This window comes from Coptis chinensis, chromosome 5 (assembly GCF_015680905.1).
Source record: "Coptis chinensis isolate HL-2020 chromosome 5, ASM1568090v1, whole genome shotgun sequence".
NCBI classification, from domain to species: domain Eukaryota; kingdom Viridiplantae; phylum Streptophyta; class Magnoliopsida; order Ranunculales; family Ranunculaceae; genus Coptis; species Coptis chinensis.
In genome coordinates, this window is record NC_141460.1 from 53552667 (window position 1) to 53613614 (window position 60948).

The window sequence follows — 60948 nt, forward strand, 5'->3', positions numbered from 1 at the left end:
ATTCCAAAGGGTCGATATGGGTGATGTGGACCTAGACCCACTCGAGAAGGAGAAGAGTACGATTGCGGTAATTGTTGTTCCCCCTGCTAGTAGAGGAAGAGAAAAGTCTTCTAGCAAGAGTAGTGCCAAGATCGGTCTTGGTAAGGGGAAGGGTGGCGCTCTTGAGACGGGGGTCACCTATGTTAATCCCGATACTGGTGAAACCTAGTACGTGATGAGGTCTGACTGTAGCTTCTAGTCGTCTCCAATTGTGAGTTGCTTACTGGATAGCATCGCTCTTGATGGAGATCGGCGGAACCTGGATGCTATGGGCGACCTTGCCGCAAATGTGAGGGCCATGGACCTTGGATATTGCTTGGTAAGTACTTGTATTACTTGCCTTTTTGCTGTGTATGATTAGGATGATTTATTGATTTGTGGACGTACTGCTGCTTCGTAGGTACTATCTGGGTATCGAAAGTTGAAAAAGCTGGCTGTGATCACTAAGGCTGAAAAAGGCGAGCGAGAGAAGATGAATGAAGAACTAGAGAACATGCGTACCGTTCAAGTGTTGCTCCAAGCTAGCTTTGATGAACTGAAGAAGCAGCATGATCAGGTCACTCTAGAGAAAATGGTCTTGGTAAGGGCGTTGGAGGAAGCAAATGATGAGGTGGCATTGTACACGGGGTACGTGGAAAAGGCGACGGCTGTGGCTAAGACGGCAAAGGATGCCTATGAGGCTCTGTTTGGGGAGGTAACCGAGCTAGCCAAGGACTACAACGAGTTGGAGCAGAAATATCTTGCTTTACAGGAGGAACCAGAACGTGGGGTTTGAGGTGCAACAGTGTTAAACGCAATTGGAGATGCTAGTACCGTTCTTCCTATATTTGAAGGTCCTGCTCTTGTGAATGATGTTGCCTCGGATCTCACCCTGGATGGAGCCGCTTTGGAGGATGCACTGGAGCCCCTAGTTACTGAGAATTTGCCGAATGTTTCTTGAATCTTGTCAGTTATAAGTGAATGTTCCCTTATTTTTGGTTGTCTTTGTGATTGGTTGTTATGATATAATAGAGCTGGTTTCCTGGGCTTGCCTGGGCAGTTCGCCTTATTTATTGTTGTTGCGTGGCATTGGCCAGATACATTAAGAGCTAATAACCTGGGGCAACCTAGGCAGTTCGCCTTTACTATCCGCTTTAATTTTGGTATTTAAACGAACTGGTTTCCCGGATTGTTCTAGGCAGTTCGGGATGATGACGTTATAGAACTGATTTCCTGAGTATGTTCAGGTAGTTCGTATTTTGCTCTTATGAAATGCATATTTGTTTCAAAGTATTAGCTTACTTTCATCTAAATGCTTGTTGCATGTTGTTTTGATATCTTGGTAGGAATTTTGACCTGGAGATGTATGTCCTGTTGTCTAGGAAGACTTAGGATGCATTGAAGTATTTGGGCTCGATTGACAAACGTTTTGATTCAAGAGAGCGTTTAGGGCTCGAGTGAGCGTATTTATTCTTAGAGAGCGTTCTGCACTGAGTTGACTCTAGAACTGTAGGTATCCAACTAGTGAGAAATGTTAAGGCAAAGTAGCCTGTGAGCTGTGTAGCCCTAAGCTCGAGTGAGCGTTTTATTTTGTTGAATGTTTAAGCTCCGAAAAGTGTTTAAGTTCAAATAATCATTTGGCTCTTAGAAAGCGTTCTGTACTAAATCGGTCCTAGAAGTATAGGTCCCCAACTAGTGAGAAGTGATGGTGTTATGTAGCCCTGAACTCGAGTGAGAATTTTAGCACAGAAAACGTTTGAGCTCTTGAGAGTGTTTTAGTTCAAGTTAGCGTTTTGCTCTTAGAGAGCGAGTTAGGCGTCTATTTAATAACATTGAGAGATTGTAGTGCATTAATGCAAATAAAAACTATATGTATAGTATTAAGAGAAAGAACTCATGGCTATGGAATTTTTTATTGATAAAATTTCTTTAACAAGAAAATATTCCAAGGATGTGGTAATGCCTATCCGTCTTGGGTTTTGATCCAATATGCTCCATTGCCAACGACTCGTTCCATTATGTAAGGGCCTTCCCTTGTTAGTGCCAGTTTCAAGTCATCCTTAGTCTTCTTCAAGACTAGGTCGCCAGGTTGGAAACTTTGAGGGTTAACTCGCTTGTTGTATGCCTTCATCAGAGTTTGGTGTTAGGATGCCACTCGAATGGCTGCTAGGTCGCATCGCTCTTCAACCAAGTCGACCTCTCGAGCAAGAATGGAATCGTTCTGACCAGATTCGACGATCTCAAATCGAGTCGTTAGAACTGTTAGCTCAGTAGGAATGACGGCCTCGGTACCATAACATAGTGAGAACGGTGATTCGCCTGTACTAGAATGAGCTATCGTTCTATGAGCCCATAGGATGTTTTTTAGCTGCGTTGGCCATTGGCTCTTTTTCTTTTCAATCTTCTTCTTTAAGTTCTCTAGGATTGCCTTGTTACTGACTTCTGCTTGACCGTTGTTATGAGCATACTGGAGGGTGGAGAACGCATGAACGATCTTTCACTTAGCTAAAAATTCCTTGATTGTTTTTCCCTTGAATTGGGAGCCATTGTCCATCACCAATATGTGGGGTAAGCCAAATCTGGTGATGATGTTAGTCCAGATGAAGTTTCTGACATTAGATTCTTTGACATGAGCCAAGGGAATCGCTTCCACCCATTTTGTGAAGTAATCTGTTGCAGCTAGGACAAACCAGAAGCATGTGCTTTTCTGTGGAATGAATGGGCCCATGATATTCAAGCCCCACATGTGAAATGGCCAAGGGCTGGCAATGTTGATTAGTTCGTGAGTTGGCTGATGATATTGTGGCCAAATGTTTGGCACTTAATGTATTTCAGTACATACTTCTTTGCATCGATCTACATTCTTGGCCAGAAATATCCTTGTGAGATAGTTTTGTGAGCCAAAAGCGACCTCCTGCATGGTTTCCGCATTCCCCCTCGTGGATCTCTGCAAAAATCATCTGACCCTGTTCTGGGCTTATGCACCTCAGATGGGGTCCTCCGGTAGACAATCTGAAAAGTTTTCCGTTTACTAGGCAGTAACGACCTGACTGGTATTAAACCTGTCTGGCCTTGATGCGATCTGTTGGTGCTTTGCCTAGCTGGATATAATCTATGATAGGTTGCATCCATGTTTGACTCATCTGAGAGTCAGAGAGTGGGCATAGGTCACTGATTTCTAGGACGTGCTCATTTTGGTAAGCAGGTCTATCAATAACCTCGATGAGTAGCTTCCTAGGGTCACAGTTCCATATTTGGGTCGCGAGGTATGCCAAGCTATCAGCGTGGCGATTCTCTTTCTGTAGGAAATGGTGTATAGTAACTTTCTTGAAAGAAAGTAATAACTTATTTACAACTTGAAGGTATTTAGAGAGGTTACCTTTATTGGTGGTATACTTATTGGCGACCTGGCGAACAACCAGTTGTGAATCACTAAAGACTTTGAGCTCCTGAACATTGAGTTCTAATGCCATGCGAAGTCCCATGATCAGGGCATCGTACTCAGCTTCATTGTTGGAGGTCGCAAAATCAATGCGAACTGATTTTTCCACCATAAAGCCATCTGGTGACAATAGGACTACTCCGACTCCACTGCCACCTGGATTGCTAGCTCCATCTACATAGAGTGACCATATGGATGGGTCGTTCTGCTTAGAGGATGGGGTGTTGTCCTCTGGTTCCCAGTTCAGGTCGTCAACTGGGAAATCTGCTAAAATCCGCAATGACCTGACTCTTCTGAGAGGTTCTTGGGGTGAACTCAATATGGTGTTCACCGAGTTCTTCTGCCCAAACTGCCATGCAAGCTGAGTTGTCTTGTTGGCTTAAAAGAGGATCTTCTTTAGTGGCAGGTCGGTGAGGACTTTGATTGGATGTGTTTGGAAGTAGGGCCTGAATTTTCTTACTGAATAAAGTAGTACCAATACTACCTTTTCAATGTGAGAGTAGTTCTTTTCAGTTGGCAACAATGTCTTGCTTATGAAGTAGATCGGTTTCTCAACGTTCTGTTCCTCTTTAAAGAGAACTTAACTGATAGCAAAGTCAGACACAGCTAAGTATAGCCCCAGTGTTTCACCATCAATTGGTTTGGCCATCATAGGTTGTGTTGACAAGTAGTCTGATATCTAGACTTTGCATTTTAAAGATATGAAATCTCGATTCCGTTTGGTGTAGACTCAAGTCCTTACTCACGTATTCGTGCGTTTAGCTCGAGTAGGGATTCGAACCAACCTAAATTCTAGGACAGCATACAACTTTCTTATACTCTAAGTACGGAAACTAGTGAGTAAGTTTCATATTACATTACTAGCTAAGTTTAATTTTGTTGTTTAAATCCTACGGACGCTTAAAATGCGAAACACAACAAAAACGAAAAAGTACTAAGAATTTTGTAAGATAATCAAAGAGAAAGAAGAGGTGGAGGATCATTCTACTCATGCGAGGTCTTATTAATTTCTCTTAAAATTGGATTACTACCTTCTCTAAGCTGTTTTGGGTTCATTATCAAACCCAAACCGGCTTGAGCGTCGATCCTTAGCGAGATGAACTCATCTCTAAGTCTATTTCCCTAGCATAAGAAGTTGAACTAGGATTTCATCTCTGAAATCCCATCTCAACTACTGGGCTCATACAACATAATCATGTTAACTATGAAAATAAGAGATTAAAGAAGACTCGCGCGCACGGCTAGCCCAGGCATAAAAAGGGAGGCGCACGTGAGTCCTTCTTAATTTCCAGGTCTCAAGTTTGGCCGGACACTACCATTTTAGGGTAGTGTGCTATATGCGCCCTTAAGTCCAGGCAGTGAATCCTATTTCTAAGAAATTTCTACGAATCCTCACATGAGCATCATTAACCCTCCACCTTGGAGGGTTTTAGCTCATAATCCTAAAATTGTGTTAAAACTACAAGAAAGGTATGTAAAAGAGAGATGAGAAAGAAGTACACAAGATGTAACAACCTTTTTTACCTAATGAAGAAAGTAGTTTATTCAAGAACTAGAAGTTGGTTTTCACCATTAACATGTTACAAGCTTTTTACTAAAACCAAAACTAAAAAACTAAACAAGGAATGGCATAAGGAAAAGTAAAACAAGGAAGTAAATGGAGTGAATGCTTTGTTTTGTTTTCTTCCTCTCATATTAGAGCATTCTCCTTCCATCCCACGTGAAACACACACACACACACATTTATTTCTTTCTTATCCACAAAATAAAAACAAAGTGACACCTTGCTTTATTTTACTATTAGCGCCTAATCTCATCTAACCTCATTAATTACATGCAAGGTGTCACTTTTACACTAATTATTTGCACCTTTGTCTTGACTTGCATGATGACTCATTAACTGTTGCGGGCCCGCATAGTAGGTCCATGTGCAGTGTTTAGTGGCGGTCCAGTCTTTTGACATTTTTGCAACTTCCCGCCTATGCGTAGAGTTCGTCGCACTGATCATCTGAGCAGCTCACTTGTCGCATTCGGAGCCCTGGTCCAAGAGATATTAGCTTCGCCAGTTTGATGCTTATGTGCACGTAATCTCGTTTCTGATTGGATTCTATATTGTTTGAGTCTTTGGGCTTTAGTCTGGATTTGTTGGGCTTCGCATCGGCTTGATTGGAAAGCTTATGTATACTCCCTATTCCATGCTTAAATGCTGGCTTTATCATTATTTTTACGTTAGTTGCTCCAACCTGCAAAAGCATGAAAATGCGATTATTTCATGATTATTAAGCACAAAATTAACCGAAATGTTATGTCTCTATAGGGTTTTATAATACAGTTTTGGGTGCTTATCACACCACCCCTAAACAGCACTTTGCTTGTCCTCAAGCAAAGAAGAGACATTAAAACAAATAAGTAGCCAAAACTGTGCATTCTAAGCTAAGTCTCGTTTTGCAGAGTGCGGTTGCATTGACCGTATGGAACAAGGCCTTAAACCACTAGGAATTCCCTAGTGGACGAGTTATAGTCTCGTGAGAGTTTTCCAAAGAAGATACTTACAAACTTCATTTATACTACAACGACTCAGTAACAAAAGCTTGTTTCCGAAATTAATCTCAGATATCTATACATCTCCTTAGCGGGGAACGAGGATTAATTCCTTTGAAACTCAAGTTAATATGCATACAATAATTAAAACATCTACATATGAACATGAATACAGTGAACTTTACATTGAAATGCACAAGCATGACCGTTTCTGGATCCTTTGGAGAGTGTACCTAAATGGGTTCTCACAAGTATGTGTCGAAACACAAATTCGCTCATAATTCTTCCACTCAGGTTTTGTTAACTCCAGTGTGTAGTGGGAACACGTTTCCTCACATACTCAATGGTAGTCAGAGGAGCCGAGGTCGATCAATCACATCAACTACTTATTATCACACCATCCCACTCCTAATTGAGCGAGAGGTCTTTGTTAGGTATTAGGGGGCTTAGGTGGTGGTGTAGAAGAAAAATGGAAGTGGAAGATCAAAAATGATAAGTATGAGATAATAAGGTCTTCAAGATATTTACACTCGAGAAATACTTGTTTTCTTTTCTTGCTTCTACCTGAGTTTTCCTACTTTGCTCTTAAGCCTTTGTACTTATTATTTTTTTTTTTTTTTTTTATTACCCTTATTTATATATATATATATATATATATATATATATATATATATATATATATATATTTATATATATATATATATATTTTTTTTTTTTTTTTTTAAAACAACTTAAGAAACCTGATTCTATTTTTCTTTCCTGAAGCAAGTAACTAACTTTTATTTGGGACAAGTCTTTCTCTTTATTTTTCTACATTTCATCTTATTTCTCATACTCATCACTTAGGTAGGTTCTTTTATTTGGGGTTAATAGATGGGTAAGGAACTTTTGGTGAAAGTGAAAGGTTTGATGAAAGGTTCAGTGGAGTGACTAGCGGTAAAATTTGTAACAGGTACGGATTTTTAGCTATGTCGATCCAAAGAATGCCTAAATTCTCGCCTAGGGTTCAAATGGTGATCAAGTAAGTAGACGCATGATTTTCTTTATTCGGAAAAACTACTCCTTTGTGTCATTACTCACAAAACACTCATATCGAGGCTTTTGGTTAGATTCTCACAGGATTGATAGTTTAAGTAGACTAACCGTGGGTTCCAAAAACTTACTGCTATGTACAATCGATGATACTCAATGCATGAATATTCATGGAAAGATGTAAAAATGATTGTGTACGTATTATCTAAAGTTTCTTAAAAACGAATCCTAATTCGAATGCTAATGTGAGACTTCTAGACAATTTTCATCATTGAAAAGAAAACAATACTTTGTTATTAAGCACATTTACTAACAAGAAAATAAAAACTATATTCAGCCTACAAATTGCCTAATTTTTTTCTACAGGTTTAAAGTACCCCCAAACTGAATGATACTTAGTCCTTGAAGTAAAAATAGATAAAGAAAGGAATTACCTGAGAACCGTGAGCAAAATTAGGGCTGGATTGTTGGAATAGAAAGTTGTGGTAACATAATATATTATACAGAGAAAGAAAAATGTAGTGGCACAATATGGGAATATTGGACTGAGTCCGCAATGCAGGGGATAGGAGACAACATAATCAAAGACACGGAGGAGCAGCGAATCATGACCACATAACCCTAGACCGCGGACGTGGCAGGCATATGGTTAGAAGGAGAGCCATGGGATGACAAGACAGATGGACGGTCTAGATAGGAAGGAGGGGGTATACAAAGAAGATAGAGGGGAGAAAATGAGGAGGCCGCTAGGGGAAAAAAAAAGAGAACAATGAAAAAGAGAGAGAAAGAGAGAGGCTTGTGGATGAGATATTTTAGGTTCATACATTTGGCGCCGTTTGTGGGGACCGAGAGAAAAGCAACTTAGAAATAGCACTAAAGAGAGCAGTGGGTAGGCCAAAGAAGGTGAGGGTTCAGGAACCGACACCATAAGCGGTGATTAAGGAGGGGGAAGAACGAGAAGAAGGGCGAGCAATGGAAGAAGCACGCCTGATATGAGAAGAGATTGAAAGGCTGAGAGAGGAGAACGATGAGCTGAGAAGAGAGAGAGAAAAGGCGGAGGAAGAGGCCGGGGAAAAGTCAAGTGAGGGGTCCGAAAATGAGGGATTTAAAGACGAGGAGGAGGCCAGACCGAATCTAGTGGAAATCCCGGTAGCGGGCTTGACGATGGAGCAAGTCCAAGAAATGATAGACAATGATAGGGAGGCAAATCGGTGGCAGGCGAAGGAGCAAGGAGGAGCGGCCAGTTAGGTGGTGGCTGGGTTGAATCGCAACCCGTTAGCAAACGACATATGGGCATCGGAGGTTCCAAAGCGGTTCGCCCAACCAAGGTTCGAGAGGTACGACGGCAAAGGAGATCTAGCGGACCACATCCATCATTTTCAGCAACAGATGCCACTTTGGCAGGAGGCTCGATATGATGGTCTGCGGTGTATGATGTTCCCGACCAGCCTTAAAGGGGGGGGCGTCGGATTGGTACTACAGATTGCCAGCGGGGAGCATCAAAAATTTCCAGGAATTGGAGTAGGCATTCATAGATCACTTCATGCATCAGAAAAAGCGGGAGGTAGACATCGCGGCTCTGTTCAACGTGCGACAAAGGTCCACGGAATCAGTTAGGGAGTTTCTGTGTCGATTCAAGGCAGAGACACTGAAAGTTGAAAATGTAGATGAGAGGACAGCGGTGATAGCTTTTGAGAGAGGCTTGCATCTGGGGACAGGAGTGCACCAATCAATAGCCAAGAATGAGATCGCGACGTTACATAAGCTGTATGCGAGAGTGGAAAAGTATATAAGGTATGAGGATTCTATGCAGAAGGATTCAAAGAGGTCAGGGAAGGTCGTGTTGTCTTTGGAGAAGGAATGGGAGCAACGAAAAGTGGAGACATCGGAAAGGGAAAATGGGAGATACCGCGAATACAGAGCACAAGCAGAAGGAAGCCGGGAATGTACTCGAAGAGAGTACAGGGAGAGGAAGCCATACCGCGAGATGGAGCAGACTCCATTGAACCAGCCACTCAGTGAGATCTTGCCCCTAATAAAGAATCGGTCGGGGTATGAAGAACCGCAAAGCATGCTGATAAACGTAAAAAGATTACTTTTACTAATGAATAAAGCGATGAAACTCTAAACGTAAGTAAAACTAAACGATAGTTTGCGTGCCTAATTTATCAAAGATTTCTACTCTCAATCCTATGAGATATAGTGGAGTAGAGTGATTCGTTCCACTCCTAGTCCTTCCGCATGTTAATGTTCTCTAAGTATAAGTATTCAACTCTTAAAGTCTAATGAGAGATTTATGAAAAGGCAACTAGACTACGATGCAACTACCCACAAGATGCACTAGTCGACTACTAGAACAACTAAGGGAATGCTACGTTGATTCTATGATAAGGAGTTAGAGGGGATTGATTCCACCTTAACTTCGACTTAATCCTATTAACGAATTTAATCGTCAGAATCCGAATTGAATCGCCCATAAACAATTGGTTCTTCCTAATCCCTAATTACACATGGCATTCCTACCAATTCATAACTAGCATTTGAACGATTAAACCCATTCTCATGGTGAACTAATCGTTTCTAGAGTGGAAAGGAAATTACGACAATTCTACGATATTCGGAATCAAGCTTTCATCAAGGCTTCTCAACCCCCTCTAATGGAGGTTTAGCCGAGAATCATTACGTAATCATTTCCGATTACATTTAAACTAAACATGATATAAAGAATTGAAATTTACTTAATAAAACAATAATGAAATCTAATTTAATGACTCAAATGAAATAAGGACAGGAATTGAAATTAGATCTAGAAATGGAAATGACAAAAATCGAAATTGATAAAAATACTACTTTATTGATCTAATCAAAATGAAGAACAAGATTCAAAGGTTTAATCTAATACAATAATTGAAATGGAACTAAACTTAATTAATCTACATGAAAAACTAGATCTAGAATTCATTAATGGAGGCTACTAATCTAATCTATTTCTAGGTCTAACTATCTACCATTAACAAAGAGCTAAGCTTTGATTTTTATACTTTCAGATCCAAAAATCATGCATGGGTTTGGAGCCATGTTTTGGGCCAGAGAATCAGGCCCAAAACCCAATTCTTTCAGTCCAAAAAGGCCTCTTCAGCTGCAGTTGGCTTCAACAGACTTTTCGTCCACTTCTGCTCCTCTGATTGGATCACGGCTTAGACCATTGGAAAGCTCTTTCCGAGTCGGTTGTTTTGACATAAGGTAGGCCCCATTCCGAGGTCTGAGTCTAAAGATACGGCCTTTGGAAGTTCTGCTGACTTTGTGTGCTGTTTCTGCCCGCGTCGACTTTTCAGCTTTTGACTGGGCTTTAGAAAGGCTTTGTCTTCTTGAATCTTGGCCTTTAATCACGGAACTCCTTAGTAACCGACCTTTGCTCCTTTATCTCACTAAAGTGGCACATTTCTGCACATAATGGACTTTGAAGCCTGAAATGCATAAAATCACGTAATCAGTGTTAACTCTTAATTATTACTCACATAATTGGTCTAAAAGTATGACTGTTAAAGGGTTAAAACTACAGTTTTGGGCTCTTATCAAACCACCCCCAAACAGCATTTTGCTTGTCCTCAAGCAAAGATGAGAAACTAGAATAAGTGACCAAAAATGGAGTTCTATCTACTCGTTTACTGAAAGCGATTGCATTGACCATATGCAACAAGGCCTTAAACCACTAGGAATTCCCTAGTGGACGAAGTTATAACCTCGTGAGAGTTTCCCATGAAGGTACTCACAAACTTCATCTATACTACAACGACTAAGAAATAAAACTATTGTTTCCTTATTCATGCTCCAAATTATCTATACATCTCACTAGCTATGAACAAGAATAACCAAGTCAAAACCTAAGCTAATATATGCATAATAATCAATCATCTATAATAAACATATATACAATGAGTAATACTATGAAATGTCTAGCAGGTCCGTTTACGAAAACTCGAATAAGCGTCCCTAAGTAGGTTCTCACAATAATAGTCAAGTTACAACACTCTGATTTTTCCACTCAAGTTTAGCTACTCTAGTGCTAGGAAGGCACACTTTACCTTACAATCTCAATGACAACAAGGAAGCCGGAGTCGATCAAACACATCTGCCACTTACTATCACACTAGCCTATTCCTAATTGAGCTAGAGGTCTTTATTAGGTGTCATGGGATTAGGAGATGGTTTAAGAAGGAAGGAAATGGATATTCAAAAAGACAAGTCCTGAAATAATAGTGTTTTCATATTATGTAACTTAGAGAAAACCTTGTTATTTTCTTTTACTTCTATACTTCGTTTCCATCCCTAGCCATATTTTTCTTTTTCTTTTCTTTGGCTTTTGACTCCCTTTTATTCTATTTTTGGAGTTTTTATTTATTTCTATTTTTTTTTCTTTTCCTTGGATGGAAACTTCTTTTCTTTATTTTACGAAGCAATTAACTAACTTTTGTTTACACAAGTTTTTCTTCTTCTTTCTTCCTCATTCTATTCTCAGATTTATTCTAAATTGGGTAGGTTGATTTATTTATTTTTATTTTGTTTTGTTTTTGTAACAGGGTAAAGGGATTGTGGTTTATGAAAAAGGCTAAAGAAAGGCTCGTCGAGGGGCTTAACTAGCGGAAATCATTCATAGGTTTGAATTTTTTGGCTATATCGATCCAAAGAGGGCCTAATTCTCACTTAGGATATGGCATAGTGATCAAGCAAGTGGGCGTGTGATTTCTCTATCCGATTTTACTTCTCCCTTGTGTCATTTCTCAAATGTTTTACGCTTTCATATAAGGCTTTAAGCTATATTCTCATAGGATTTGTAGAATAAGTACTCTAGCCTAGATTTGAAAACTTCTTGCTAACAATCATAGATACTCATGTAATATATTTATAGATAGATGCAAAGATTATTACCTACTTATTAACCTAAGTTTCTAACAATTATTCTAATGCAAAAGCTACGTGAGATTTCTAGATTGTTAAGAGCATAGAGAAGGAAAACAATACCACTATTCCTAAGTGTATAGCATGAACTTATTTATTTATATTTTTGAATTTTTAAAATTTTAACTAGAAAACAAATGCATATTAACTCTATCTATATCCTAACAGATGCCTTAATTACACGTGTTTCTATGCCCCCAAACAAGAAGCATGTGTTGTCCTCAAAGCACTTAAATAAAGAGGGTAGGAAAAATACCATTGAAACGCGTGAAATTCAGGGATATCTGCAAAACAAAGTTAGAACGTACTAATATAGGTAATAAAAACTGACGCAACTCTATACGAGTTCTACCCATTATGAGGTTAACAAGAATGAAATTGCTTGGGACATAAGCAGACACTAACTAGAATGAAAACTTACCTTATCTCCCGCATTACTCATCATCTTCCTCATCCTCTTCTTCCATAAAGAAGTGAGGTTCATTTGCATCCTGCCATGCCATGATAATTTCCCAAGCTTCCCGCCATTTATCATCTATTATTGCTAACCTATTAAGAGCCACTTGGTCTGACGGGGTGTAAGGTGCAACCAGATGAGGTTGTATCCTCCACCCTTGCCAAGTCATTGCACGGAAAGATCGAATAATACTATTGGTGGGTCATACACGATTAATAATCCGTAATCCAATCCGCGGAAATGTGTACAAAAATAGGAAAGAAACATAGCATAATACGGAAAATCGAGAACGAGGGCTTAAGAAGGTACTTATGCCTCATGGTATGGGCTCGTGCTAAACTAGACATCAAGGTTCGGGAAGGTCATGACACATACATCCCGTGGCTAAAGCAAGGAAAGACGGCGCAAGTGGCATCATTCACGTAAGAAAAACGCCATTCCCTAAAATGTTTAGCATGATCCAAAACATAACAGTTCCTATGTTCATGGACAAAGGCTACCAAAGGCGACGTTATATTCCCCTTGGTCCTCAATACGAAAATGCCCGCCATACGACTCATGCAAAACTTCGTAAGTGTAGACATACATATTATCAACCCAATAGCACCATGGGTCTTGTATTTCAGCGGGCATAGCCAGTCAAGAACAAATGCTAGCAAGAACCCGGTAATTTCCATTGGTTCATTATCAATGTTGATGGAGAACACTTGTTCTCCATCCGGTCTTTCAAAGAAAATGCAGTTATCGTAAAAATAAGATGCTAGTGTTGGAGAATAAAGTGCATCCGGTCTTACCATAAAAGCGGCTCCGCCAATCGAATGTGATCGCCACAAAACCAAGCACCATAAGTAGTGCTTTGGAACAAATCTTCAAAGACTGTTCCGTATCAATGTTGGAGATGTCATCTCAAAATTACGCCTGAAAAGCTGCGAATGATCCGGTACTACTCGCAAAAACTGGAAATTTCCCCGGTCCACGAAGTCGTATGAAGGCTCTGGTAGAGCGAAAGCGCTCAAGAAATTGAAATTTCCAGTGTTTGAGCGGGTCGCGCTCAGCTTGAAAGCCTTGGCCTCGACAAAAACTCAGAAAAAATATGCAGGCCTGAAAGTGCGCTTCCCAGAGCAGAAAGTGCGCCGGAGTTCTTGAATCTCGGAAAATGAGCCGAAACGTGGGAATCGTGGGAGTGAAAGGTGAGTGATGGAGTTTAGGTGTAGTGTGAGTTGTGAGTGTAGATTGTATGAATTTTATATAGGTTTTAAGTTGCTAAAATGGATCGGGAAGTTGCCAAAACTAATTACGGCAGTTTTTAAATCCTAAAATTTCCAAACCCGAAAACGAAACAACTCATTTCCTTGATTCTAATTCAAACCCAAGATCTTTTAGGTTGATTTTATGATAGAATGTACCTATTTAATCTAGATTTCATCCTACCATGATACTTATTCATTTATATGCCTAAACAACCATATTTTCACCTTGACTCCGCAATAAATTCTAACATGAGGGTTATATAAAACTCATGCCGAATAGATAAAACCACCCCCAAACAAGTTGGGAAGGTGGGGTCAATATTAAACAACCACGATAATGAAAATAACCCATTATATTAAAAATAATTCATTCGAGTACATTTCACTACAAAATTCAAATTACGGAAATAAACTTACATAAAAATAAATGACGAGAATGAAACTACAAATAAAACATAAAACATCAAACTATACTATTCCTAGCTACTCCGAACCGGTAGCGGAGGGCACACGGTCCGAGATCGCCCCCGAGCTCCCCGATGGACCAACACCATTCGTCTTTCGGCGACGGCGCTCGTGCCTCGAGGGTGTATCCTTAGAAGGAGAATCCCCGTGAGGTGGGAATCGTGGTCGATCCGTTCGAATCGGCGCCGAGCTTCTAGCTCGGCCCTCATCTGTTCCCACCTCTCGTCCTCTCTTTGGGTACGGACCTCGAAGTTATGATGCATCGTTGCCTGTTGAGTCCGGAGGTCTTCGCAGATAGTGTTGAGCGAACGCATGCCACGATGAATCACAGCCATGTGTTCTGCATCTGACCAGCACCTCTCCAAGGCATCCGCGTCAAAACATGTCAAATCCTCCTCATCCTCCGAGGCATTCTGATTTCCCCCAGCCTCCTCGGCATTCTCCTCTCCACAAGCCTCTTCTTCTTCTTCTCTATCCTCAGCCAACCTCCAAACCCGTTGGACACACTCCCTATAGATGCGAGGGTTACGGTGGAGGGTGATGTATGTCCGATCGATCGCTGAGTCGCTCTCAACTTCAAAGATGATCTTTGTTATCAACACAGGGAGAGGGGCAACAGACTTCCCTACTCCCCTAATCATGCTAAGCAGAAACTCCAAGATATAGAACTCATACTTCTGCTCCTGGAGTATCCATAAGATATGGAGGCAGTTTAGGCCGATGTCGCTGACCTTCTCCTTCCCCAGATCGCCCGACCAATCCATCGAGCCGCGTGGCCGGTGGTTGGTCCTAAGGGAAGCTTTGTCGAAACACAATGCGATCTCGCATTGTAGTCGCCCTCCAATAACCGCTCGTGCATCAATGGCTCTACCCCATTATGTTGGGACTCCTGCAGGGTGACATCCCGATGGATTCTAGGCGGAATGCCTAGAATCTCAGCCAACAACCCAGTCGTCACTTCCTTCCGCCTCTTCGCCACAACAACAAAAATCCTAGTCCCTTCCAACTCCCTCGTATTGTAGAACCGTCTGACTAAATCCTCGTGGTAATAGGCTTCAGTCGAGTACCACAAACTATTCCAGTCTCGACTGATCATTCCGTCACCGTAGAACGGCGTGAAGTGGTCGGCGATAAAAGCTTGCTCCGGCAAAATTCGGCGTTGTTGAGCCATTGGAAGTTTGGAATGTAGTGGGGGTTTAAATGTGATGTAGTGGTGGGATTTTAATAGACCGTTTGAAACAACCCGTGGTGGTGGTGGAGTGGTGGCGCAAGCACACACAAAATTTGATATTTTGGTGGATTTTGGTGATGTAATTTGGTGGTAGTGGTGGTCGGACGTGTTTGGAGTCGATTTGGGTTGAGTATTGATTTTTGGCGGGTTAATTTTTGTTTTCTTTTATTTTGATTTTGTTTAGGTTTTGTTTGGAGCTTGGGCGTTAATGGCGGATTTGGGAAAGAAGATCGCGACCGCTGGCTAAGGTAAAGTAGCGCAATGTCGCATGCGGTGGGTTGGCCCAAGCCCAAATCGAAATTGTTGATTTTTTCGATTTTTCGCGAAACTTCAAATCAAAATTGCCGCTTGCTATCGGGTCCGATTTTTGCGAATGAGATATGGAAATGATCAGGAGAGAATTTCCAATCCAATGATCCATAAAACACTCTATTCCGACCGTGGATGACATATAAGATAGTGGAAAATGCCTCGAAGTGCGTGCATGGCGATGTTATGCGAACAATTGGACTCTAAAATCATGGATTATGTCAACCCGAATCGTTATACAATTAAACGGCCTAAACAACTCTAATGGGACATAAACATTTTAGGATCGGAAACATTTAACACCCACCCCCAAACAAATTTTTTACAACGAAGCTTAGAAAATTTGTTTTTAGCAGTGGGTCTTTTAAAGTCAGATTCCCGAGACTTCCTATATTACTATATTTATTCTTTAATATATATATATATTTAATTTTAAAAAAAAAACAATAAACAAGAAGGACATAATTCACCCCATAGAGAAACATGACTCAAAAATCTGAGAAAACATGCAAGAGTGGAAAACGTGAATTATGTTTAAACGTGGACTTAGGTTCCGGTACTTACAGCCACACACTCCATAGAGAGGGCCCGGTTACCTTAATGGTGCACTCACCAATATATGGAAATGAAAGGAATTGCACCAAACAAAAAAGTTGAGTCGTTTATAGTCAAATACTCGAGACTTATCCAAACATATGTATGAACATGCAGTTTACCATATATCAACAACCGAAATAGTTGTGGATCATTCCATAAATAAATATCACAAAAAACATATCCAAACGCAATCAAGCACCAAGATTTCCTATGACGCAACCTAGTAAAATGAAAGCGAAGTCGGATAACCCTATTACTTAACCTAGCATGCACCTTTTTTTTCATTTTTGAATGAGAGGGTGTCCTAGTGAATAAGTGTGGAAGAGTGAATGGTTGTGGAGAATATGGTGGATATGGGTAAGTTGTAGAGGGAAAGCATGGAAAAAATGAGGATGTGGGTTTAGCACAAAACTCATTCATAGTGTAGGTAGGGACTATCTCAAGTCTGAAAATGAAGGTGTCACACGCTTTTGTCTTCTGAAGTATTTGTTTACTAGGTGAATTTAAAAAATTATGAAGCACCGAAGAAACAACAGGATCGAGTGCAAACTCGAGATTCCTTTGAAATGGCGGAAGGAGGGGAGTCGAGGTGGATGTTGTGCAAAGTAGTTCTTGAGAGGGTGAATCATCACCTGCTCTAAGAAACTCATCGAATTGCTCATCTAGATTAGTCATATCCATGTTACTATGATAGTCCTCTATATCTTTGAGAAAATCATCTATCTCCTCCTCATCCGTAATATGTGTATCGACTAGTGTAGGAATGGAAATGTTGGAGTCTGATCTTCCAAAGGAAAGAAATTTGGGCATATGATTATCAGGGAACGTGTTGTTGAAATAATCTCGAACAAAGCTCTCGATCATGCTAACCTCTCCATCCATAGACGAATCGGGTAACTGTGTCTTTGTTTTAAAAACATTAACTTCAACAGCAAGATGGCCAAAAGACATGGACATTGAACCATCGCGGCAATTAATGAGCGCATTGGCAGTTGCCAGAAAAGGATGCCCTAAGATTATCGGGACAGAGTCGTTAACGACTTCTGTATCGAGGATGACAAAATCAGCCGGATAGTAAAAATCCTGAATTTTTACCATAACATTTTCGACGACACCCCCAGGATACTTAATAGACCCGATCGGCTAATTGCAACGCCATTTTAGTGGGTTGCATCTCGCCTAGACCTATTTGTCTATACAAGTAAAACGGGAGTAAGTTAACACTAGCCCCGTGTCTAATAACGCCGTCGTATAAGAATCTCCTAAGGTGCATTGTCTGATGAGGGATCTACCAGTGGTCCTTGTACTTAACAATTCCATTATGTTCGGATAGAGTTGGGAATTGTTCTCGTAAAAAGGCGCCTTTTGGTATATTGGTCTTACGCCTAGTAGTACACAATTCCTTAAGAAACTTAGCATGGTGTGGTAGCTTTTTAATAGCTTCGAGGAAGGGAAGGTTTATAGTTAGATTCTTCAAAACGTCCCTAATTTCCTCATAATTTGTATCCCTAGTTAACATGGCTAATTTTTGTGGAAACGGCAGTTTCTGTTTATATTTAGCAATGGTATCACCTGGATGTTTAACCGTGGCTTCCTGTTTCTTAGGTTGTGTTATAACTGGTACCTCTACAGTGGTAGGCTCTTCAGTTTCTATTTCATTATCTAGTAAAATAGCAGGTGTAGGGGCTACTGGTGGGGTAACTATAGGCATAGTTACTTTGTTATTAACCACTTTGCCAGAACGGAGAATGGTGATGGCCTTTAGCTCACCTACATTTTTATATTCATTACTAGTATTATCGGTTACCTCAAAGGCTGTATTTGTTGTTTTAGGATTAGGTATTTCGTGACCTGGCAACACACCTTTGGGTTGGGCTTTATCTTGAGCCAACTGTTTGGTTAAATTATTAACGGATTGTAGAAGCTGTTGGTTAGATTGAGCCATGGTTTGGAAAAGTTTTTGGCTCACTTGTATGAAGGTGTCAAGACGATCCGGTTGTGTGAGTGTAGTAGTCACGGGTGGTGTGACTGGAACTATTTCACGTGAATTATTTATGGGTGGATTTTGATAGTTATTATTTACCGGAATGATACCTCTATTAGCATTATAATTATTATAACTACCTTGACTTTGTGCTTGACCTTGTCGAGGTTGCACTTGGTTGTTATAATTATTAAAATTACCCTGATCCTGTCCTTGTCGTAGTGGGGCTTGGTTAAAGCTATGCGTAGGCCTAACATATTGATTATTGTACCCTTGAGGTGTGACGTTTTGGTTATTTCTCCAACCGGAAGTTGGGATTTTGTCTCCAAGGGGCTTAGGTTCACTATTAATGGAACAAGCCCGTTCATAGGCAATAGGGCAAATGAGTCGGGATGCTCGTGGGCTCCAAATGAAACTACATGGATTTGAATTTACATTCATGACGGGATTGGCTTTTGTTGTACGTAAATGGCCTCTACCTTTTTGTGAGGGATTCAATTAGAGTTTTAAGCTCGGGATCTGATTTAACCTCAAACATACCGGTAGCCTTAATCTGTTGAAGAAGAACTAGCGGAGCGGGAGTATCGCCACTACCCCCAATTATTATTACGCTTTAGTCCGATCTTCCAAAATTTATATGCCTCTCGAGGCTCCTTTACTTAAGAAACTACCCCCATTCATTATGTCTAGGACTTCTTTATGGTGGTGTAGAAGTCCTTTGAAAAGGCACGAACTAACGGTCTTTCGCTAAATTATGATGTGGACACTCTATAAGGAGATCGGTGAAACGATTCCAAGCCTCAAAAATGATTCATGAGGATTTTGTCGAAAGAAGTGAATCTTGGAAAGCATCTCATCCGTCTTTAGGGGTGGGTAAAATGTTCTATAAACAAATGAACAAGTTTAGCCCACGAGTCCACAGAAAATTAGGCGCTTTGGGCGCTTAACCAAGACGCCTTTATCGACAAGGTGAAAGGGAATACCCTTAATTTAATTTGTTCCGCACCAACCGTAGGATGGTGGAATGTTGTTAGGACTTGTTCAATCCTACGATGTGCTAATAAGGTTTTTCATGGTCTAATCCATGAAAAACGGGTAACAAATTAAAATATTTGGGGATTCGAAATCCCCATCGGGTCTACTAGAACGATGCAAGATTTGGGGCTATCGCCAAGGCTTTGTAGAAGTCGAGAGAGAGTCTCTTCTTCGTCGGGCATTATGTCGTGATGTGTGTGAAATAGTAGCTAGAGGTGTAGTGGTTGGTATACTAGATAGACTTGATTGTTGATGTTGTTGTGTATTTACGCTCGGTGTTTTTGTTCGCCGCACCTTAACCTCATACAAGGCTAAGACCAAACTTAGCTAAACACGCCAACACTCCAAACAATTCGATATACTAGTATAAACCTCTAACAAGAGATCGCGAGGTGTAGAAGAAAGGAATACCTGATTGCGCCCTTGCTTCGCTTTATGAATAGCGCCTTGTTTATTTATGTTCAGTGTATATAACAGGTTAGAACACCGAAAAATATGAAAAATCAAAGTTCGAATCAAAACCGCCGAAATCGGAAAAATTAACAAAGGCGGCAGTGCGCTTAGGATAGAAGCGCTCGTCACTAATAATTTTCAAATTACAGTGTTTTTAGGGCGGGTCGCTCTTGCTCCAGGCTATAGGGCGCAGGCTTTACTAGCGGCTGATCGCTTCGATTAATAATTTTTCCCGAATTTTCCAACGTTGAATCGGATAACCACGGATGAATCAAACACGGGTGGGTGGGTGAAATGGGACTTTAAGAAAAGTACTAACACTACGAAAACAATGCGAAAGTGAAACTAAGATGGCAGCGGCGCCATTTGATAAACGTAAAAAGATTACTTTTACTAATGAATAAAGCGATGAAACTCTAAACGTAAGTAAAACTAAACGATAGCTTGCGTGCCTAATTTATCAAAGATTTCTACTCTCAATCCTATGAGATATAGTGGAGTAGAGTGATTCGTTCCACTCCTAGTCCTTCCGCATGTTAATGTTCTCTAAGTATAAGTATTCAACTCTTAAAGTCTAATGAGAGATTTATGAAAAGGCAACTAGACTACGATGCAACTACCCACAAGATGCATTAGTCGACTATTATAACAACTAAGGGAATGCTACGTTGATTCTATGATAAGGAGTTAGAGGGGGATTGATTCCACCTTAACTCGACTTAATCCTATTAACGAATTAATCGTCAGAATCCGAATTGAATCGCCTTCGCAGAACAATTGGTTCTTCCTAATCCCTAATTACACATGGCATTCCTACCAATTCATAACTAGCATTTGAATGATTAAACTCATTCTCATGGTGAACTAATCGTTTCTAGAGTGGAAAGGAAATTACGACGATTTTACGATATTCGGAATCAAGCTTTCATCAAGGCTTCTCAACCCCCTCTAATGGAGGTTTAGCCGAGAATCATTACGCACTCATTTCCGATTACATTTAAACTAAACATGATATAAAGAATTGAAATTTACTTAATTAAACAATAATGAAATCTAATTTAATGACTCAAATGAAATAAGGACAGGAATTGAAATTAGATCTAGAAATGGAAATGACAAAAATCGAAATTGATAAAAATACTACTTTATTGATCTAATCAAAATGAAGAATAAGATTTAAAGGTTTAATCTAATACAATAATTGAAATGGAACTAAACTTAATTAATCTACATGAAAAACTAGATCTAGAATTCATTAATGGAGGCTACTAATCTAATCTATTTCTAGGTCTAACTATCTACCATTAACAAAGAGCTAAGCTTTGGTTTTTATACTTTCAGATCCAAAAATCATGCATGGGCTTGGAGCCATATTTTGGGCCAGAGAATCAGGCCCAAAACCCAATTCTTTCAGTCCAAAAAGGCCTCTTCAGCTGCAGTTGGCTTCAACAGACTTTTCGTCCACTTCTGCTCCTCTGATTGGATCACGGCTTAGACCATTGGAAATCTCTTTCCGAGCTGGTCGTTTTGACATAAGGTAGGCCCCATTCCGAGGCCTGAGTCCAAAGATACGGCCTTCGGAAGTTCTGCTGACTTTGTGTGCTGTTTCTACCCGCGTCGACTTTTCAGCTTTTGACTGGGCTTTAGAAAGGCTTTGTCTTCTTGAATCTTGGCCTTTAATCACGGAACTCCTTAGTAACCGACCTTTGCTCCTTTATCTCACTAAAGTGGCACATTTCTGCACATAATGGACTTTGAAGCTTGAAATGCATAAAATCACGTAATCAGTGTTAACTCTTAATTATTACTCACATAATTGGTCTAAAAGTATGACTCTTAAAGGGTTAAAACTATAGTTTTGGGCTCTTATCACATGCCAATGGAGATACCTGAGAAGCCCTTCTGCGCACATCATCAGATAAAGAATCATGAGATGAATGACTGTTACGCTCTAAAGTGGTTGGTTCAGAGAATGGTGGAGAAAAGGAGGATGGGAGAATTTGTGAGAGATTCCCAGAATGAGGAGCGTATGCTGTCGCAGGGAAGAATACTAGGAACCATCAATGTGATTTACAGCGGGGAGGTTCTGAGCCATAATGCTCATAGAGATAAGATACGGCGGACTGCGAGCATCCAGCAAATCAATGAGAGAATGGATAGACCACGGCAGAGAAAGGTGGCGGTAGTAGAAAAGGACAGAATTTTATTTAGTAGCGCGGACCTACGGGCAGTGGACTCACCACATGAAGATACGCTGGTCATTACGGTAGCAATGGGAAACTACATGGTGAAAAGGGTGTTGATTGATTGTGGAAGTGCAGTGGATCTATTATTTAGAGGTGCTTTGGAGGAAATGGGAGTCGATCCTAAGCAACTGTGTCCGTCGCGGACTAATTTGTATGGATTTAACGGAAGTATGACAGAGCCCATGGGGGAACTCTTATTGCTCGTGACGGTCTTTGCCCGATTCATGGTGATAGATTATGCTTCACAATATAATGCAATCTTGAAAAGGCGTTGGATTCACGAGATGAAGGTGGTACCATCAACGTATTACCAGGTAATACGATTCCCCACACCTACCGGCATGTACAAGGTTTACGGTGATCAGGTAACGGCCAAGAACAGTCATCGGGGAACCATGAAGCGGTTAATCAGCGGATCAGAGGGAGAGACGTCCAATCCTAGGAAGAGGATGGCATAGCAATTACAGTGCACCTCTGTGGAGGGGAAGGATGAGACATCGGCGGATCCGAAGACACTCGATGAGATTGAGGTGGTGAATATAGGGATAGGGGAAGAGGAGAAGTTCACGTCGATAGGATCCAGTTTGCCAGACGAATGGAGGGGTAAGTTGCTACAATTCTTGTCAGAAAATAGAGATGTCTTCGCTTGGACAATAGAGGATGTTACTGGGTTGGACCCCGAGTTTGCATGTCACCGCTTACATATGAAAGAAGACGCCAAAGCCGTGAGGCAAAAGATGCGCGGTATTAGGCCAAAATACGCCGAAGGGATCAGGGAAGAGGTCGCTAGATTGAAAGGGGCTGGAATAATCCGAGAGGTTGAGTTCATAGACTGGTTATCTAACATAGTCGCGGTACCAAAAAAGAATGGAAAGGTGCGTATGTGTGTAGATTTTACTGATGTAAACCTCGAGTGCCCGAAGGACAGTTACCCCATGCCGCAAGTAGATGAATTGGTGGATAGGACGGCAGGGTTCAAGATATTTTCCTTCATGGATGCGTTGATGAGGTATAATCAGGTCGCGATGTATGGGCCAGATCAGGAAAAGACATCGTTCGTGGTGGAGGGTGGCATATACTGCTATACAAGGATGCTGTTTGGGTTGAAGAATGCAGGGGCAACATTCCAATGGTTGGGGGAGAAGATGTTCGAACGCAAGATTCGAAAGGGAATTGAGATTTATATAGACGACATTGTGGAGAAAAGTATGTCTGAAGAGGAACATATAGAGGGTTTGCGAGAGAGCTTTGGGATACTACGGAAATACAACTTGAAGCTAAACCCTAAGAAGTGTACGTTCGGGGTGACTACGGGAAAGTTTTTGGGTTATATCGTTACTCATAGGGGGATCGAGGCTAACCCTGAGCAAATAAGGTCCCTGGTAGAAATGCCATCTCCGCAGAATGTGAAGGAGGTACAGCGGTTAGTAGGAAGGGTCGCGGCCTTGAATAGGTTCATCTCCAAGTCATCCGATAAATGCAGACCGCTGTATCGGTTGTTAAGGAGCACACCGGATTTCGTGTGGACTGCGGAGTGTGAGGAGGAATTTCAAGAATTGAAAAAATATTTGGGCAAAGCGCCTTTGTTGTCACGACCCGAGACGGGGGAGAAGTTGTATCTGTAATTAAGGGCCACGTAGTATGCAGTTAGTTTAGTTCTAGTTCGAGTGGTGGACAACATAGAGAAGCCGGTATATTTTCAGAGCAAGACTTTGCTAGATCCAGAAACGTGATACAGTAGAATCGAGAGGTATACTTTGACATTAGTTTACTCAACCTTGAAGCTGAAACCCTACTTTGAAGCACATGTGGTGGTGGTGGTAACGAATTTACCTCTGAGACAAGCACTGAGGACAGAAAAATCTGGTAAAATGTTGAAGTGGGCAGTGATGCTGAGTTCCTATGGGATACAATACCAGATAAGAACCGTGGAAAAGGCACAAGCAGTGGTTGAGTTTCTGGCAGAGTTTCCCGCAGAGGATCCCACGTGGGGAGAGGAAAGGGTCATGGAGCCAGAAAAGGAGGGTGAACCAGACCTCCTAAACCCGCGGGATAAGAGGAATGGGTGGAGGGTATTCGCAAATGGGTCGGCAACTGATGCATGCAGCGACATAGGAGTCGTGTTGGTTACACCTGATAATGGCAGAATAGAGCAAACCATGAAACTAGGGTTCGCGGCATCAAGTAATGAAGCAGAATACAAAGCGGTGATAGCGGGATTGAGAATGGCCGAAGATTTGGGGGTGAAGGAACTGACAGTATATTCTGATTCAAATTTAGTGGTGTGTCAAGCAAATGGGGGGTTCGCCGCCCGATGTCCCAGGATGGCAAGATATTTGGGTGTGTTACGTAAATGATCTGCAAAATTCACAAAGATCTGATTCCTTCAGTTAGGTCGTGGGGAGAACAGACACGCCGATGCCTTGGCATATGTAGCAGCCGCAATTCTCGGGTCGGAGGAAAGAACGATACGAGTGGGAAGGTTAGAGAAACCGAGCACGGAGGACGCGATGGATATTTGTCAGGTCAGGGAAGAAACAGAGGGATAGATGGAGCCAATTAAGGGCTTTTTGGCAAGAAAGGAAGTGACGGACAAGAAGAAAAGAAGGAGATGGGAACAAACTTTTCGGAGATACATACTACTGGAAAGAGAGTTATACTGGAAAAACTTCAATGGACTACTGTTAAAATGCTTAGGTCTGCGACTGTCACATGAGGTGTTGGCAGAATTACATGAGGGAGATTGCGGGAGCCATTCAGCGGGAAGAACTACGACACATCGACTACTGACATAGGGGTATTTCTGGCCCAATATGAAAAGGGATGTAGTGGAATTCGCTAAGAGGTGTGACAAATGTCAGAGATTTGCTCAGCTGATATTCGCTCCCGCTGAACCCCTCCATAATGTCTCAAGTCTGTAGCCTTTTGCTATATAGGTAATGGATATAGTGGGACCGCTGCCCATGGCCAGTGGTAAACGGAGGTTCATGCTCGCGTCCACAGATTATTTCACAAAATGGATTGAAGTTGTACCCCTACAATAGGTAAAGGAGATGCAAATCATCAAGTTTTTATGGGAGAATATTATTTGCAGGTTTGGGCTGCCATATGCCATCATAGCAGACAATGGGACTCAGTTTACGGGATTAAAGGTGGCCAGGTTCTTACAAGCCTATAAAGTGTGACAGTGGTTCTCGGCCCTTTACAATCCGGAGGGCAACGAACAGGCAGAATCATCCAACAAGATTATCATGAATAACCTTAAGAGGAAATTGGAAGATAAGAAGGGGGTGTGGGCCGACGAGCTGAATCAAGTACTATGGGCCTACCGGACCACACCTAGGTCGTCCACCCAAGAGACCCCGTTCTCATTAGCTTACGGGGTGGAGGCCGTGATCCATTCTGAGATGGTGGCAGCGACAACACGAACAAAGGCCGAGGAGGAGGGCTCAAACTGGAGAATTCTAGCAGTAGACCTGAATTTGGCAGAAGAGAGAAGTGACATTGCTTGTATAAAGCTGGAAGAGTACCACCGGAGACTACAAAGACAGTATAATAGGAGGGTCAAGCCGAGATAATTCAAAATAGGTGACTTGGTGCTCCGCCGGGTGACACCTAGTACTAGGAAAGAGAAAGATGGAAAGTTGGGTCCGAACTAGGAGGGACCTTATACTGTGGTGGATATCGGAGGGGCTGGCACATACAAATTGCGGACGCAGGAAGGCAAATTGATAGAAAAGTCGTGGAACGTGAGAATGTTGAAAAAAATTTACACTTAAATGTATTGGAAATCTAAAGCTGGAATCTGTAGCTGTATGTAAATATATAATATGACAGCACTTTTGAGAAGAGATTATCATTTGTAAGGGCAGGAATCCAAAATAAACATAAGGCATGGAATACTAATGAGGCTGCGGAGGGGATGACCCTTTTGCTGATGCAAGGTTGGAATTTGACCTGGGGCAAGATGAGTTGCCCTACTTTCGGAAGCTACAAAGCCACGGAGTGGGATGAGCCCTTCGCGGATGAGAGGCGCAAATTACACATGGGGCATAGGGTCCAGGTGTGGAGAGAGACAGCGGAGGGGATGATCCCTTCGCTGATACAAGGCTAGAGAGGAGCCTGGGGCAAGATGAGTTGCCCCACGGAACTAAATGAAACTGTAAAGTTCGTAAAGTGGGATGAGCCCTTCGCGGAGGAGAGATGCAAAGCACACGTGGGGCATGAAATCCAAGCATGAAGAGAGATAGAGGAGGTGAGGAGTGCTTCACTGATAGGAGGTTGGAGGGAGTCGTGGGCAAGATGAGTTGCCTAAAACGACCCGCCGAAGCTTGGGAGCCCGCGAAGTGGGAGGAACCCTTTGCGGATTAGAGATACTAATAACACACGAGACATAGGAACTGGCTTACAGTTGATGGAATAGCCAAACTAAGAGAAGAGGATAGGGCAAGGACTACATTTGATTAAGACAAAGAGACTAGACCACAAAGGAAAGGGGGAAAGAGTGTAGACAGAGATACAGTGTGATTTAAACGAGCAGCAAAGTCAAAAGATAAGGAGATAACTAACTTGCCATACAAAATCAAACATCACATGAAATAGATTAATATCCAGATATAAACAAAACAGGCATACTGCAATCAGTGGCCGAGATGGGGTAAAAGTGACTTATTACAAAGAAGTACAGAAAGAGTAGGTCTAGTGCATCTCAGAGGGAGAGTTGTTAGCAAATAGTGCGTTCAGGAACCTCTTCGGGGGGTATAGTGGTGGTCGTTGTAGTAATTCCCTCCAAGGTCGTGGCAGGGGTCTCTTCTGTAGCCGCAACAGGGTTGGGGTTTTCTTCATGCACCGGGGAGTGGGGAAAGGTCTCGGCAGCCGCCACCTCTTCACTGGCATTTTCTGGGGAGGCTACCACCGGGATGGTAGGCCTGTCAGGAAGAAGCCTCCCTTCCTGGGTGAGTTGGGCAAACTCCTCCTGGATCTTCTTGGTTACCTTTTTTTTAGCAAGAAGCTTGAAGCGTTCGCGAAGGGTAGCCATGTCATCTTGGTGTTGCTGGAGTAGGGCAGCGGTATCATCTTTCTGCTCTTGATTGAGGGTGTCGACGGCAGCCTGGTGTTGTTGAGCTAAGGCAGATAGGTTGAGCTGATGTTGTTCAAGGAGCATTTCCCGTTGACGACTCAGGCGGTCGTTGACCGTATCCATGTAGTTCTAATGAGATGATTCTGCGGACTGCAATTCATCCTGGGCCTTGAGTTTAGCCAACTTAGCAGCGGCTAGATCGGATTGAAGCCCTGTGTAGGTAGCCTTTAGACTAGAAGGGCCATTGACTTCTTTCTCTAAGGCAGCCAACTTGTTCTTGGCGCTGAGAAGACCGCAGATCATGAAAGAGATGTCCAAGCTCACCTAGAAACAGAAATAGAGAGGTGAAAAAAAAAAGAAAGAGAGAGAGAGAGAGAGAGAGAGAGAGAGAGAGCGAGGAGTGTACCCGTTCCCAGTTATTATACAAAGAGGTGCGATGTTGATCAAAAAACCCCCATCGGCATAGGCGATGTCCCTGGGCAGATGGGCGTTAAAGAATAGGGAAGAGGCTACCACCGCATTGTCTAGGGCGGAGTCAACTGTGGATACTCGGCGGTTGCGCACATTGAAAATGGGACAGAAGTCTTCTGCAGGGGCCGATTCAGATACCGGAGCTGCCGGTGGAATAGGTTCTTTGCCAGGCCGGCAGGCACATGGGGAAGAGACTGCAGGTTGAAGTGACGAGGTGATAGGGGCAGGTGCTTTAGACACAAAGGTTCGCGAAACTACAGGGACTGATCCTTCAAAGGCTGATGTCCGCTGCCTCTTGGATGAGGGCATTTCGGTAGGAGCCCTCACCTCGGTTGGGGAAACCTCCGTCACATCATCATCCTCAGAGTCGCTGTCAAACAGCTGTAGGAACAGTTATTTTCAGAACAAATATTTCTACAAACCGCGAGAACCACACGCAGCGGAATTAATGGGTTCTCACGATTTTGGATTAGAGAACATACCTTTTAGAATCATCTAAAATGTAATCTCTGGGAATCAAAGCTTTATCAAATCCAAAATCAACCCCTTGATCTTCTGTTGTATTCCTTTAGAATAGATTGGACGTTATGTGGACAACGATCTACCGATCCCCTTCTTTCTCACAAAGCTAGATCCAATTTTGGATCTATCTTTCCTTGCCTCTTTTTCTAAACTAGGTGAATAGTGTATTTCGGCCAGAGAGAGAGTATTATATTTATAGGCTACAATAGGGACCATGAGGAGAAATTAGGGTTGGGCCTCCTGACGGGCTTGGGCTTCCCATGTTCTCCCCGAACACACGACCCAAGTCCGTCAACAAATGGCTTATTCCACTAAAGGTCATTGTTGCACTACCGCCCTAATCCTAAATTACGTGTCAGCGTTTATGGGCTCCATATTATATGCTCGTTGATCTCCCCGTGTTTAAGATATCGAATGTCCGTTGATTAAGTCAAGTTATTGACAACTACATTAATCAACTTCTTATGCCCTTGAGTAGTACCACTCAACCTTATTGTCATGTTGGAATAAATCCACCTGTAGGGTTTACATGACAATCTTTTTGAGCTCCTCAAGGGGACATCATCAACCCGACTCCTTGCGGGACACGGATTCCTTCTATAATCAACAACACACCTTACATACAATGTCATTACCCAATCCATTGAGTTTGTTGATTCACAAATGGAATCTCACTCATTGATGATTTAAAGCAATGTACAATGCATGTAAGTGCCGTTATTATATCCGGATTAGGAGGACAAACATCCATAATAACAGAGGCGTTTGTTCTCTTATATAGTCAGTATAAAGATAAACAACCTCACTTGGTCCTGTTCAATACACACAAAGTGTACTAGTGTAATCCTATAGTCAAGATAGACTAATACCAGATTATACTACAACCGTACCAATGGTTTGTCCAAATCCATCTAGGTTGTGAACGACATTACTTATACTTTATAAGGTAATCGATGATATGATCTTCCTCGGTGTTCACACCATATCATCTACAACATAAAGTATTAGACACATGCATATAACTAATAACATATATAATATGCATAACATTTGCCCATATGATTCTCATTCAAAATATAAAGAATTAGAGTTAATACAAAAGTAATGTTTTTAGTATATAACCTTATCAACAACTTCTGTTTACGAACGTCCATGTTGTCGATGGGGGAGTTGGGAGAGGTGTACTGGTCGTCCGAGTTGGAAATGGAGTGGTAGGAGGGGATGTCTTCGGGCACGGAGGTTGCGGAAGAGTCACAGGATCTAACGGAGTGAGAGGAGGTGCAAGGACGACGGTGGTGCGAGGAAGAAACGTGGGATCTTTTCCTGGTAGGCGGAGAGGCTCTGGGTTTCCTCTCCTTGAGAGGGGGAGGGCGGTAAAAAGGAGCTCAGAAACCGTGGAAAGTTTGTAGACTGGGGATTTGCAACAGCGGGGTGGCTGTGGTGGGGTGGATACCTAAGTGACTGGCTTGAGCTAGTCCGAGATCGCGGAGTCTTTGAAAAATGGGGCAGGATATGCCGGAGTAGAGTTGGGATTTGGAGTATGACCGCCAACCTACAGAACAAAGAAGAACAGCGAGTTAGAGCATAGTGGTAACAATGCAATAAGAAAGAAGGGAAGAACAAGGATATTCACCACGGGTGATGAAGGCGAGATGGTTCAGATTTAAATCTGAAGGAACGTCCGCGGACAGAAATTGTCCTGATACGTATAAAGGGTAATGGTGCCACACTTTGTCTGAGGATGTAGTACGGAGCAAGAGGGGTAGCTTCTGAAGGCATACACAAAAAGACTGGTATCCCACACCGACATCTTTGGTACTTTTCTTAATGAAATAGTGGGAGAAGATGTCGCGACTGGTGATTTTGGGCTCGCCGGTTTTATTGTATATATTCGCAGCATACATAGTCCTCCAAAAATTCCCTATGCCTTGACAGGGGGGAATGTTGAAATGATTGCACACCTTAACGTCCAGAAAAGTGAGGGGCAGCCGTAGACTGGTGATAATTTGACCCACCGTGATTACTAGGTACCCCAGACGGCGAGGAACCAGGTGAGGGTAGTGTGTGATAGATGGCACGTGTTCTAATGTTATGATGGCTGGAATGCCATAAGCTGCCCTAATTGCGTCCAAATTAGGGCGGCGACATCTCGAGGGTGGAGGTAGTAAAGAGGCTGGTCGCCCAGAGGCGGAGGGGGCCGTTGTGGGGGCAAAAGGAGGCGGAGATGCTACTCTATGTGAGCGAGAAGTGGAAGAAGCGCTGGAGTTAGAGTCCGACATCGGAAAGACAGATGGACAGATGCGAGATATGAACAAAACCAACTATTTAACCCGAACAAAAGTAAAGGAAGCCTAGAAAACGTACCAACTGAAGCAAAGAGAGTGGTTATGCCTGAGTAGAGGTCTGGAAGGATGAAAGAACTGCTAGGAGATCGAGAAAGTGCCCGCAAACTGGAGGTTGATTGGAGAAGAGGAAAGGGGAGAGCAATGGAAAGCAAAAGGAGTGGGGAAAACAAAATGAGGAAGAAGGAGAGGGAGTGGAGTTTAAATAGAGGAGGGGTAAAAGGGTAATTGATGGGATTTGTGGAAGTCGAGGAGTCAGGCGAACAGTCCAGCCAACACGAGACACGTGGAAGCGCAAGACACGAGGGGCGGATGAAAATGCACGTGATGATTGCAGCTCACTTCACACGCAAACCAAGAAATAGCGGGGACGGTGGAAAGAGAATAACAATGAGAGTTCTCGACCCCGGCTCCATTAATAGGACCGCAGAGTTGAGAAGGGGCATTTATAGTGGCACAATATGGGAATATTGGACTGAGTCTGTGGTGCAGGGGATAGGAGACAACATAATCAAAGACACGGAGGAGCAGCTAATCAAGACCACGGAACCCTAGACCGCGGACGTGGCAGGCGTACGGTTAGAAGGAGAGCCATGGGATGACAAGCCAGATGGACGGTCCAGATAGGAGGGAGGGGGTATAAAAAGAAGATAGAGGGGAGAAAATGAGGAGGCCGCCAGGGGAAAAAAAAGAGAGAACAGTGAAAAAGAGAGAGAAAGAGAGAGGCTTGTGGAGGAGATATTTTAGGTTCATACAAAAAACAATAGCACACTATATACAACTATATATAGTTAGATGTATGTACAATTCCCTACTCAAGTTTACCATCCAGGATATGGTGATGGTCTAGCATCTTCTTTAGTGAAATGCATTTCCTTAGTATCGCGCCAAAAGATAATCCTTTGCCAAATGGTGGCCCATTCTTGTTCACCGGATTCGTTCAAATGTTTCAACATCTTATCATCGTCCGGATAACAACGAACATGTCTCAAGTACCGTGCAGGACGTTTCCATTGCCTAAACCTTAATGAACGAATGATTTTATTTGCTGGGCACATAGAATCTATCTTGACCCAGTCATGAAAAGTAGCTGAAAACTGTGGGAAATGTGTCTTCATGATTCGACAAGCGGTTATAGGTAAAAGTATATATTGATCCCTAACAGTGCAAGCTCATTTCATATTGGAGATAACACAGTTTAAGATATCAAAGAATGCATGACCTTGAACAATCACATTAAAGACTACACATGCAGCATCATTGGCTATCAAAAAATGTCAATCTCCCATGATGTTCAGAAGGACAAACAACATCGCATTTCCCATGTTCATGGTCATGCTGGCTAAGGGAATGGTGATGTCTGGCCATCTGCCAAGTTTAGTTCCTTCATCTTTAATTTCAAGACCATCACCGTATGCTACGCGAAAACCAGGCCATGAAAAGGAATGAGTAGAGTTGTGAAAAATGTATGGCCATGTTGCTGTCGGCTCGTGCTATGGAAGGTCCAAAGTTAGGGCAAGAGTTGGCTCAAAAAAGATATGGTGTGTGACACCAACTTGGATTGTGAATCCGTCTAAGAAAAAATCGTGAGTAGTGTTGAATGCTGGTGTTTCTCCCATATTGGCATAAAAGTAGGCCGCCAAACTTGGAGAATAGGTTTGGTCAGGGTGAAGAACAAGGGAAGACCACCCGATGTTAGTGATGTAATCACGGAAATGAAGGTCATACGCATTGGAATCCATCATAGCCTGAAAGGATTGCTCAGGAATGAGTTTCGGAGATGACATTCTTGATGAAGATCCTACGTGTGATGAAGAAGCCATATGTGATGGAGTAGAGCGGTGGGTAATGCAAAGATTCCTGACAAACTATCAATTAGTGTACGTGAGGAAACGTCCAAAATGAAGTAGCCACGTTATGAATAGCAACGTGAGAGTCCTATCGGAAGGAAATCAAGTATGTCGCCCATACATAATGGATAAAGATATGTCTGAAGAAAAATGTCCAATAAAGTTCGACTGGATGGATGACAGAGTATGGAAGAAGATAGACTCCTCCTGTAATCAAATTTAAAATATATGTTAAAATTTGATTATTTGATATAACAACGTGAATTATGATAATCCTAGTAGGTCTAGTTTATAAAAGAGGATAGAAAGATGACAACAATATTAATTAAAGAAGCACACAATGAAAAACTTAATTAATAATAATAATTTTCTTTTCTTTTATTTGGGGGAAAGTTGAGTTTTATAAAAACAGAACGCAACCCCCCCCCCCCCTTTTTTTTTTGGTAGAAAAAAGATCATGGATCACGATGATGATGAGGATGGTGATAGGAATGCAGATCGTGGACAACACTATTCAGTTCATCAATCTGTTGGCTAAGCTGGAGTTGAAAGGCCCCATGGTTGCCAGAGAGCATAGTTTGATTCTCTATTATAAGAGTGTGATTTTCAAATGACTGAGAGTGAGTTCCCAAGATTGCCTCCTGGTCAACATCATGTATTGCTTGATGTTCTTGGAAATCCATAAGACTTTTGATGATGATTTCCTGACGTGCGTGTAGTTCCCGCATGCCTTGATGAAGAAATTGAATGCCTTCCATGGGATTAAAAATGTTATGCAAGGCATTTTCATTAAAGAAATGTTCAGAGTTTGAGCTTTGGTCGTCCTGTTCATCTTTCAGAGTATCTGGAGTCCAAAACCCAGTGGAGTAGTCTGTGTGAAATATAGTAATGGCTGCTCTTTAAAGAGGTATCTCTGGTGAAACTATTGGATAACCCCAACGTGTCATGATTTTCGTAACTAAAGTAGGCAGAGGTGCTAACCTTTTTGTTTTCCGGGTGATTGCGTTCCAAAGGTGTTGGATTATGCAAAAATCATCCCTTTGATTCTGCATAATCCAAAGTAGGTGGAGTTGAGGCTTTGTCACTTCAGATTGGTGTGATGTACCTACCACATTGTGTCCCAACCAGTGGAGCACAACTCATTAGTTTTGTTTCAAAGAGCATTGCAGAACAACGTGATGTCTATTTCCGACTTTGCCATGAGATACGGTGGCACGTAGTAAAGTTTTGACGGAATCAAATGTTGACTCTGGAAGATGGAACTCCTGTGTATTCATTGGAATTTGAAGTATGTCGGAGATAATTTTCCTAGTCAATTCAAATTGTTGTCCATAGGCATTGAAATAGAATTTTCCATTTTCAGGTCCGCTAAATTGGTAGAACATCAAAACCAGTTCTCTAGAATAATTAGCTGCTGAATGATATAGAAGAGGCATCCATCCTCGACGTACAATTTCTGTGTCAAAATAAGGATAAAATCAGCCATCATCAAAAAAATTCAGGTAGTCTTTTTCGGGCACTATCTTTCTTAGTTGATCCATTTGAAAGTGTAAGTGATAGAGGGATAGTGGAGAATTCGTGAAATGAAAATGGCTGAAACGAAGAGATTTATAGCCAATATAGGATCTTGTACGAATCAGGATGCTAAGTGCAGTTAGATCTAGAATTAATATGTGAAAACACAAGTGAAACATGTGGTGTTGGTACACATAATTATGTAACAGCAACTATGGGTATCCATAATATGTCTTTTCATGTCAGATATCCAAAAACAATTAATGAGATATTAAAATGATAGAAAGTACGGAGGAAGGTTTCACAGGGCAGTTAGACCTACACTTAATTTCTGAATTGATGATCATACCTCAATGATGGAAGATGGATATAATAATCGAGCTGCGTGCGTAACAATTGTTTAGGTGTACCGTATAACGTGCGCGATCTTCTATGAACATAATGAGTTTAGATTGAATTATCTTCGTGAGATGTTGATTTTTCTTCGTTGTTATGGATTTTATAATTTTTTTATGTTTATTTTCAAGTGAAAATGCAATTAATTAATACACAAAATTATTAAATAGGAGACTTCTCCATTTAATACGTAACCCATATAAATGGTTTGAGAATTATTTAACACACCATAGTAATATACGAAGAGACAAAGGGCAAAAGATATGTAGGTTACATAGATCTAGATATTCTAGAGGATGTTATGCATAATTAACAGTATCACCACGATAAATACTGTTATCAGGACCACTATAAATGCCCCATCACGTTGCTCTTTCTCCAATCTCTCGATCGGATCCATTATGTTGAAGGAAATGATAATATGTGAAGATTAAGTTGTGGAGAGTGAGAGAATGGGGTGAGTGAAGGGTAATGAGGAGTGTCGGAATTTATTGGCGAAAATCTGAACGTTTGTGGATATCTAACCGTTGGGCCTAGTGAATAATTCTGATGAAGATAATATTTGAAATAGTCCGTTGGGCCTAAAGAGTAGGTCTAATGCATAAAGGAATAACTAATATATTTATATGATGAATACAATAATTTCTTAACATAAATAATTTCTCATTTAATCCGTCTGGAAATACAAAATTATGAGAAATTAATTAATAGACCGTTTTACATTACTTAGAAAAATAAAATGCAATACATAAAGGAAAGAAATGACATAGTCATTTGCCAACTGGAATAAAGAAGCTGCTATTGTGAATCTTCAGGGTTAGCTGAAGATGAACCAGGGTTCTGACGACGACGAGTACTGTGAACTCCTGGTTGAGATAATTGATCCTGTATGGTTGCTAAAGACTAAACCACTTGTTCCTGAAACTACTGCTGATTAGCCATCATTATGCGCTGGAAACGGCCTTGACGATTACGCAATTCTTGCTGAAATTTATCCTAGCGAACAAACATGATGCGCATACCTGAGTTCATTTGTCTCAAAGTTTCCATGGGAGTACTAATTCGATGCATGGTGTCCTCATTAAAACAATTGGGAGGTGAAGGAGGAGGAGGAGACACATTATCATGCTCAATATCATCTCTTGCTATAGGTTCTCAGTGATCCATGACACAAGCCTCGAAAATCCTGAAATTTTCAAATGACCTTGTTTGAATAAATGGGGTAGCAGACTGGAACCCTAAATTAAGTATAATCTATGTAACAAGTACAGCAAGAGGGGCTGACCTGTCGGAAGCAGTCGTCAGGACACGGCCAAGGAAATGGACCATACAGAATGTATCCTTCTTCTCCTAGAGGATCCACGACAAATGCAAGAACGTCTTATTGACGTCGGGCGTCTTCGATGTACCAATGACATTGTAGGCTAGCCATTGAGTGACCACCACTTGGTTCCTTCTAAGGGATTGTTGGTACACGCATCTCAAGCCATTGTTGTATTCTCCCTCGAGTGTCATGTCGAACATCAATTCCATAGTGTTCGGATACTCAGACATCAGTAGGGTTGCACTATTGGAGTTGATCGGAATATCCGGGATAATGGACAACAACTCCAACGTGAATTCTCGTTCTATCCCATCCGACGTAATCCAAAACTCATTTCCCTAAAATCCACCATTGTTGTAAAACTTCAAAACCAAATCTTCGGAGTAATGAGCTGGAACTCGGTTTAAAAGATACTCCCACTCCCTATTCGCAATTTCCTTATCAAAAAAGGGATGAAACATTCCGAAATCATAAAGATTTTTAAAGTTTCTTTCGACTGTGATTCGACGATTTCCGGCCATAGAGAGATCGAAATAAGTTTCTGAGGGTGTATATTGGTTGAATGGGGTGAGGGGATGGTGCTGTGTGAAATTTTTTTGAATCGGTGGCGAATTGCCCGCGTGCACTGGTCGAAATCAGACTATGTATACCTCGTACGCAAGATTTTTCTTAGGGAATGAGATCCGGAATTTAGGGAGAACGAAATGGGAGAGGCTAACGCGTGGGTTGTCTCGCATGATGGGTTTATTAGCTAGACTCGTGATTTGTGTTGGGTTCGAAATTTTGGCCCAAGCCCAAATGAATTCTGGAAATTCCCATTATGTCCTGAAATGTCCTGAAATTTCAAACGCGGAATTTCGATTCGTTTCAAGTCCAAATTAAACGAATGAGATGCCAAAATGATTAACATTAAAAATGTCATCCAATGGAATATGAAAAAGGCACATTCAACCTTTTTTTATTTTTATTTTTATTATTATTATTATTTATTATTATTTTTATTTTTATTTTTATGTACAAATGTACAAGGGGAGATGAACGTGTCAACAACATCGGACTTCAAGAAGAAAACCATTACAGTAAAATTAGGCAACTGTCATGTCGGCTCTGGGGCGAACCTAATCCAGCCAGACTGTGGCTTAACCTTTATGTTTTGGGGGCCTAGGGTTCAGGACGGTACCATCCCTGACCAATGTGCAATAGTTTAATAATAATATTACCCTTAGTATATATGGTATAGCCTCAAACTGCCCCGAACTGCCATCAAATAGAAAACTATTCGGGATTGGCCTGGTGAAATCCATTGCCCGTGCGAACGAGGGAACATCCAATGTTGTACATCACGACTCTCTTTGTGCACAATGCTTAATGCAAAGGGAAAAAAATAAAAGGCATGAGTATATACATGTGAGTTTTTAACGTCAGATCCTCAAGACGAATCCCAAACATGTGGGAGCAACGGGGCGACGATGAAGTTTATCTTGTTGAGTTGGTGTCAGACAAAAATATACATTATACCAGCTCATATCGGATAATAATTCAAGACCTGGACAGAAAGGTGTTTGACAATTCATACATCACCTCATCCTTCATGTACGTCGCTTTCGAGCAAAAGTACTACGACCATTACCTATTCGAGATGGGTGAGATTTACACCAAATGATGAGTTGGAGTTCGCGAGGAAGAGAATAGAAAAGGGAAGAGAAGGAAGGATGTGAAATTTTTGGTACCCATTGTTTACCAAAAAGCATGTTTGCTCGATTATCAGAAAACATTTATACTTAGTTCTAAAATAGAGTTTTTGTGGACTAAGGTTCTGGCGCTTGTAACCACACAATCTAGGAGATTTGAGAGAAAAAAAATTGAAGGGGGCCCGGCTACCCTAATGGCGTACTTTCCCTGTTTTGAACACCTAGAAGGAAGTACACCAGCGAATCTTTTAGTCTTTATAGACTGGATCTTTGAGAAGAGTCTTTTCGACATCTGGAGAGTGCAACTCATGATAATATTTAATGCGTTGGCCATTTACTTGAAATTCGCTGTCATCGTTTAAATTTTTCAAAAAGATAGCCCCAAAGTTATGGAAAATATGGAGAAGCAGAAGATAAGTATAAGTTCCAAGTATTTGAATTGAAAGAGAAATCATTGAAGGGGTACCAAAACCTTGAATGAAAATTAGCTTTTCCTTTGAGATAGTAAGCTTTGATGGTATTGAAGGTATGCCATAGACCTAAGAGAATGAGAGCCCAACCAGGGACCATGTGTCCTACAAATGTGCCCATAATATTTGATATTTCAAAACCTTCAAGTTTGAGTCCCTTCAACACCAAATAAGATCTAGGTTACATATATATAACTCGTGCAAATGACGAAATCTCAAATGTGCTTTTTCTTCGCAACTTTGATCTGTTTCATATAAATTATTTTCATGTACAAACAACAAAATACTTAGTAGTGCTTGTTGACAGCGACTCCACAAAATATGCTTATTGCATTGTTGACTAAGTTTTCCATGAATGTCTATTATGGTGAATGAAGGGACACATAATCCATAGCACCCCTGTAGAATGACAATAGACCAATATGGATGGTCACATAGTTTCATCTTTAGGTAAATCTTAACTAGTTGGTCATTCTGTTTAAATTTCTTTGGGTGAACTCATGGTATGTTATGTTCTTTTGTTCTTCTTAGACAGCTTTAGGAATTGAGATTTTGAAAGTTCATACTATTCCGATATGCTTTCTCAATTCTCATTATATATCAGTTGCATTTGATAGTTTGATACTTGACAGGGAAGATCACTCTCTTTTGGCTAGGAACGACTCCTACTCTGATCATTAAGGATCTAGAACTAGTGAAGGATATCCTATCAGAAAAGTTTGGCAAAGTTCAAAAACCACCAGAGAACCCACATAAGCTTCTAACTATGGGACTCTCAACTATGGAAGGAGAGAAATGGTTCGAAGTTCGAACACAGAAAAATAGTTACCCCTGCTTTTCATATTGAAAAACTGAAGGTTTGTTCCGTCCATCCATATCTACTCATTTTAATGCAGACTTTTGTATATCTACGTCCTCCTGAGTCCTGATACTAACTGCAAGATTGCATAAAAGAACAGACTAATCAGATAAAACTTCCCCCATTATTCAAGAAAGAAGTAAACTAGGTATGGTTAGGTATAGGGACTTTCTCAACCTGCAACGTAGTGCTACTGCCCAGAGACACTGCCACTCAAGATAGACAGATTGAGTGGTAGTACAGAGAATTAGTAGAGATACAATGAGCGCTCCTGTTCGAAGAAAATATTGACCCTGAAACTGGTAAATCCCTGTGACAATTTACTAGTTCAAGATGTAACCTTGTCAATGAGTGCAATCATCTATTATCGAGTGAAACTAAGTGTGCCTTCTGGGCAACTGATGCAGTTATGCTCTCAAACAATCTAAAATAATCAATCTCTATCGAATAAAATAAATTAACCAAAAGTGTCTTTTACAAACCCTCAAGAGACATTAAATAGGAGTCCTAAACCTAAAACAAAGACTGGCGGTGATCTAAGTCCACCGACTGAAAACAAAGACCGACATCAAAAAAGCCCATAGGGCGTACGCTTTTTCTGACAGACTAAACCAAGGGCGTGCGCCCGTTAACTTAAAACACTAGAAATAAAAGACTACTGAGACACCAGGGCGTGCGCCGCTCTACCCCTCTATTCTCTATCAGCAACGATCCTGTAAAGAATTAAAGATAATAAGTTCAAGAGTACAACTTAATACCACATTGTATTTCATATTTTCCAAGCTAAAGAAAGTTTCTTTTGCAGACAAAAATATAACCAAAACTATGATTGAAATTTCCGCACCTCTAGGTTTCGTGTCATCTAATCATGAATTTCTCGATAACAGGGGATGATGCCCGCATTCTCGACCAGTTGTAGCAAGTTGATTGAGAAATGGAAGAAGATGGTAAGTCCTCAAGGATCTCACCAATTAGATGTATGGCCAGATATCCAAACTTTCAGCTCTGATGTAATCTCATGGACTGCCTTTGGAAGTAACTACGAAGAAGGCAAGAGGATCCTTCAACTTCAAAAGGAGCAAGATGTACTGGTCCTTGAAGCTTTTAAATCTGTTTACATGCCAGGTTTTAGGTACATTCTCAATTCTCTTTGAATTATGGCTACTTCATTTCCCCAAGCTCAAATGCTTGCTCACACAAGCTCTCATACATGTTGACCACACAAACATTCAATTTTTTTTTCTAATTAGAAAACCATTACATGACCGATTAATACAGTATAACAACCCTATTTTTTTATTTAAATAAATAAATATTTATAGCATAAATTTTATTTTCTTTTACTACTATGATTTGGACATGGGCTTAAGTGGGCTTTAATTAGAAAAAAAAAAGGGGGGATAAATAGTGAATTAGAAAAACACGGGTAGGGAGATGGATATGGGGTTATAACCACCGAATCCCTTTCCTTTCCTTGGGGGATTTAAAAAAAAAGGTTACGTGAGAGAAAAGGAATTTTTCATGGAATAAATAGGATGGGTTATTACTAAAGAAAGATCAACACTGTCGAATTTGAGAAAGCCGGCGTTGGTAGATGGTGATCCCGCGGTGCAAGATAAGGTTGTAGTGAATGTTGATAAAATGCAAACGGAACGGTGGAAGCTTATCGGGGTTATTGCTTTATCAGATTCTCAATTGAAGGTCATACCTGATGAAGTTTGGGCTTGTGGGTCATCTGTGAGGTTATTGGATAGTAGCAAAAAAAAAACTCTAATCAGGAGGTACACGCTAAAATTGAATCCTTGAGTTTGCTCCAGAAGCTTTTGCTAAATGCAAATGATATAGCCGATGAAAGCCTTAGCTGGCAGGGTGTAACCTCGCTTAAGTCTCTAAGGGTTCTGTCTCTGAGCCAAAACTAGATCTCTATCTTACAAAGGCAACAGCAAACGTGCTTTATGTGGGACAAGAGTTCTAAGAGCAGGGGATTTTCAGGTATCTCTGATTTGTAATCATTTTTTTATCATGTGTAATCTATCATCAAAAGCTCACTCAACCATCTTTATTAAACTATATATAGTTCATAGACATGTCAATACTTATTGCTGCAGATGTTGTGGCTCATGAGTCTTGACCACAACATCATTCAATACAGTGAGCAGGATACCTCAAGTACAAATTATTCAATCACTATTGCTATCATTATTTGCACAGTACTTGGGTTAAAGTTGGAGATTCAGAGTTTAATGTAGCTTAAACAGACTTATATAAATGAGTTATGCTTATGTTCCTATAGCTTGAAGGATTTGAATATTACTTCTGCTCCTATGTGTGTATATATTAAACATGAAACATGTTAGACCAAAATGTTACTAATATTACAAAGTAACAACAAACCAAATGTTAGACATGGAAATAATTGAAATATTCTTCCTCAAAATCTTTTTGATTATTGATCAAAATCGATACCGTTATGTGATTTGTGGTGTGTATAGGGATATGTACTGATTATCACCAATTAATTCAAAAGTTTGAAAGCGAAATTTCCTAACTTACGGTATATGTCGTGGGACTAAGATTCAGTCATCATGAAAAAAATTAATCGAATTCAGTTTTACGCACACTGTGTTCAAGTCTAGTTTTAAAATAGTTAGGGTGAGAGTTAGAATTTTTATAAAACATGAAAGAGTAAGTTCTGAGAGTCTTGTTTCTAACTCAATTGGTCTCGTCATATTTCAAGGTCTGTGGAGGTAGATATGATGTCTGGAAGTTTGACTGACAAAAAATAGTGCGTCAGAAATCAGTTTCTGTGCACTATGTTCTAACTTAGTTTTCGTATACTTAGAATGAGACTGAGTATTTTTGTAAAACATAAAAAAGTAATTTCTGTGTGTTAGCTTTTCAACACAAAAAGCCTTAATGTATTTGGATACCTGTGGAAAGAGTTGTGTCATTTGGAAGATAGTTCGTCAGAAATCTAAATTTGTTGAAATTAGGATTTTTACCGTTTTCAATCTAAATTTTCTTTTAGATGGGCTGAGGTTTGGACTTCGAGTTCTACATGAAAAAGTATGTCTACATACCCTAGTTTCTAAATAATTAAGTTACATGTCATTTAGATGAATATAGGAAAAACTATAGCATTGACAAGCTGGCTAGAAAACCTACCGTGTTATCCTTTATGTGCATGAACTTATTTTGGGAAATATGTCTAGTAATGAACTAAGAGTTTCTTAAATTTTTCTTAGGTGTTTTATATAGTGTTTGTAGTCTATTTTTAGACTGTTGTTTTATTTGGAACCGACATGGTTCATAAGATCGTTTTTTTTTAAATCAAAAGTAGAGAAATATCCATTTGTGAGTTTTTGGATTTAAAGGTTCATAGTGTATCTCTGGGTATGAAACTTTACGTATGTGATTGTGGGAATATTTGAAATTTATTGTATGTGATTCTATATAGTATAAATCGTTGTTTTCCTTTAAGGTACATACAAGGATATTGATATTTATTGGTTAAGAGCTACGTAAGGCTTGATTCTAATCTTGAAAGATTGGATATGTAGGCAGCCTTATGTAAAGGTGCAGCCACCATATTATATATTATATATTAGTTTTACTGATAACTATGTGTACAATGTTAGTATTAAATTGGGTACGTGATAGTAGTTGTTTAAAAAGGTATTCATTGAATGTGTCATGAATGATCTGTTGGTGTTATGATGGGTATTTCTTGAATATGGCGGAAATGACCCAAAGTATTCATTGAATGTATCATGAATGACTTGTTGGTGTTATGATAGGTATTCTTTGAATGTGACAGGAATGACCCAAGGTATTCATTGAATGTGTCATGAATGACCTATTAGTGTAATGATAAGTGGTATTTCCTAATATGCGGGACGAACCATGTGGTATCAATTAGACTTAAATGTCTTAAATGAGGTTTTGATTATGAATGGAAATTTGATTGATTGAGATAAATCTTTGTATTGTGATGTCTAACTCTGTTTTTGCAGGAGGGTAGGATCCGCTAATTTTGTATGCAGGGACGTAAATATCCTACTCTAAGACGACGTGCTGGCATGTAAAGGTAAAATGTGTCAAACTCATATTTAAATAAGTTATCATATGTGCATTTAATAAGTGGAAGGTAAGTGACATTTATATTGTGAGTTAATTTGGAAAATGGGAATTATGAGTACTGTTATATGAGTTTCTTGTAAATGTATATTGGGTTTGAAATCTTACTTGGGAAAAAACTATATGCCGTTTTGAGAGAAAACGGAACTAACTTGTCTTCCAAGTTGAAATGATGGTAATATTTTTATTTGTGAATAAAGAGTTGTTCCTTTTGCTTTCATTTGATTTCAGTGTTTTTATATCGTATTTGATAACAGGGTTATTAGGGTTTTGTTTCATCCTGGGTTTTCAGAAGATAGAATAGGGTGACGATTGAAATAATTATATCTTAGATAATTTCCTATTTTAATTTTATGAAAATTTGGGGTGTGACATACAGTTTCTAACCATTTCAACCTTTTCTTTTGTAGATTTATTCTCACAAAGAAAAACAGGAGAAGAACGAATCTGGACAAAGAGATCAAAGCAAAACTAAGAAATCTAATTGGAAGGAAAGTACAGGCAATAAGAAATGGAGATACAAGCGGTGATGACTTGATAGGCATGCTTTTACAATCTAATAACCAGTACTCCATAGAAGCAATTGATCCAAAAGTTAATGGGATGACAATTGATGAGGTGATAGAGGAATGCAAGTTGTTCTACTTTGCTGGCCAAGAAACAAGTTCAACCTGGCTAATATGGACAATGATTGTCTTACCAATGCATCCAAGCTGGCAAGAGAAGGTGAGGGGAGAGGTTTTTCACGGTATCTTGGGAAAGACATGCCCAAATTCGAAAAAATCTAAACCATTTAAAGATTGTGAGTATTTCTCCTTCAATATGCAATTTATAGGGATATCACTAGCCTATTTGATGACTTGTAATAGAAAAGAACTTGAGATGAGAAAGTTAACACAATAATGTGTCATCAAATACTCATCTACTAATTAGTCGTTCTTTGGTCTTTTAAAAGTGTAAAATTGTTTTATTCGTACGCCATTGTGACTGACATACCAACTTCCACTGCAGGTTAATATGATTCTACATGAAGTCCTAAGGTTATATCCTTCTGTGACCCATCAGTTTCGATACACATCCACGGAAATAAAAATTGGAGAATTCTCCCTCCCAACTGGGGTCCATTCTCCCAACACTTCTTATTAATCATGATCATGAAGTATGGGGTGATGATGCAGATGAATTCAGACCAGAGAGATTCTCAGAAGGAATTGCAAAGGCATCAAAAGATCATGTAGCATACTTTCCATTAGGATGGGAACCAAGGATCTGCATAGGGCAGAACTTTGCTATGATAGAAGCAAAGGTGGCACTAGCTATGATTCTGCAACACTTTGCATTTCAGCTCTCACCCTCATATGCTCATTCCCTTTATACCATCATCACTCTTCAGCCACAACACGGAGCTCAAATCATACTACACCGTCTGTAATGAGTATCCCAAGATTGTTGTAGCAACACAGCAATATTATGCAAGAATAATGTGATTTGAATCACAGAGTTATACTTGGTCAATCAGTTGATTTGTTTTAAGTTGTTCAGTTATTTATAATAAAGAAGACATAAATATGTCACAGCTTAGGATATGGGTGCCTTCTACCCTTTTACTCAAGAGAATAACTGTATTCCTATATCTATTCACATACAAAAAGAACATGGTGGCTGATAGCTTTATTGTTTATCAGCTCCAGAAACTTTAACAAAACATATGTCATATGCACATTGCCCTTAATATGCTGCACAGTTGACCAACAACCAAGACAATTTTTTTTTTTCCAAGTAAGCAAATATTGTATTAATAAGAGTAAAAACAGAAAGAGGAGAAGGTACATGTGTATCCTATAGTCCACTGTAATAGTAGCACTACTAGGATTTTTAGACAAATCTAAAGTAAACTTGTTGCGGAACCTCCAATGTGGTAATCCATGGTGGTTTTACATCAAAAACTAGTTGTTCATTTGTCTGTAAGTCTACTGCATATTTGGCCACTTTGTCTGCGGAGAAGTTGTATTCCCTCCATGTAGGTGTTATCTTGCAGTACTCTAGCTTCTCCTTACATTTATCCCATCTTTGCTTCATCCCCTATGGAAGTTGTGAGCTCCCAAAAGCATGGATTGCAGCCGCCAAATCCAATTCAACCATAACTTCTTCCAATTCCTTTGAACCGCCTTTGAACAGCATATTCTGCACCTTCAAGTATAGCCAAGCATTCAGCTATATAATTTGTGGCAAGGTCTATGTGTCTGCATACCACAGCAACAAAGTGACACCTACTATCCCTAAACACAACTCCATAACCTGAAGCACCTGGGTTTCCTTGCGAAGCACCATCCACATTCATTTTAATAACATCCCCATCCAAGGGATACCATTTACAGTCCTTGAATATTGGTGCCCTTCCAAGCTTATCCGGTAACCCCCAATTCTTAAGAATCTGAGAATCATGAGCTCCTCTATTCATGTAACCAATAGTCATCCAAAAAGAGTTCTAAATATGACTTCTTATCTGACATTTGCATTGGGTTAGAGTGATCTTCTTGTCCTAAAAAGCCATTTATTTCTCTGCTTCCAGTTAATCACCATACCAACTAATACTGCTGCATCCCATAGTTGCTTGATAAGAGGACTATGTCCTTTATTCACTTTAAGAGCATCTGACATGTTGAAAGATGTATTAAAACAAAACTGACTTGCCGCCCATTCCCACAAGAGTTTAGAGTCCTTGCATTCCCACAATATATGTTGTAATGTCTTGGATACCTCACAACCCCTATAACACCTTGAAGCAATTGTAAATCCTCTCTTTTGCAGCCCTTCATTAGTAGCAGCACAATTTCTCACTAGTTTCCAGCCAGTACCTGCTATCTTTGGATGAATCCATTTGCACCACACTTTCTTGCTCCACCATGTAGTTGCATTTTTTCTTCTAATGGTTTCAAAAGCAGACTTGACGGAGAAAATCCCCTTCATATCTGGCTTCCAAATATCATGGTCCTCCCCTACCATGGTAGGTAGTTGATTCATATTGTACCCCTGCATATAGCATTAATTACCTGAAATCAAAGGGGATTGCCCATTCACCGTTAATGATAATTTGACTAACTTTGGATCTACACCCTTTTAAATGTTGTGGCAACAACTGGAGCTTTTGTTTGATTGACTGCTCTCCAATCCACACATCTCTCCATAAATCAAATATGTCCCCCGTACCAAGAAGCCACCGAGAATTACTAGTCACTTCAAGTAACACCCATTTAACACCAGACCAGATTGTAGATTTAGTGTAATAATCAATGAGCTCTCCATCTCTAGTAAAAAACTTTAACTTCATGAATTTAGCATAGTCATCCTCTTTGTAAAGTATGTCATACCAACTTCACTAAAAAATCTATGTTTAGTTCTTTAAGTCTTCTAATTCCGAGACCTCCTTCTTCTTGTGGCTTACAAACTTTTTCCCATGATACTGTAACAAGCTTCTTTGTGGCAAGGTTGCCAGTCCACAAGAAATTTCTCATAATGCATTCTGCCTATTTAATTATGCTACTTGGTCATTTGTAAACACCCATATTGTAAACTGGGATGCTCGAGAGAACATAATTGATGAGAACTCTTCTTCCTTGAAAAGAAAGTAACTTCCCCCTCCTACCTGTAATTCTCTTCTTAATCCTATCAAGTAATGGAGTCAAGACTGCTCTAGTTACCCTGCCCTTAATCAAAGGCACCTCCAGATACTTTTCAGGAAAAACACCCACTTGAATGCTTAGGATTTGCAGTAAGTTCTGCCTTCTAATCATATACATGCCTCCGACAAACATTCTACTCTTGTTAGTGTTCACTGACTGTCCAAAAGATGCTTGGTATCTCTCCAATAAGTCCGTAATATTTCTCACACTCCTTGCATCCCCTTTTTTAAAAATGATCACATCATCAGAGCATAGAGAAGATGGGTGGGACTGGCCATGCCTTTGACAACAGTTAAGGTTTAGTTAACCCTGTTACCCTCAAAGTATTAAGCCCTCTGCTGAGAGTGTCTTCAGGTAGAGAAAAAAAGAGTGGTGATAAAGGATCACCCTGCCTCAAGCCTCTCTCCGGTGTAATATAGCCTATGGGGCCTCCATTGAGCAAAATTGAGAGTCTAGCTGAGCTTAGGAGTGCATGAACAAGCTTGTTCCAGTGATCTGAGAACCCAAACCTCTTCAACACCTCCAATAAGAAATTCCAGCTCATGGTATCATAAGCCTGGGTAATATCAACTTTGATCGCGATGCTACCTCCATATCTCTTTGTATCCAATTCATTCACCATTTTCGACGCGAAACCAATATTGGCTTGAGAATATATGCCTTTAATGAAACCACTTTGCTCCTTTTACACCAAATCCTCAATAATAGTATTGAGTCTTTGCTACATAATTTTTGAGAAGATTTTAATGTGAAAATTGCTCATTCAAATAAGTCTATAATAAGACAACTTACTTGCACTTTTATCCTTTGGCACCAGTGTGATGAAGCTTGCATTAGCCCCATTTTGGAATTATTCCTTCCCTAAAGAAAGATTTGATTGCTGAATTCACATCTCTTGATCAAATCCCAACACTTAACATAAAAGTGGCCATTATACCCATCAAGGCCTGGTGAACTAGCAACATTCATCTCTGCTACTGCTAACAAAATTTCAGCGTCCGAGGGAACTGCACTAAGCATATTATTACCTGCATCGGTTACTTTATTTGGAATTAAATTGAGGAGTTAAGCATCCATGTCGACCTCTTTAAAACTGAATTTCTCGGCATAGTATTGTATAATATACTGAGAAATATCTTCTTGTCTTTGCAGCAATACATCATTTTCTGTCTTTAACTCCATAATAAAGGACTTTGTTTGTTTGATTTGGCAAATCCTGTGAAAGTACGCAGAATTTTTCTCATTATCATTTAACCAAGATACCTTGCTTTTCATCTTCCAAAAAGAACTCTTTGTCTTCATAGCTTGCAACAAGCTCTCCTCTTTTTCTTCCATTTCAGTTACATACAGTTCATTTAAGTGATCAGAATCCGCATCAGCTTGGGGTAGTTCTAAAATTGCCTGAGCCTTAATAACCCCCTGCTCAATATCACCAAAAACATTAACATTCCACGTCTTAAGAGCCTCTTTCATCATTTTTAGTTTCTTACGAAATCTGAAGATAGGGGTACCCTCAACATAATGAGGCCAACTAATTCTCATGAAGTCCATGAAGTCTCGATGTTCAGTCCAGGCTTGATTGAATCTAAAAGGTACATTGTAGGGCTTAGGAATGTGTATCGCAACCCCCAGCATGGGGGCATGATCTGAACCTTCCCTTGTACCTACTTTGTATCTCCACCCTTCAAACTTCTGAATCCATGCTTGATTGTAGAAATCTCTGTCCAATCTAGCAAGTATTCTATTATGTCCATGTTGATTATTACACCATGTATAATTCAAACCTACATGGTCACTTTGCTGCAAATCACAGACGTTAAACCAATTCAAAAAATCTGCAGTAGCACTTCTTCTCGAAGGAAGACCAGCTTTTTTCTCATCATTCTACAAGACCGTATTGAAATCCCCAATCACCAACCAAGGTGAATCAGGCTTGAAAGTCTCAAGTTCACTCCAAATATTCTTCTATTCACCATTAAGCTAGCTACATGGACTACGGTCACCACACAATCCTCTACTAGCACCGATACTTGCTGGGGAGACGCATGTATCAGGCTTACATTGATCCCTCTTCGCCACAAAACCCATAAGTTCCCTTTTCTGAGACTTGTGTCATTATGGAAAAACTGGTAATCTAAGCAACAAGACCTAAAGTCAAGACTGTATCACTACAGGGTCTCACCTTTGGTTCAGTTATACAAAGAAATTCAGGATTAAATTTTTGCAAAAATCCTTTAATTCTTGAAATAGTACTATCTTTACACTAATACCTCTCACATTCCAAAAGATGATCTTCATTAATTGGAGGGGTGAGATTTGTTCTAAACCTGCACTCTTGACCTAGTACCAGGTGGAGAGATAGGTTGTGCTTTGTACCAACAACCAAGACAGTTCATTCATCTAAAAGCCGGATTACAAAGCAGACACGAGATGTACTGAGACTAATAAAAGAACCTAGAATTTGGAATTGATACTCAAACCATATCACTAATAACACCAAGGTTTACAGTAAACATATGGTTAAGATCACCTACACGGCTTCTTTTTTAGGGAAAACAATATTCATTTAAGAGTTGGCCCCACTTTGGTAAGACAAAGATATAAGATTCATCCAAAGCACAAGGTAACATTAGCAACCAGTTCTAACTTAAAAGCAAGTATAACTAGTACTATAAGAAGAAGAATAACCTTGGTAACCTGAAGCCATTCTATAATTCAATCTTCTAATATCTCACATTGGATTGTAATAGATGAGTTCTGACCGTTGCGTACTGAACCACAGTGTGCTGTCGAGTGTAGTGATATGCAAGACCATACTCTGCAAAGTTCGGTTCGATATGCATTAAACGACCAGGCAATGACCTCTTTGAGACAATTTCTTGCCACACATCAAGAAACTCTTCCATAATTTGTATGGATTTTTCTACTGAAGAAATCGGAAGATATTCCATCTACCAAAAGAGGGTAGAAGGGAATATGTGTCATGCATTCATTTTCAAGTATTAAGAGATCCATAGCCTCAAATCTAGGCATTGCAACAGTATTAAGATAATTTATATTCAAGCATGACAGCAGTTCCCAAATAATGTGGCACGCAATGAGTTATCAGTCGCAGTGCAGTTTTCTGGAACCTATATAGATTTATGTATGATTTAATAGTTTGCATTTCATACAATATACTAACTAAGAAGAGATAACGTAATGTGCTGAGCATTACCTCCAAAACAATGCCCCTCAAACTATCTGCATTAGTTGCAACAACTTTCCCAATCCTCAATTGGAAATCACCAAGTTGATATTGTGATCCCCTACACATAAGAAACTTTATAAGGATACAAGACAACAGCATGACGAGAAGAAGTTTGCTCCGAAATTAACGGAAATGCGAGATCTATAAGACTGTAACTTTTCCATGATCATTTGAACCAATGTATCAACTTTAAGTACAATTCGCTGATTACAAATAATAAAGTAGTATTTACTCTTGTAGTGAAATTTCCATCAAATCCCATGGAAACTCTGGCGGATTCGCTACTAATTGATCTAATAACAATAACAAGAATCATAAATTCACAATTTAGAACATTGGGTTGGGTATCAAAAAAAATGTATACCTTTAGTATTAGCTTTGTAGTAGTTAAGAGTAGCTTTCCATCTGCCACCTTTAGAACCGTTAATAGTTTCAACATTTCTGTTAATATTTGAGTGTTCACTGTTGCTCCTACATTTGCTTGCCAATAAAGAACCCTTTGGGACAATAAAACTTTGATAGATAGACAGAAAGTTGTTGATTGGTACAGAGAGTATTCTCACTTCATCAACCAACTTGGAATAAAAGAGTTCACAACTCTAAAATCAATGTATTTTAATCACCAACAAACTCTCTTTCGTGGGGAAGTTACAACAATTTATAAACTATACATGGAAACTTCACCCTCAAGAAACCTAATTCGCTACTAAATTTGATTTATAGTTCTAAATATATTAACACATATAATCCTAATTTTAGACCGTATTAATTACCATTTTTTTATAGTGCTATTTGGACTCCAAATTACCCTATCGCTTAAATCTTCCCGCTTCTAATACCTACATTGTATACAATTATAAATAGTTTCTTTTGTTCTCTTTCTTTGATGAGTGCTAAGCTTTTACCTATCTTGTTTGAACTAAACCAGGAATCAAAGTTTGTGGTGCGAATTCAAATACTTTTTTATATCCTAAGCTAATTTCTAGTACAATAACGATGCGATCTTTAAAACTTTCAAGTTTCGTTAATTTTTTTGTAGTGTTGACTTGGTTTGACCCAGGCCACGACTTGTTTTGACTCAGCTTGTGTGCTTAAGTTGGTCCTTTTTTAAGGGGGTTGGGGTTTCAATAACTTTGAGGTTCTATTCTCTCTTAAACTAAACAAGTATGCAAACCATGCTACGCATCGGTGTTTTTTCAAGTCTTTAAACCTACCGCTCTAACATCTCTCGGATAGTATAATTTTTGTCACTCTAACATCTCTCGGATAGTATGATTTTTTGAATTCTAGTTCTAATCTAAAAAATAATATAAAAATATTAAGAGGGGTTTAATATAATTTCAGTGACGTGAATGAGGTTTTCTAAATTATTTTAAATAATATGAAGCTAATTCTAATTTTAGTAAAGTGAGGGAGTTTTTTGCAAATTGTTTAAAAAGAAAGAAACTTATTAGAATAATTAAGGGAGGTGGTTCTAAAATCTTAAAATATAGAGATTAGATATACACTATTTGGTTGAGAAGTGTGGCTCCCTAAAGACCCCGGCTATCATATAGTGTACAGATAGAAGGTATTTATCTCCAAACCATATTTCGACCGTATTTCCATGTTAAAATACTGGTTTTGCTGAAATATCACGACTAAAGTGGCCAAACTTGTAAAAGCATGAAAACTATGATTATTCCATATTATTACACATATAGTTGACCTAAGAAAAGTATTATTGAGGTGTTAATTTTACAGTATTAGGTACTTAGCAGTATTGTATTTGTGGAATTTGAATACATTTGTTGGGGTTGTCTCTCACCATGAGGTAACCAATACCATCAGCAGAGATATGTAACTTATTGTGACATATGCAACAATATTAATGTTTGTCACTATACCGCCAAACGAGAGTTTTTTTTAGTAATCTGCCAAAATATGTCATAAGATGTGACATAACATTTAAGCTAGGATGACATTTATATTGACATATCAGCCCGTAAGTTGTACCTGCTAAATAAAATATTATTAAAAAAAACAAATAAACAAATAAAAATAAAAACAAAAACAAAAATAAAAACAAAAACAAAAAACAAAACTTTCTTTGTAAGTGATTGAGAGCTCCTCTTGTAATCTTCTTGTTTATCAAGTGAAACTATCAATCTTGTCATGCACTGTGTGGACGTAGGCATCAACGCCTAGCCACTACACATTAAATCCTTTTGTCATTGTGGTGTGTGTTCTTTGCATTTTCTCTTATATTTACTCATTTTATACTTTGGTAGTTGATATTGTTAATTGGGTTGTGTTTGGGTTATTGTTGGAGCATTTGTTTTGGTATAAAGGTCACACCTTTGTGGTTAATCTTGTGTTGTTGACATACTTCCGCATTTAGTCGCAACAATTAGTATCAGAGCTCCATGGTTAAGACCTAGGGAGTGTTGAATTTTAAGTAGTGAGAATTGTTTTATGGGCAAACCAAAATAGCATTTTTCTTCCACATTATCCACCTTCACTTGCTTTTAAAGTAAGAGGATATGATTTCCTATGAATGGTCGTAAAATGTCCAGATGAACCCCAAAAGCATCATTTTTATAGTAGTAGCTAAGCATTGCAAGAACCCTTCCATCGCTACCAAACAATGGTGCTCCTCAAGAATATCATTCACCTGGATTATTTTTAAGGTGACATTTAATAACTAAAATATGGATCATTGGCTTTGTACGCAGTTTGTGAGGTCTGCGTAACGTATCGAGGCTCAAAAAACCTTAAACTACCGTACCAATAAATCATATCTTTCAGCGTAGACAATGGTATGAATCTATTTTCCTATTTTAGAGTTATTAGAATCACCAAAAGTAGCGTAATGGGAGTCGGCAAAAACATTTTCATGTGGAGCTAGAATCGCTATATTTAAACCTATGTCAGTATCGATCTACTACAGATGCCTTAAACGAATCCCGATCCGACCACCTTTTAATTGTTACTGTCCACTGTGATGTGTGGTCCTTTCTCAACCCAAGTGCCCTTGTTGCAATACTTACAGCTCCCCCTTGTACAATGAAACCACAATTCACACTCATATTATATTTCCTACATTCGGACCAAAGCAAACAACTGTATTTCTCATTTTTTTCATAGAAATCTTGTCTTTGCAGAATGGGGATACATAAATTGCTTAAGCTCTCAGTAAATGTTGTCCCCATTGTGGTTTATAATCTAAATCTTCCTGATTCAAAACTTAAAAAGCTTTGGGGGTGGGTTCTCTTAAGCATGAGTGAAGCAAAAAGGTGATAAAAGAGGTATCCTCTCCTATTCACACAGTGGTAAGTACTGACTATGTACAACCACTCGTACATATTGAAGTTTCAACAATTTGAATATTTTCATTGTGTTTTTTTTGTTACATTTTTAAAAGTACTTTAATACAAATAATAAAATAACACAGACAATGTACATTTTGTTGTTCCAATGCATTACTTTCCATTCGATCTTATTCGTACAGGTGTCAATGCCCCATTATGTTGCGGTTCCAAGTTGATATAAGAACCAAGAACCGTTTAATTTTGCGATTCTTAAAAGTGTTTAACTTTAGCCATAACCACTGCTCAGGGTACGAATAGGTTTTGGTTCTCCATCTCGGTTCTTAAAAGAATTACGTACTCTTACACACATTTTTTATTGTTTTTATTATGAAAAAGAGTATCAACAAAACAATTACACTGCAAAAACGCATCACTTTTCAAATATTGGTATAAGTAATTATTTCATTCAATAAAATCACACATATCTTAAAGATTGTTAATTTTTAAAAAAAAAATTATAATGTTAAATACCATGAAAACAACAAATTACACTAACAAATGTGATTTTATTAAATATAAATAAATGGCTCAAGTTTTTATATATTTTATTATATTTCTAATTTTTTGTAACAAAAGTACGATAACATTTGTTTCTGGTCTAGTTCAAGTTCTAGTTTGCTTTTTCGTTTAAAATAATTTCTAGTTCTAAATGATGGTGCGGTACTTTTTAGTACCCACTTCTATATATGGTGCTTAAAAATAGGAACTATAACCACGATGATTTTTGCGGTTTTCGGTTCTGGTTAAACAAGTACCCATTGACACCCTTTATGCATAATTGTGTTAGCTTATTATCATTTCTTTTTTTTTTACTTTTATTTATTTATGGTTATTATTATTATCCAACCTTGTTTTTGTGATATTTTATTTTCTTTTGGCATGTTTTATTTTTTTTCTTCTATAAGAACGGTTGTAATAAACATTTGTATTAGTTAGTTTATTGACCTGGCCGGAATGTTCCTAAGCTTTGTTTTAAGTATTTTGATTGGCACATCTCCACATTCTTGGAAGTTAAACTTGCCATCTAGCATCTATAGAATTTATTAGGGGTGTTATAGACACTAATATGCGCATTTGTGCCAATGTGACTTAGTGTATATGTAAGGATCCATATTTCTTTTTTACATAGTAGAACTTGGTTATAAACATTTTAGGGCATCTCCAATATTGGGGGGTGTAAACCGTATAGAGTGGAATTTACACTCCAAATGTCAAAAAACTCTTTCCAATGGGGGTGTTATACCGTAGTTAATAGAGTATTAGTTGATAGAGAGAGTAGGGAATTCCCCTTCTCGTTATCAGCTAATAAAAAGCTCGGGCGACACTCGAACAGACGTCTGAGTAAAAATAATTTTGGACGTCACTTTAAGTAACGTCCCTTTCTAATTCTAAAGTAATTTTTTAACTTGGACGTCACTTTAAGTGACGTCCCAGTTTAAATTAAAGAGGGACGTAACTTTAAGTGACGTCTGAGTTTAAAATCTAATTTTTTTTTACACTTCTCCACTGGAGAGTATAGAGTGTAGATATTTATAGGATATATAATAGTATATAATTAGAGGTATAAAATCCTAATGGCACCTATGTGGAGCCTAGGTGGAGGTGCAATTTTACACCCCCCATTGGAGATGCCCTTAGGGGATGGTTATATGAACTCCACTTAAAGTTACTCCACCATTAAATACAATGAATTAGAAGTTGATTTTTGACAAGGTTCATTTGACGGAGATGTTCTTCACACAATAGAGATCATTCTCATAAAAAATAAGTTCATTTGAAGATGTACAACCTCGTAAAAAATCGTTTAGAATGTTATGAAATTATCTAACGACTTAGATTTTTTTTAATTTCATAACAACTTTTGACAAGGTTAAACATATTCAATTCAGTTGATTTTTTGTAAGGGTGTTCTCCATCATGTGATATATATCTCCATAAAAAAATTAGTACTCAATTTATTTTGTAAGTCCACTTTTAGGAGTGGACTAACTTTGGAGTTACTATAAGGTGAAATTCATATTATCATCCCCAAGTTAACCTTTTATCCTTATATAATATAATCATACATACATAATTAAGGTGGTAATATATAACATTTATCTCCTAGCAACTATTCAGTGGATGTATATTAAGAACCGACCCACTAAGAACCGGTGGTTATGGTAAAGTTTTACAATTTTAAGAACCGGCGGTGGTTAGGGAAATGGTAGAGTTTTACAATTTTAAGAACCGGGACCGCAAAATTTAATGGTTCATATAGCTCTTAGTTCTTATGAACCGAATCAGAACCGGGAACTGACCTCCCCTAAACGTCTAAAATGCGTTTGCGTTAAACAAAAAATGTTCTCTCTTTTTTATAATGATTTAAAAAACAACCGGGCCTCTGGGCCTATGTAGTCTGTACAAGTACATACAGTTTTCAGTTGAAATGCTTTCAAAGTATTTATTAAGAGAGATGCAATTTGCACTCTTGGTTGCAAAATATGATGAGTATTGCCTCATGGTCCCTTTCGTTCTTATGGTTCAGCCATTCAGGTCTATTGCAATAGACTGTTGTATGTGAAAATGGCAACTTTCTCTGGGGAGTCGTAGCAGCATGTTGTGTCCTTTGACCTTGAGAGTTGAGTCATAGGAATTTCAAACAAGGCGAGTTCTTCTATCTGTGCTCAGGAAAACATTTGCTTTTGTGATTTCAGGGCTTCTCGGTGTGTGGACGCTGGTGGACGAAGTGTCTAACATTTCAGTTTAGAAATATATTCATGTCCAGTCTAGACTTTTAATTATTGGGGATTTAGTTGAACCTGGAATTGCATGGTAATGAAACAGCTAATACGGGGAAACATTTATCAGTAGCCGGTGGTTTTCATACAAGTGTACCGGAAAGATATAAGCAGCTGAAGACGTCCAAATTATATTACAGCGAAGAGATATTTGTCATGCAATGTAGACCGTACTACCTACACTGTCATCCCGCTTCTTTTTGTTAGGGTAAACGATACCAATTGATCCCCACTAAGATAGCTTGCACTTGGACAATCAACTACTCCAATCAAAAAATCTAATCTTTCACTACAACCAACAACCGCAACCTAAATTATGGATATAACTATCACAAATAAGCAATAGAAATATAAAGCAAATAAAACATACAACAACACAAAGATGTACCATGGTTCGGCCAATGATGACTACTTCCACAAGAGCTAATCCTTTTATAAGTATGGGAAGGAAGATTACAATCACTCCTCTCAAATCTTTCAAACTTACTAGATCACTCATCTCTCCTTACAAGTTTTTCTCTTTGCAAGGGTTTTCTCTCAATTTTGATTGCTCTCAAAATTGGGTTTCTATCCAAGACTTGGTTTTCCAAAACCTAACTTCTGTTTTTATAGTATTCTGAAATTTCAGCGCGTCTGCAAAATTTCGCGTTACTGTGTAAGAATCAAAAACTTGAGATGTTAAGGCATGAGTGCGGGTGCACTCTTGGCAAGACCAATCTGAGCGCGTGCGCGCCCTCTTAGTTTTTTATCTCAAAACTCCAGTAGACATGTTTCGTGAAAGGCTTGAAAAAAACTATCTTCTTTTTCACGACAAGGGCGCAGGCACGCCTTGGTCACGACCAATTTGAGCACGTGCGCGCTCAGACCTTTTCACACAAACAGTACCAGTTTCTCTCATCTTCCTCATGTGAGGGATAACTCCAACAACCTCTCCCTCCTGAATAGTGAGGGTGGATAGCTCTATGCATTCCCAAATCAATAGGAGGAGTGTGCTACCATTTCAGCAGTAACACAACAAACATCAAACTTATCTTTCGGTAAAACTTTGGTCATCATATCCGACCCGTTCTTGTCGATATGAATCTTCTCAATACACAAATGCTTGTCTTCGATAACTTCTCTAATCTAATGATACCGCACATGTATGTACTTGAATCTAGAATTAAAACTCGGATTCTTGCTCAAATGGAGGGCGCTTTGACTATCACATAGAACTACAAACTGTTTCTGCTTTAGCCCTAGTTTATCGAAGAACCTCTTCATCCATAACATCTCTTTGCAACACTCAGTGGCTGCAATATACTCGGCTTCTGTAGTGGAGAGGGCAACACACTTTTGCAACTTAGATTGTCAAGAAACTGCTCCCCCTGCAAAAATAAACAGATAACCGGAAGTGGACTTCATAGAGTTAACATCACCTACCATGTCTGCATCTATGTAGACTTCAAGCAAGGTCTTACTCCCATCATAACATAAACACGCTTTGGAAGTGCCCTTGAGATATCTCAATTTCCACTTAACACCTTCCAAATGCTCTTTACCCAGATTTGACAAAAAACGGCTTACAACACCAACGGTGAAAGAAATATCCGGTCTTGTACACACTATTACATACATCAAGCTGCCCACTGCAGATGCATAAGGAATCTTTTCCATTTAACTCTGCTCATGCTCACCCTTTGGACACATATCTTTGGTTATGCGGAACTGGCCACCAAGCGGACAACTAACTGGCTTCGCTTGATCCATGTTGAATCTCTTCAACACCTTCTCAATGTAGTTTTCTTGAGAAAGACGTAACTTCCCACTCTTTCTATCATGAGTGATCCACATACCAAGTATCTGCTTTGCTTGACCAAAATTATTTATCTCAAAGGACTTACTCAAGTCTTTCTTCAGCTTGGATATCTTGTTGATGTTCTAGCCAACTATCAACATATCATCCACATACAACAAGAGCAATATGAAATCTCCATCTAAAAATTTATGAACAAACACACAATGATCGGAAGTAGACTTCATATAGCCAAGCTTCACCATAAAGGAATCAAACTTTATGTACCACTGTCTCGGTGCTTGCTTCAACCCATACAAACTCTTTCTTAGCTTGCATACCAGGTGTTCCTTGCCTTTAACCTCAAAACCCTCAAGTTGGTCCATGTAGACATCTTCTTCAAGATCTCCATGAAGAAAAGTTGTCTTGACATCTAGTTGCTCAATCTAGGTTCATACTTACAGTCAGACTCAATACCACCTTGATAGAAGTCATCTTAACTAGAAGAGAGAAAATTTCATCAAAGTCAATACCTTTCCATTGACCGAATCCTTTCACAACAAGGCGAGCTTTGTGCCTTGGGTGTGGATTATTCTCCTCATGCTTGACTTTGAAGATCCACTTATTCTTAAGAACTTTCCTTCCTTTCGGTTTCTCAACTAAGTCATAAGTGTGATTCTTATGCAAAGAATCAATCTCATCATGCATGGCCTTCAACCACTTCTCATTGTCTGTACCTTCAAGAGCCTCTTGATAGTACATAGGTTCTCCACCATCAAATAGTAAAACGTATGTATGTGGTGGATACCTGGTTTAAGCTTGTCTCTCTCTATCGGGCCTCCTTGCCCCATCTTCTTGTGGCTCAAGAGGATGCACTTCATCTTGCTTAGGTGATGGTTCATGCACTTCATCTGCATCTTCTATATCAATAGGTTCTATCCTATCATGAGCTATAAGTTCATCATCATAAGCTTCAAACTCATGGTTCTTTGCATTCTCAATGCCTTCTGCACGTTCCACAGTAGGAACTTCTGGTTCTAAGTCAACAAAATCATCAATAAAAGCTTCTAGCTTCTCACCATTCTCAAAGTCTACTATGGTTTGGTCTTCCAAGAACACAACATCTCGACTTCGGATTACCTTCTTGTTGATCAGATCATAAAGTTTGTAGCCAAACTTCTAATCCCCATAACTCAGAAAAATGCACTGCTTGGCTTTATCATCAAGCTTTAATCTCTCATCCTTGGGAATATGAACAAATGCTCTGCACCCAAATACCCTTAAGTATCTATAATCAACATCTCTACCTGACCATACTCTCTCTGAATAATCACTATTCAGAGACTTCGAAGGCGATAGGGTGATCACATGTACGGCTGTGCGCATTGCTCCTACCCAATAACTTCTAGGTAAATAAAAGTGAGACAACATGCATCTCATCCTCTCTATAATGGTCCGGTTTATCCTCTCGGCTATACCATTGTGTTGCGGTGTCTTAGGAATGGTCTGCTCATGACGAATCCCATGACTCTTGCAATACTCTTGAAACGACCCAATGTACTTACCCCCATTATCTAAGCGAATACACTTTAAAGGCTTCCCTATCTCTCTTTCCACCATGCTATGAAAAGTCTTGAACACGCCAAGAACTTCATCCTTGGTCTTCAGATTATATGCCCATATTTTTCTTGATGAATCATCAGTGAAACTCAAGAAGTACAAAGCTTCCCCATGGGACTTTACTTTCATAAGACCACATAAGTCTGTGTGTACTAACTCAAGGACATTGTCATTTCTATGAAAGGGGAATCTTTGGGAAGACACCATGTGTTGCTTTCCAACCAAACAATGAGTACATCTATTTAAAAGTGTACCTTTTATGATTGGCAAGGTCTTTTGCTAGGCAAGAACTTCCATGCCTTTTTCTCCCATATGACATAGTCTCTTATGCCATAGTTTGGAGGAAGCTTCTTCTTGTGCCGCATTTAACTTGATCTACTTTATACAAATTAGCTTGTGTCTTGTAAAGCGAGCAAGTTTTCTTCTCTTTGGCTACTATAATGGAACCTCTGCTCAGTTTCCATACCCCGTTACCAAACGAATTTAGAAAACTATCATCATCTAACTTCCCAGCAAAAATTAGGCTTAGCCGAATGTCAGGGACATGCCTTACATCCTTGAGTGTCAAGGTATAGTCGACATTGGTTTCTACACAAACATCCCATATGCTGCCTACAATCTTCGAGACGCCACTGTTATCCATCTTTACCTCACCAAATTTACCACAGTTGTAGGTAGTGAAGAATCCCCTATGCAGTGTGACGTGATAGGATGCTCCTGTATCTATCACCCACTCTGTATCCTGGCATGAGGTACTAACACAGCACTCACCACAATCTGACACAATCCCCACTAGATCATCATCTGCTATTGCGGCAGTATCTCGGCTTGTGCTTCCGTTCCTCTTTACCATGTCTTCATGTACACAGTTATTTTTCTCATCCCTCTTCAATGTTCTACACTCATACCTAAAGTGACCCTTGGTTGCATAATAGTAACCAAGGCCCAAAATATCACCGATATAACCGATAAATTGCCGATATATATCATTTTTTTGGTACACCGATATTGATATATCCGATATATTTCTGATATATCCGATATATATCAGCGAGATATCCGATATATATATGCACAATGTAATGAGAATAAGGGGTCGTTGGTTGATTAGAGAGTTTGGAATAGAGTGAAAAAAAAAGGTTTCTGCTTTAGCATCTCTTTTAGACTTTTAGTTCATTCCCTTTGTCAGCAAACCCCACTACTTCACAAAAAAAAACAACTCTCCTTAACCTTCACACCAACTCATCACAGATTCATAAACCAAAGTCTAGTACTCAAATGAGCTTTCAATAACCCACGGGGAAAAAAGATGGCGGCATTTTCTGTACCCAGGTACTCATTTTCAGTTCTGTTATCTTGTTTTCTACTTAGTTACTCATCTAGCTGCAAAACCAATCTATTCATTTTTGTTAAAGAGGTTTGCTAAAGATGTTAACTTTGATCATGAGATTACTTTATATGGTGATGCACAAGTTGTTATCTTTGATAATCTTTGTTAATGTTACTCAATCTGAACTTGGGAGTGTTGGGTGAGTTGTTTATAACTTTATATGATACATCTACAAATTTCATTATTCATGCTTTATCTAAGTAAGATTATTTTCTTTCTTCTAGACATTAGACCTACCACATTATAATTTGTTAACAAATAAATAAAAAGAGCCCATGATGAGTAAACGAAACAGAAAATGTGTTGGAATCAAGGCCTAATATTTCAAAATCGGGCGATATTTCGAACCCTTCAAAAAATGAAATATATCGGAAATGTCGATATATCGAAAAAAATAATAAAAAATCAGTCAAACATCTGTCAAA

General features: G+C 39.5%; 2 protein-coding genes and 1 pseudogene across 3 annotated transcripts; 2 read left to right on the forward strand and 1 right to left on the reverse strand.

The window, feature by feature from the left end:
- The first annotated feature begins 21652 nt into the window (after positions 1-21652).
- LOC147497935 (uncharacterized) lies at positions 21653-22477 on the forward strand. The gene has a single exon (XM_086563061.1). The coding sequence runs from the start codon at positions 21653-21655 to the stop codon at positions 22475-22477; it is 825 nt and encodes a 274-aa protein (XP_086419187.1).
- A 15825-nt stretch (positions 22478-38302) lies between these two features.
- Positions 38303-44260, forward strand: LOC147497936 (cytochrome P450 CYP72A616-like; annotated as a pseudogene). The gene is made up of 4 exons (XR_015196899.1): positions 38303-38537; positions 39427-39671; positions 43087-43478; positions 43688-44260. The product of XR_015196899.1 is annotated as a cytochrome P450 CYP72A616-like (transcript).
- Positions 44261-44810: 550 nt separating this feature from the next.
- On the reverse strand, positions 44811-45137 carry LOC147497937 (uncharacterized). The gene has a single exon (XM_086563062.1). The coding sequence runs from the start codon at positions 45135-45137 to the stop codon at positions 44811-44813; it is 327 nt and encodes a 108-aa protein (XP_086419188.1).
- Between the last annotated feature and the right edge of the window lie 15811 nt (positions 45138-60948).

Coding starts and splice junctions, on each gene's coding strand:
- LOC147497937 (XM_086563062.1), bottom strand. CDS start 45,137: ATGAATAGAGGAGCTCATGATTCTCAGATTCTTAAGAATTGGGGGTTA.
- LOC147497935 (XM_086563061.1), top strand. CDS start 21,653: ATGGAGATACCTGAGAAGCCCTTCTGCGCACATCATCAGATAAAGAAT.